The 72089-nt window shown below is 44.7% G+C and overlaps 1 protein-coding gene across 1 annotated transcript; it reads left to right on the plus strand.

Moving 5' to 3' along the window:
- The first annotated feature begins 30244 nt into the window (after nucleotides 1-30244).
- LOC123120651 (DNA-directed RNA polymerases II, IV and V subunit 3) lies at nucleotides 30245-41178 on the plus strand. Its single transcript, XM_044540648.1, has 3 exons — nucleotides 30245-30842; nucleotides 38745-38982; nucleotides 40588-41178. Exons 1-3 carry the CDS (start codon nucleotides 30346-30348, stop codon nucleotides 40846-40848), a joined length of 996 nt encoding a protein of 331 aa, XP_044396583.1. The 5' UTR covers nucleotides 30245-30345; the 3' UTR covers nucleotides 40849-41178.
- Nucleotides 41179-72089: the final 30911 nt, after the last annotated feature.

A 72089-nucleotide genomic window follows, 5' to 3' on the forward strand; every position in this document is an offset into this window, starting at 1 on the left:
CGGTATTAGGTGATAAACAATATAACTTGGGGGCCATCGTTGCACGAAGGTTGCATCTTAATAGTTTAAGTGGAGACTTGTTTGGTGGAATTTATGCAACCCGTGTAGCTAATTATCTTGAGATACCCATACATGAAAATGATATGGAGTTGCCTCCTGCTTATCTAGATTTTAATGCTATGGTTCGCCATCAGTTTACTGAGAGGAATGAACAGTTTCTCCAGTACCGACTAATCTTTGACAGACGTCGTGCTGTCCATATTACTCTCCCTGCTCCTACTTTCTTTGACTTTCAGGCAAAAAGGAGATATGTTATAACCAGGGAGGAGGCGAACGAGTACGAGAGGAGGACGGAGGCATCTTGCCTCCAAGCTGCAGCTCGTGAGGCAGTAGCGGCTGCATCTCAGTACGACCCCAGTTACAACTTCGGATATCCGTCAGGCCATCCATGGGCATAGACCAACTTAGGCCAAAAGCCTAAGCTTGGGGGAGTACGTATTTCTCACCGACATTACATTAATGTTCACACACTCATGCCAGTTGTCGGTGCTCATACTTTTCAATTGTACTATCCATGCTATTTTATTCTCCTTTTTCTTGCTTTCTTCTTGCCTGTAGTAGTAATAACCAAAATAAAACCCAAAAAGATTTATCGTTCTTCTTTTGCTTGTTGGGCATTTTCCCATGTAAATAGTTTTATTTCTTTTCTTTTCTTTGGGGGTCGAGAGGAGAAGACCATAATGAAAATGTTTAAGTGGCTCTTATATGCATTATTGTTGATTTAACCAGGAGCCCATATTACCTTGTCTTCTCCCTTGAATTAAATGCTTGCAAATTCTAGCTTAGTCCAATGCATGTGCACTATTATTATTATCCACACCGTTTGGTCGTGCAAGTGAAAGGCAATAATGACGATATATGATGGATTGATTGAGATGAGAAAAGTTGGTATGAACTCGACCTATCTTGTTTTTGTAAATATGATTAGTTCATCGTTCCTGATTCAGCCTATTATGAATGAACATGTTTGCAATGAAAATTAGAGATTATAATTGCTTATGCCATGCTTAATTACTAGGAGTTTATAATGGTTTACCTTGCGTGCCAACATGCTATTAAAATGGTTGTGATGTGGTATGATAGGGTGGTATCCTCCTTTGAATGATTCAAGTGGCTCGACTTGGCACATGTTCACGCATGTAGTTGAAACAAAATCAACATAGCCTCCACGATATTTATGTTCATGGTGGATTATATCCTACTCATGCTTGCACTCAATGTTTATTAATTTTAATGCATGTTCATGACTATTGTCGCTCTCTAGTTGGTCGCTTCCTAGTCTTTTTCTAGCCTTCACCTGTACTAAGCGGGAATACTGCTTGTGCATCCAATTCCATAAACCCCAAAGTTATTCCATATGAGTCCACCATACCTTCCTATATGCGGTATATACCTGCCGTTCCAAGTAAATTTGTATGAGCCAAACTCTAAACCTTCAAATGAAATTCTGTTTTGTATGCTCGAATAGCTCATATATCAACTAGGGCTGTCTGTATCTTCCATGCTAGGCAGGTTATTCGCAAGAGGAGTGGACTCCGCTCCTCACTCACGAGAAAATGGCTGGTCACCGGGATGCCCAGTCCCATGCTTAAATCAAAATAATTGCAAACAAAACTCCCCCAAGACTGTTGTTAGTTGGAGGCACCCGCTGTTTCGGGCAAGCCATGGATTGATGCTTGTTGGTGGTGGGTGAGTATAAACTTTACCATTCTGTTTTTGAACCTCCTATAATGTGTGTAGCATGGAAGATATCGAGATCTCTCGGTTGTTATGTTGACAATGAAAGTATGCCGCTCAAAATATTATTTACCTCTATTTCAAAAATCGAGCTCTGGCACCTCTACAAATCCCTGCTTCCCTCTGCGAAGGGCCTATCTATTTACTTTTATGTTGAGTCATCATCCTCTTATTAAAAAGCACCAGTTGGAGATTACCGTTGTCATTTGCATGCATTACTATTAGTTTATATTGAGTATGACTATGACTGGATCTCTTTTACCATGAATTACAATGTTTAGTCAGTCCTTGATCTTCAGAGGTGCTCTGCATTTATGTTTTGCGGTCTCAGAAAGGGCTAGCGAGATACCATCTTTTTTTTGACTGGGAACTGTAGGGGATACCCCCACAGCATATCAAAACTCTATTGAAAAAGAGAGAGCAAGTACAAGTACAAGTACAGTGGGTGATTACAAGAGGTAATCAAACTAAGCTAAGGGAAGAAGGAGAAGAAACAAGTAAAAAATACAAAAAATGGCCTCAAGGTGGTAGAAATGAGATCCATCTAAGGAGATCATCCTTATAGGCAGCTTTCACCCTATATTGCATTAAGGTAATATCATGGATGAATGCACTTCTCCATTTATTGAATCCAGCTCTCTCATGCCTGAAGACCTTAGCATTCCTGACAATCCAGATATTCCAGCAAGCAATAAACACCACTTTAGTGAAGAAGGGCTTCCTGAAGCTTCTGCTAGCATTGATAACCAAATCAGCCATAGAGTCACCAGATGACCAATCAATTTGCAGGTAGTTCCAAACTCTGACACTAAAATTGCAATTAAAGAACGGATGATCTCTTGTTTCCATAGTTTGCAAAGGACAAAGAACACAATTTACTCCATCCTCCAAATGCCAATGCCTCCTTTCCACCATGTCCTTGGTGTTCAACCTGTCCATAATAAGCATCCAAGCGAATACTTTTATTTTCATTGTACAGGAGGACTTCCAGATCCAAGCTGTCAAAGGGTTGAAGGACTCTGACACAAAAGTATGTGAGTAAAACAACTTAGGTGAGTATCCCTTGGCAGTGCCCCTCCAAAACCAAATATCCTTGGACCCAGGTGCTCGACTGTGGCCGTCCAACAGAGACTGGAGAGTGGTCAGGTCATCAAAAGCCTGGCTGGACAAAGGAAGGTGGAAGTGCTGGAACATGTCCTGGAAGTCCAAGAACTCTTTAACAGTGATCCAGGGGTCCTTAACATAGGAAAAGAGCCTGGGAAATCTGAATTGGAGGCTAGACACCTGATCATCAAGCTGCCAGTTGGCTGACCACATGAGGGTCGTGTCCCCTTCATTAATCTGAACCCAAGCACACTCCCTAAAGTTTTGCATGACCTTGCATATATCCTTCCACCAGAAAGAGCCACAATCAGAAGTTCCTTGGAGATACCATCTTGTTATATCATATCATGATTATTTTGAGAAAGTGTCGTCATCCGAGATTTATTATTATTGCTCGCTAGTTGATTATGCCATTGATATGAGTAAACATGAGACGTGAGTGTTATTGTGAATATGGTTGGTTCATAATCTTTGCTGAAAACTTGAATGCTGGCTTTACATATTTACAACAACAAGAGCAAACAGAGTTTGTAAAAGTTTTTCTTTATCACTTTTAGTTTATCAACTAAATTGCTTGAGGACAAGCAAAGGTTTAAGCTTGGGGGAGTTGATACGTCTCCATCATATCTACTTTTCCAAACACTTTTGCCCTTGTTTCGGACTCTAACTTGCATGATTTGAATGGAACTAACCCGGACTGACGCTGTTTTCAGTAGAATTGCCATGGTGTTATTTTTGTGCAGAAATAGAAGTTCTCGGAATGACCTGAAACTTCACGGAGAATATTTTTGGAATTTATAAAAAATACTGGCGAAAGAATCAAGACCAGGGGGCCCACACCCTATCCACGAGGGTGGGGGCGCGTCTGCCCCTGGGCGCGCTCCCCTGTCTCGTGGGCCCCCTGAGGCTCCACCGACCTCAACTCCAACTCTATATATTCACGTTCGGGGAGAAAAAAATCAGAAAGAAGGATTCATCGCGTTTTATGATACGGAGCCGCCGCCAAGCCCTAAACTCTCTCGGGAGGGCTGATCTAGAGTCCGTTCGGGGCTCCGGAGAGGGGAATCCGTCGTCGTCATCATCATCAACCTTCCTCCATCACCAATTTCATGATGCTCACCGCCGTGCGTGAGTAATTCCATCGTAGGCTTGCTGGACGGTGATGGGTTGGATGAGATTTATCATGTAATCGAGTTAGTTTTGTTAGGGTTTGATCCCTAGTATCCATTATGTTCTGAGATTGATGTCGCTATGACTTTTCTATGCTTAATGCTTGTCACTAGGGCCCGAGTGCCATGATTTCAGATGTGAACCTATTATGTTTTCATGAATATATGTGAGTTCTTGATCCTATCTTGGAAGTCAATAGTCACCTACTATGTGTTATGATCCGGCAACCCCGAAGTGACAATAATCGGGACCACTCCCGATGATGATCGTAGTTTGAGGAGTTCATGTATTCACTAAGTGTTAATGCTTTGGTCCGGTACTCTATTAAAAGGAGGCCTTAATATCCCTTAGTTTTCAATAGGACCCCGCTGCCACGGGAGGGTAGGACAAAGGATGTCATGCAAGTTCTTTTCCATAAGCACGTATGACTATATTCAGAATACATGCCTACATTACATTGATGAACTAGAGCTAGTTTTGTGTCACCCTATGTTATAACTGTTGCATGAGGAATCGCATCTGACATAATTATCCATCACTGATCCAATGCCTATGAGCTTTTCACATATTGATCTATGCTTAGTTACTTTACCGTTGCCACTGTTACAATTATTACAAAACTACTACTTTTACTTTTGCCACCGTTACCGTTACTTCCATACTACTTTGCTACTAAATACTTTGCTGCAGATATTAAGTTTTCCAGGTGTGGTTGAATTGACAACTCAACTGCTAATACTTGAGAATATTCTTTGGCTCCCCTTATGTCGAATCAATAAATTTGGGTTGAATACTCTACCCTCGGAAACTGTTGCGATCCCCTATACTTGTGGGTTATCACATCCATCTGAAGCAAGTGCCAGTTTACTGCGACAATGAAAGCGCCATCAAGATTGCCAACAACCCAGTTCAACACTCGAAGACAAAGCGCATTCAGATCCGTCATCACTTTCTCAGAGATCATGTCATGAAGGAAGATATTGATATTATTCACGTCAACACTGAAGAGCAATTGGCAGATATCTTCACAAAGCCCTTGGATGAGAAAAGGTTTTGCAAGTTGTGGTGTGAGCTAAATATTTTAGAATCCTCAAATGTCATGTGATTGGACACACATCCTAACGCTTATGCATGTTGATGACTTAGATGTGCAACACACGAAGTAAAGTATATCTTCAATCAATGAAGACATACACTCTAAGTGTGAATACATTAACGAGGAATTTGACTTCGGAGCGCCACGATAATTGTGTACCGTGTCTGGCTCTAATACTTCCTATACGGTGGGTTACGCCACCACCAAATTCTTTTGAAGTGTTTCATTTGGCGTCATAACTGCAAAGTCTTCGCATTTGATGTGTTTTCGACATTGATTTGACTTCATGTTTATCTTCACAATGTTGATTTGGACTTATGCTGATGTATACATATATTCGTGTTCTGTCCTCTACAGCATTCATTTATAGCTATGGCTTCATGTTTGAATCTTTCTTGATCTAAGTGAATGTGATTGGACCCTAACCCCTTCTATGCTTCTACCTCAGTTTCTATCTATCCAAATCACATGCATTCTATTGAAACTGTCGATTGTCTTCTCTGAGTCCTTGTCAGCAGAAGACAAAGTGACAAATGTTTAAATCTGTTTTAATGCTATATCCTTATTGCCTGAAAACCGGAGAAGCCGGAACGACCACCCGACAATCCAGGCATGCGTGGGAACATGGAACAACTTCCAATGACTTGTATGCATGCCACGTGTCCTTCAGATGTTAACCGCCAGGGGCACCTGCGTAATTATGTTGTGATGTCCCTTTCCTAATAAATACACAACTCACCGCGGTCATTATCTCTTCTCCCACCTCGCCACCTCGCACAAACCCTAGCGCCTCCGCTAGCTCGCGTCGACGCTGGAGACGAAGCGCTTAGCTGCCGCGACTTCTTCGACGCCGTCCTCACGTCGGCCGCGGACCTCGTCCTCTCCACCGTCGTCGTAGGTGTCTTCCGTCGCCAAGTTAGGGCATGGGAGATTGAACTGCTCGGCCTCTCTCTTCGCCTCATCTAGCAGTTCGTCAAGCGAAAACTTACTTTTTACTGCCTTTTTGATCCGTCAGATCCATCCACTTCAACCAAAAGTGGTTTCTTAACTTCCAAATCTGGATCTGTCTTCTTATGCATCTCATATTTTGCCAAGTATATTCACTTATGCTTCACAACTAGTTAGATTCCTCACTTGTACTTATTCATGGATTCGTACAAATCAGGAACCAACTCTCATCAAATAAGTGAATGTTCGCGCTATGAGGTCAATGTCTTCAAACTGATTTATCTCCAAAATCTTCTGAGAATGCATATGACCTCTTCCCCTTCCCTCGCACCTCTAATGCTGTCACAGGTACATGTCCGTGGGAGAATCCCTTGGTTCTCATAGTCTGCATTCATTTGCAGAGTTCATACAACATCATATTCACTCACCAGAAGCCAGTTCCTGTCTGACCAGCAAAAGGAAGCCATTCACTATATTGAAGACATTCAGTCTGAATATTATGGCAACTCACAAATCTCCACGGAAGGGCGGCAAGCAGCGTCGTGGGGATACAGCCAAGGACTTGCCACCAGATCTATTTGAAATGTACAAGACAGATCCTGAAGAAAATTAAAATCAGCGCAGGACCCGAATCCAATGGATTCGAAGATATTGGGCAAAAGAATGGTTCAAGTACAGATTTGTGACTGCTGAATATGCTGAAAAGAACGCCATCAAGCGCCCATGGGGAGATATTCTATACAGAAATCTGCAGCCCAAGTCCAAGTCCGAAGCCATTGCTCAAGGCTTCTACCCATGCATGGTACACGGACCGAAGCCAGAAAATGCCGACCCATCATCTATGTTATGGTGTCGTGAAGACAATCTTTTCAAGCGCAACTATCAGTTTGCCAAAGATTCTGCTGTGAAGAACAAGAAAAATCTTGGCATCAACTTCAACCTAGGTCCGTCTGCTTCAAGGGCTGATGGCACACGCAATGCCAATCGCAATGTCATCGGCCCCTTCAACAACTTTGATGGCCTCCTCTCTCATTATCGCTGCTCAGAGGGCCATAGTGGATCAATCTGCTGACGACGCTGACTCTAAAGAAACGCCAGCACCACCAAAGCCTCAGAAGAAGAAGAAGAAGACAAAGGCTTTGAAGCCCTCTGCCGCACCAAGAGCTTCCGTTGTGAAGCCATTGGCCACTGCACCTCCTGCTTCCAGTGTGCAATTTGAAGATCTTTCTCGTGTCTCCAAGAAGACTGAGAAGCCCAAGAAGAAGCCCATGAAGAGTTCTGGGCATGAACTTACTCCAGCTGTCGTTTGGAGGAACGAAGATGACACCATTGATCTGTCCAGTGACGAAGATCTTGGTGATGAAGCTCTTGAAATGCTTATCAAAAGCAAGCAAGAGGCGGAGATCTTCAACGATCTGCCCCTCTTTGACGTGGATATTCTGAACAACTTCATCGACGAGTGGTTTGATGACCCGAGCCTCAGCATCGATGATCTTCAGTTGCCTGTTGACATCAGCGTCACCTTCCACGGAGCCATTGCCAATGAGCTGGCACTGGCTCAAAAGATTGTCGAGCTGAAGAACAAAATTGATTATGAAAAGGCTCACTTCAAGAAGAACATGGCCAAGCTCAGCGTGGCAGATGTCCAGACCTTCAAGAAGATGTTGCATGAGCTAAAGGAACAGTTTCACAAGAAGCATGAAGAAGCAAAGGGCTCACGAGAACAGATGAAATACTTCGCAGATAAATGTGTTCAAGCACATAATGAGGCTGAGAAGCGCAAGGCACTTGGGCGTCCTGGCATCGACCCCAAGATGGCTGCCAAACAAAAGAAGAAGCCTGCTGTGGCCCAAGCTGAAGCATCAAGGCAGGAAGCCCCTCGCATTGTCTTCCCTGCCAGCATGACAGGCTCGAAGCCTAAGGTCCCCTCAGCAGCTTCAGAACTGAAAAAGACAAGGGCAGCTGAAGTCAAAGCTAAGAAGCGCAAGCACAAGAATGCTACTGATGGTGCTCCATCAACAAAGAAGCTGAATACAAAGTCTTCAAAGAAAGAGCGCGCTGCTGCCATGGAGCCCCTTGTTGTTGAGCCCATTTCTGTTGCTCGTCCAGCCTCTACCAACCAAGAACGTCGCCTTGTGATCCACGAGCCTGCTTTCACAGAGGCTCCTGAAGATGAAGAAGTTCCAGCTGTTGACCCCATCGTAGCTGAAGACATTGGTCGTGAAGACAATGTAGAAGATTATGAAGTCCTTCCTCAACTCAAGCACCAACTGGTATCATCGCCTGTTCTTACAAACAGCGAACTCATCAGCATTGGTCGTCTTTTGACGCCAATTGCTCGGGATGATTCGTGGACTGATCGCCCTCAACAAGACACCCCCATTCATGATGGGACACCCCAAACTCCACCACCTCAAGTAACCACTCCGGTGCTTGACGACGACAACTACATGGTGCAGACCACTCCATCACCACAGGTGTTGCCCGCATTCCGCAGGCTTCGCAAAGGCCCTAGGCCGCATGTCACCATGTCGAGCATTCCAAAAGGGGAAGCGCAACAAAGCTCAGTAGCACGTCAAGTGTTTCCTGAAGCCACCCCTATAGTGAATGTCTCGGAGTCTGAAGCAAAAGCTGCTGAAGACATTCCGGCTGCATCATGAAGAAAATCAAGAAACAAGAGAAGAAGAAGCAAGAGTTGCCACACCCCCTGTCACTGAAGAAGTCATTCTCGAGGAGAATATGACTGTGCCCGGCCCTCCTATCATTGAACAAACGGAGGTTGAAACTACTGAGGCGGTCACAAACAATGATGCTGAAGCCAATGACACTGCCATGGCTAAAGACCATGTGGCGCCTGAAGATAATGTGGTGCCTGAAGCTCATGAGCAACCAGAAGCCAATGTGGATGCTGATGCCACAGTTCCACCCCCAAGGCCACACACCATTGAGCAGACCTACAATCGTGGTGAACTAGTCATAGTTCGGTGGCCCATCATGGTGCCTCCCACTGCTCCCGGACCTCAGTATGATTACCATGTGGAGCAGAGGCCACAAGTTCAGAAGCCGAAACCAAGGCTGCCAAGGCTTCTAGGTGTTGCTACATCGCCAGGATCGTTCAGTGTGAATAGCTTTAGGGCACACAACACATTCTTTGACAGCGCCAAGAATCCATACTCGAAGCCAAAGATCTCTTTTGATCGCTTCTGGAGCTATCAGCAGCGCAACTATTACTCACGTGTCTTATACAATCAAGAGCGAATCTTTCCTCACATGCGTCTGGATTGTGAAGCTATTGCTGGGCTGCCCTGTCTTGAAGAAGCCCTTGACTGTTTTAGGGAAGTTGGTCTTCTTCCATTTGTCACAGACAAGGAGCACTGGAATGAAGAGCTTCTGCTGCAGTTCTATGCCACTCTTCACATTCGTGGCTACAACAGGGATCCAAAGACATGGATCCTTGAGTGGATGTCAGGGGATGTGCGTCATGAAGCCAAAGCTCAAGACATCATCGAGTTGTCTTCCCTGCCCACTCCAGGTGAGCTCTATGAGCCTGGTTGTCAGCTACACCAAAATGAACCGCAGTATATTCGAGAAGCCTGAGCCGAATATGAGCCAGATGCTCAGTATGATGAAGCCACTGCCCCAAGATGCTGACTACCCCAAAGAATTTTTCGTCCAAGACCTCGAGTACTTGCCACGCACAGTCTACCATATTCTGAGGCGTACTCTATGGCCAATCAAGGGATTTTCTTCTGAAGCCAAACTAGAAGGAAACATGAAGACCTTGGCATTCTATATTGTCAATGGCATCAGATTCAACACCCAGGATTTCTTCATCAGACAACTTGTTGCATCTGGGATTGATCTATTTGGCTTGAAGTTTTATGATCCATGGGTGATGCGCCTGATCAAACTCCACTCTTCTGTTGACTATCAGCCCTCAGCGCGCAACCATCTGGTCTTTTTGCCTGAGGTTGATCTATCTGTTGAAGCCATCTACCCTAAGCCTGCCAAAGAACCCCTATATCTTCACAATGTTGATCGTCAAAGCTTCACGCAACCCATAGAAGGGATTCATGTTCCAAATGTTGTGACTCCTGCTTATCCTCTGGCTGGCAATATGCGTGTGCCTCATCGTGCAAACACTGAATCCACTGACAGTACAATTGCTCAAAGGCCTCGAAAGCGTTCTCATGTACTCAATGACCGAGAGCTTCTAGTTGCCTTACATCAGAAGCAGGACAAGCATCATGACTGGCTAAAGCGTCAGATGTAGAGTATCATGGTGGACATCAATCACATCAGAAACATGGCCACCAAGAACTCATTCGTAGCCCATGAAGCCTGTTGGCAGTCTTGGAAGAGTCTCACATTGCTATGCCCTGAAGAAGATCTTCGCGAAGATGGCTTCACAGAAGGCCTCAAATTTGACTCAAGACCTCCACGCAATGCAAGTTGGCGCCGCACTTCATCAATAGAAGATTCTGAGTATTCATCTTCGGCTGCAACTGTTGTTGCGAGAGTCGTCGATGAAGAAGACGACACCACTTCACCGACCATGGCTGCACTGCATCTCGACACTGCACCAGGCCCTTCTGCACCAGCAAACTCCAACGTCGACCCTGTACCATCATCTGCTCCCTCTGGGAACGAGTAGATGCTCTATGTCTTCAAACCTTTTTGGTCCTTAGTGACAAAAGGGGGAGAAGCATATGAGTTGATAGTCTTCAAGCAGGTCATTATGGGTGGTTGCTATATTTTGCCAAGTGTTTACAACTCTTGTCTTTTGATACATTTGGTTCTTTGAGTTGTAACACTTAAACTTGATGGTCGTCTGCTACGTTTCTGCTATTCTGTGATGCGATGATAAATTCCGCATGAAGTCATTCCGCAGACGTCCATTTTTCATTATGCATGTCATTATCTTCGTTATATCTTTATATGCATGATGAACTGTCTTCATAAGTTGAAGAGTATCTCCACAAAGTAAAACATGCCATGTGCATTTGCATTCAAAAGCAAACTACTTATATGCACATCTTCAGGGGGAGCCTTTTGCTACTTATGAAGACAATGCCTCAATCCTTACACTTTCACATACTTTTATCCCCATTGAAAACTTCAACCAATTTGTCATCAATCACCAAAACGGGGGAGATTGTAAGTGCATCTAGTGCCACCCCTAGTTGGTTTTGGAGTATTGACGACAAACTTGGTTGAGGGACTAATGTGTTTGTGAGAATTGTAGGATAACACAGGTAGTGGTCCCACATTGATTCGGCTTACCTACCAGAGATGACCCCTAAAAATGTGTGAAGACATCAGAGACAATGGTGGTTTGTGAAGACATTCACAACGAAGATTATGACTTGAGAAGACATTCACGTGAAGGCTATGGAGTGCGAAGACATAGTTGTTTCATAGTTTCCTTTTCTTCTTTGTTGAGTCATAGGAACCACCGCACTGTTAAGTGGGGTCCAAGTGAACAAAGTCAGAGTGACTAAAGTGATGCTCAACCAAATCCTATGTCTTCGAGCGAAGACTATGAGAGCAAATCTTATCCAGAGCTGGATGAGTCAGCTTTACTTGTACCCCAAGTCAAGCTGCCACGTGTGTTTGAAATCTGACTGTTGGACACGTGTCAGTTCCTTAGTGACCCATGGTCATTTTGGACAAATCAAGTCGGGTTGCCTCCTGGCTATATATAGCCCACCCCCTACACCATAATTGATGGCTGCTCAGAGTTAGTACACGGCTTTTGTCGTTTGAGAGCAACCCACCTCCGAAGCATTTGAGAGAGATCCTTGCGAGGACAAAGCCCAAAACACCCAGAGCCAAAGAGTGTTAGGCATCACTGAAGTCTTTCTGTCCGCGTGATCTGAAGACTTGTTACACTTGAGGACTGTGAATCCTCCAGCCGGTTAGGCGTCGCGTTCTGGGCATCCAAGAGTCATTGTGGATTGTCGGTGCACGATGTCTGTGAAGGTTTGGAAGTCTACCTTGAAGACTTACCAGAGTGATTGGGCGAGGACTAAGTGTCCTTAGCTCAAGGGGAATAAGGTGAAGACGCGGTCTTCTGAGTTGAATCTCAGCCTCCCTAACCAAACGTACAGTTGTCACAGCAACTGGAACTGGTCCAACAAGTCCTTGTCCTCACCAAGCAACTGGTTCTATCTCTTACCTCTCTTTACTTACTGTGTGTCTTCGTGAAGTCATTGCGTGCTTGCTTGATCTGATTGACTTCACTATGTGACGACTATTGTTGTTTGGCTTCATACTATCTTCCATCCTGATCCATACTACCTAGCTGCTAATAGTCTTCGTGCTTTCACTTCATTGCTTACTTGACTATGGCTTGTCTAGTGTAGTCTACCTTGAGCTGCATATCAATAGGCTCATATCTACTGTTTGTCTTCAAAGCCCCCTGTTTTGAAGACTTTCGTAAAAATCGCCTATTCACCCCCCCTCTAGTCGATAACTAGCACTTTCAAGCTCTTACTTAGACTCTGTTGAAAAAGTTGAATTGCAATTGCTTGGTGATACGTCTCCAATGTATCTATAATTTATGAAGTATTCATGCTATTATATTATCTGTTTTGGATGTTTATGGGCTTTATTAAACACTTATATTATTTTTGGGACTAACCTATTAACCCAGAGCCCAGTGCCAGTTTCTGGTTTTCCCCTTGTTCCAGTGTTTCACAGAAAAGGAATATCAAACTGAGTCCAAACGGAATGAAACCTCCGGGAGCGCGATTTTTGGAACGAACGTGATCCAGGAGACTTGGAGTTGAAGTCAAGGAAGCTTCGAGGTGGCCACGAGGCAGGGAGGCGCGCCTGGCCCCCTGGGCGCACCCCCACCCTCGTGGCCCCCTTGTGGCTCCCCTGACCGACTTCTTTCGCCTATATATATCCATATACCCTAAAAACATCAGGGAGAAGAATAGATCGGGAGTTCCGCCGCCGCAAGCCTCTATAGCCACCAAAAACCAATCGGGGCCCTGTTCCGGCACCCTGCCGGAGGGGGGAACCCTCACCGGTGGCCATCTTCATCATCCCGGCGCTCTCCATGACGAGGAGGGAGTAGTTCACCCTCGGGGCTGAGGGTATGTACCAGTAGCTATGTGTTTGATCTCTCTCTCGTGTTCTTGAGGTGGTACGATCTTGATGTATCGCAAGCTTTGCTATTATAGTTGGATCTTATGATGTTTCTCCCCCTCTACTCTCTTGTAATGGATTGAGTTTTCCCTTTGAAGTTATCTTATCAGATTGAGTCTTTAAGGATTTTAGAACACTTGATGTATGTCTTGCATGTGCTTATCTGTGGTGACAATGGGATATTCACGTGATCCACTTGATGTATGTTTTGGTGATCAACTTGCGGGTTCCGTTTGTGAACTTATGCATAGGGGTTGGCACACGTTTTCGTCTTGACTCTCCGGTAGAAACTTTGGGGCACTCTTTGAAGTTCTTTTTGTTGGTTGAATAGATGAATCTGAGATTGTGTGATGCATATCGTATAATCATACCCACGGATACTTGAGGTGACATTGGAGTATCTAGGTGACATTAGGGTTTTGGTTGATTTGTATCTTAAGGTGTTATTCTAGTACGAACTCTATGATAGATCGACCGGAAAGAATAGCTTCGTGTTATTTTACTACGGACTCTTGAATAGATTGATCAGAAAGGATAACTTTGAGGTGGTTTCGTACCCTACAAATCTCTTCGTTTGTTCTCCGCTATTAGTGACTTTGGAGTGACTCTTTGTTGCATGTTGAGGGATAGTTATATGATCCAATTATGTTATTATTGTTGAGAGAACCTGGACTAGTGAAAGTATGAACCCTAGTCCTTGTTTCCTAGCATTGCAATACCGTTTTCGCTCACTTTTATTACTTGCTACCTTGCTGTTTTTATATTTTCATATTACAAAAACCTATATCTACCATCCATATTGCACTTGTATCACCATCTCTTCGCCGAACTAGTGCACCTATACAATTTACCATTGTATTGGGTGTGTTGGGGACACAAGAGACTCTTTGTTATTTGGTTGCAGGGTTGTTTGAGAGAGACCATCTTCAACCTACGCCTCCCACGGATTGATAAACCTTAGGTCATCCACTTGAGGGAAATTTGCTACTGTCCTACAAACCTCTGCACTTGGAAGCCCAACAACGCCTACAAGAAGAAGGTTGCGTAGTAGACATCACTTGGTGACTAAGAATATAGGTTGTTGAGTTTCAAGAGAATTCATTGTTTGAACCTTAAACATGTGAATTGGTTGCTACTCTGTCATGATGAGTTTTTATGAGAAAGAGTTGTTATGGTGCTAGGAAAAGTCATTGAAATTATCACTGATCAAACTTATGCACTTTGCTAGCATTCACACTTCATAAATTATTTCTTTTATCATTTACCTACTCGAGGATGAGTACGAATTAAGCTTGGGGATGCTGATACGTCTCCAACGTATCTATAATTTATGAAGTATTCATGCTGTTATATTATCATTCTTGGATGTTTTACAATCATTTTATAGCAACTTTATATCATTTTTTGGTACTAACATATTGACCCAGTGCCCAATGCCAGTTGCTGTTTTTTGCTTGTTTTTTACATCGCAGGAAATCAATATCAAACGGAGTCCAAACACGGCAAAACTTTTTGTGGATTTTTATGGACCAGAAGACATCCAGTGGGCCAGAGAAGCACCTGGGGGTGCCCCGAGGGGGGCACAACCCACCAGGGCATGCCTGGGGGCCCAGGTGCGCCCAGGTGGGTTGTGCCCACCTCGGTGGCCTCCCGCACCCCCTCTTTGCCCTATAGATCACCAAATATTCCTAAAACCCTCGGGGTAACCCTAGATCGGAAGTTCCGCTGCCGCAAGGCCTTTGTATCCATGAGATCCTATTAGACCCCGTTCTGGCACCCTGCCTGAGGGGGAGATCATCACCGGTGTCCATCTTCATCATCCCGGCGGCCACCACAATGAGGAAGGAGTAGTCCATCCTCGGGGCTGAGGGTTTGTACCAGTAGCTATGTGTTTAATCTCTCTCTCTCTCTCTCTCGTGTTCTTGAGATGTCACGATCTTGATGTATTGCGGACTTTGTTAATATAGTTGGATCATATGGTGTTTTCCCCTCTCTGTCATGTGATGAATTGAGTTTTCCCTTTGAGATTTCGTTTTATCGGATTGAATAATTTTATGGATTTGAGAGCACTTGATATATGTCTTGCAAATGAATACTCATGGTGACAATGGGGTATCATATTGATTCACTTGATGTATGTTTTGGCATTTAACTCGCGGATTCCCGCGGTGACATTGGGGTAATCTATGCATAGGGGTTGATGCACGTTCTCGTCTTTTGTTTCTCCGGTAGAAATCTTGGGGCACTCTTTGAGGTTCTTTGTGTTGGATCGAGTATTATGAATCTGAAACTATTTGGTGTTATTTTAGTACGAACTCTTGGATAGATCGATCGGAAAGAATAGCTTCGAGGTGGTTTCGTACCCTACAAATGATTTCTTCTTGTGTTCTCCGCTAGATAGGAACTTTGGAGTGATTCTTCGTTGCACGTTGAGGGATGGTTATATGATCCAATTGTATTAGCATTGTTGAGAGATTGCACTAGTGAAAGTACGGACCCTAGGCCTCATTTTCAAGCATTGCAATACCGTTTTTGTGTCCGTTTACTATTTGCTACCTTGCTGTTTTTATTTATTCAGATTATAAAAATATATTTTTACCATCAATATTACACTTTTATCACCATCTCTTCGCCGAACTAGTGCACCTATACAATTTGCCATTGTATTGGATGTGTTGGGGACACAAGAGATTTCTTGTATTTGGTTGCAGGGTTGTTTGAGAGAGACCATCTTCATCCTACACCTCCCACGGATTGATAAACCTTAGGTCACCCACTTGAGGGAAAATTGCTACTATCCTACAAAACTTTGTGCTTGGAGGCCCAACACGAGTCTACAAGAATAAAGTTGCATAGTAGACATCAAGTACCCTTCCACAGTTCTGCTCATGGAACATTTCCCATAGCTTGGACAAACATCTCTAAAGAACAGGAGGCCAAGGCTCATCAACCCACTCTACAACACCACAATTCACACCATTTTCCTGCAATTGTAAATGTGATAAGTTATTACAATGCCACGATTAGCTTATTTCAGTACCATGATTAACTTGAATTTTTCTAACAATGAATAACATAAATGAGATATGATAAGTTATTACAATGCCATGATTAAGTCTGCAAAGTAACAAAGAGAAACATAAGTGAAATAACAAGTTACTATCATATCAGTAACAAACTGTTGCATCATGTGCTGCACTGAACATCCATATGTAACAAACATGACTGACATCTAACCTGGACTAGGCAGCCATAGAAACGCCTTCCTGTTGAAATGCCTTCAAAAGCCACACACTTAACATGCCTCATGTGGTGTAGAATGCAAAGAAAGCTCAAGTTGGCCACAGAAAAGGGGCTCCACAATGGTGTCTGGTTCCTCCTGCAAGCAAAAAATCCCCAACAACACTGGTTTCAAACACCACTCAAAGGCACAATAAATTTGAGTTGTTCGTTAACTCAAAAGCAAAAAATGTCCATGCTGACGACCTCGCAGTCATCGTCGGAGCTCGTTTCCTCGTTGTTCCAGGAAGGCATGGCGGCAAGGAGGTCGACAGCGGCCGACATCGAAGGCGGCGAGCTCGTACTGGAGTAGGGGAGTGGGAGCAAGGGAGTGGGAGAGTGAGCAGGGGAGTGAGCGGACAGGGGGCAGAGCGACCAACGGAGGGGTATTTACCTAGTTCCGACCGGACCGGTCGGCTAACGGCCGTTAACTGCTACTCCGTCCGCGCGCTGGGCCACGTGGCCTGATCGGTGGGCCCAATCGGTCAGGAAAACAGTTAAATCGCTAGTCACTGCCGTTTTGGGTTTTTTGAAACAGTCGACCGCACGATTGGTAGTTTTTTGAGAAAATTAAAATCTGGTAGTTTTTTGAAACCCTAGCCTGTAAACTAGTAGTTTTATGCTATTTACTCCTAACGCCCTTTGCCATGTCCAACCTTTGGTTGTAGGACCAAATCATGTCCACAAACGATGTGTGGTATGTGGAGCACATCCATGATGGCGGATGGACTTACTATGATTCCAGGTGGTAGTCACCAACTCACACAACATTATCTCCGCAATGTGTCCATGAACCCAGTGTCGGTGTCAAAACCAGCGGATCTCGGGTAGGGGTTCCCGAACTGTGCGTCTAAGGCGGATGGTAACAGGAGGCGGGGGACACAATGTTTACCCAGGTTCGGGCCCTCTCGATGGAGGTAATACCCTACTTCCTGCTTGATTGATCTTGATGATATGAGTATTACAAGAGTTGATCTACCACGAGATCGTAGAGGCTAACCCTAGAAGCTAGCCTATGATTCTGATTGTTGTCATCCTACGGACTAAACCCTCCGGTTTATATAGACACCAGAGGGGGCTAGGGTTACACAGAGTCGGTTACAAGGGAGGAGATCTACATAACCGAATTGCCAAGCTTGCCTTCCACGCAAAGGAGAGTCCCATCCGGACATGGGACGAAGTCTTCAATCTTGTATCTTCATAGTCCAACAGTCCGGCCAAAGTATATAGTCCGGCAGTCCGAGGACCCCCTTATCCAGGACTCCCTTAGTAGCCCCTGAACCAGGCTTCAATGACGATGAGTCCAGCGCGCAGATCGTCTTCGGCATTGGAAGGCGGGTTCCTCCTCCGAATACTCCATAGAAGATTTTGAACACAAGGATCGTGTCCGACTCTGCAAAACAAATTCCACATACCACCGTAGAGAGTATAATATTCCACAAATCTAATCTGCTGACAACTTTTCATAACGTGACATCCTGTCGTGGTCCGGTCATTACGAACCGTTTTTCCCAGCCTGCCACTGCACGTGTTGCGAGGCGGTTTCCTTGGCACGTCTTGTCGAAGCAGAGACCGTGTCCCCTTATCACGGGATTCTCATCAATACGGGTGTGGGTAACCCAATCGTGCCTGCTGGTATGACTCATCGATTTTAGGCAAGTTCCAAACGGCCACGCGGAGGACGCTTGATATTCACCCTCTTTATAAAGGGGCCAAGGCCTGTCCTTTTCTTCTCGCGCTCGATCCTTCCCTTCCCCCACCTTGAATTCCAACACCCAAGGCTCAGGCTAAGCGCTTCGGACCTTCAATCATGTCCGGATCCAACCTTCAAGGCCGGTGGATGGCCTCCTCTGTCATGGAGGAGGACATCAAGAAGCTAAGAGAAGCCAGGTATCTGACCGCCGAAATCTTGCACAGGCTGCCTGCTCAAGGGCAGGTCATCCCCACTCCCGAACCCAACGAGAGTGTCGTATTTGTTTCCCACTTCCTCCGAGGGCTAGGCTTTAGTCTTGATCCCTTTGTTAGAGGGCTTATGTTCTATTACGGGCTTGATTTCCATGATCTAGCTCCGGATTCCATCCTTCACATCTCGTCGTTCATCGTCGTGTGTGAGGCCTTCCTCCGCATCACCCCACACTTCGGCTTATGGCTCAAGACCTTCAATGTGAAGCCGAAGATGATCGATGGGCGACACGCAGAATGCGGAGGCGCCATAATAAGCAAAGGCGCCGATTCTCCATGGCCAAAGGGTTCCTTCCCGGAGATGTCCAACTTATGGTAGTGCGAGTGGTTTTACATCACAGCTCCCCGAAGTACTAAGTGGGTAGCTGCCCCCGCCTTCCGTTCGGGCCCCCGCCACAACTGGCGTCATGGGTCAACAAGGGGCTAGACTGGGGGCCAGTCAATGACGTGCCGACATTGCAGAGTCGCATCCGAGATCTCCTTAAGAGAGATGTCAGCCTTGTCAAGGTAATGCAAGTCATGCTAGTTCGTCGGGTCCTGCCGTGCCAACGTCAACCTCTCCGTATGTGGGAGTTCAACCCGGAAGGACCGCGAACTATTCAGCAATTCTTCGGCGTGACGCTCGAAGAGATGTATGGATTGTTCTTCGGATCACGAATAAAGTGTCCGGACACCATCGAGGATGCGGGTCTGAACTGCAATTGTCCAGATACCCACGTAAGTAATTCTGCGGCCGAACATGCTGTCTTTTTATTTGTCACAACATCATTCTGAAAAAATCGCTCTTTGACCAGGACTGGATGTAGCGACCAGACCTCAAATAGTCTGTGCTGCTGTGCACCAGTGTCATCCCTGGATCAGTAATGCTGACACGCACAGTACAAATGGAGGATTTAAAACAGAGTAGCAATCACACACTTATTACATCGAATATCTCCAAAGAGAATAAGTATGATAAATATGGCTTAAGGCCATCTAAAACGATAACAGCGGAAGACTTGGAAGATAAGTGAGTCCATCAACTCCAGCGGCATCACTGAGTATAAGACCACGACCTAAGGCACCTTACTCGTCGTCTGAAAAGTCTGCAACATGAAACGTTGCAGCCCGAAAACGGGTCAGCACATAGAATATGCTGGCAATGTAACACATAGAGAATAATGAACAATAATAATGCTATACTACATGCATATATGGCTGGTGGAAAGCTCTATGGTTACAATTTTGCGAAAAGCCAATTTTATCCTACTTCAAAGGAATAAACTTTATTTAACTATCATGGTGGTTGTGAAACATTGAGATGGTTGACAGCATCTCAATCCCAATTAAATGTCATCAATAACCCAACAAAATTAGTTAGAAGTAACATGGTGATGAGATTCACATGATAATCCAAGTACTAGATACTCAAGTTGTCCATAACCGGGGACACGGCTAACCATGATTAGTTTGTACACTCTGCAGAGGTTTGTGCACTTTTCCCCACAAGACTCGATCTCCTCCGTTGGATTACTCGCACTACATGGTGTTTGAGTAACGGATGACCGAGACACAGTCTTTCAGAAGTGTTTACACCTTACGTATGGGTAGACAGTTACACCTACTTTCCCCTACATCTGCTAGTCTACCACTGTAAGAGTTCACACAACTTAGTCAACTATGCTAGAGCCCATAATAGCTTGCGGCTGCACACGGAAGTTTCTAGCATGAATAATCTCATGATCCCTTTGAACCTGGGTGGCGGTCTAAAAGAAAAACAGGCAATCCTGGAATACCCAGGTACCTCAATCCACCCAGATGTGAGTTTTAGTTGCCACCTTAAGTAAACCATTAATTAACAATCTCACATCTGTCATGGAAATCTCTCAAACCCAATCCACGTCTACGAGCATAGCATGGCAATATAATAGCAAACGTAGAAGTAACTCCCCAGGGTTTGATAATAAAACAGGTAATAGGTACTACCTCAACTACTTCCCAGTTCCCACAATTTAATTAGATCCTAATCATGCAATGTTTGAGGAAAAGATCTAATGCAATAAAAACTGGGTATGGAAGGTATGATCAAAGTGTTACTTGCCTTGCTGATGATCTGCAAAACCTAGCGATTCGAAGTAACAAGCGGCACACTCCGGGTACTCTATCGCAAACAAACAAGCATACAATCAGTACTCATCTAATGCACAGGTAAAACTCGAATGAAAGATCCAACCAGAAAGTTCAACTTAAGAACTCCGGTTTGCAAAAAGAATCAACTCGAAAGAAGCAACGAAAGTCAAACTGCGAAAGAAACAAGCGTTGTTTACTAATCTGGATCTAGGTCAAATTTTACGGTAGCAAAATCTTGTTTGAGTAGGTTAAACGGAAAGAGAATTTCGAGACAAAACTCTAGGCGCTTGAATCGCCTGATTCCGATAAACGAGCGAAAAGTTAAACAGAAACGAAGATTCGATTTGAATCGCCTGATTCCGATAAACGAGCGAAAAGTTAAACAGAAACGAAGATTCGATCAGAAATCGAATCTGAGAAAATAGCGGAAAAATCCGACGAAAAAGAAAAACGGACGAACGGTTAAAGAACGGACGTTCGTTAACAGAGAAAAACCGACGAACGCGTTCGTTAAAACGAACGGTTCGGTGAACGCTCGCAAAATAATAAAACCGAAAAAAAACCGATCTAGGTTTTTTTTAAACGAATGGTTTTTTTTATAAAAGAAAACTGGCAAAACGAGGCGAGGTCTACCTCGTCGGGACAGAGCTCCGGCGGGGCTCCCGTGCTCCGGTCGAGGGGCGGCGAGGGCGGCGGGGCTTGGGGGCTCGGGGGGGGTGCGAGGGGCGGCGAGGGGGCGGCGAACGGCGGCGGCTCGGGCTCGGCTCCGGCGGCGGCGAGCGAGGCGGGTGTGGGCGGCGGCGGGCGAGGTGAGAGAAGAGGGGGGTGCGGGGGTATATAAAGGGGGGTGCTCGGCTTGGAGGAGGGGGCAAGCTCCGACGGGGTTCTCCCGTGTCCAAGCCGGACACGGCGGCGGCGGCGTCCCGTGCGCGGAGAGGACGACGGGCGGGATGGGCCGGCGCTCGGCTGGGCCTCGGCCCGGTCGGGCGGCGCGCAATTTTTTTTTTAAACGTTCCGCGGAAAAATTCGTAGAAAAATAAATAAAAGTCCAAAAAATATAAAATAAATTTTTCCCGTCTAGTTAGAAAATCTAGAATAGGGTGAACATTTTTTTAACACAAAATAAATATTTTGTAAACATGCAATTTTTTTAATGCAATAAAACTGGCAAATAAAATCCGAATAAAATCCAATAGATGATTTTAACATTTTTCCTCCAGTATTTCAATTGTTTTGGAGAAGTCATATTTTCTCCTCTCATTTATTTTGTTTAAGTTTCGGAGAGAAAATAATTAAAACCAAAATCCTCGTCTTATTATTTGATGAAAATCAAATATGAAAATTTGAGAAAATCCCCAACTCTCTCCGAGGGTCCTTGAGTTGCTTAGGATTTATCGAGGATTTGTCAAAATGCAATAAAATATGATATGCAATGATGATCTATGTATAACATACCAAATTGAAAATTTGGGATGTTACACTGGATAAAAAAGGCGAAGATGATCAGGTGTTCGGCCCCCCTTCCCGAAGGCTCACCGGATCCTGTACTAGCCAGGATGCTTGAGCACGCACCTTATCAAGTGCCATCAGAGGAAGATAAAGGGAGGAATAAAGAAGCCGAAAGCGGGCCTCACGCATTACTCATCCAAATCGGGGGAATTAGTGTCTCCGCGAAGGAGGATAATTGGGGAGAAGAATCTAAAATTCCCTCTCCCCAAGAAAGGAAAAGGACCGCCTCTGAAGACTTGGAAACGAGGGTTTCCAAACGAGGGAAGAAACCTTCGCCAGGGGGCCCTGCCCCGGAGGGCATCCTTACCGCACAGTGCCCGCAAGGGGATCAGCCCTCCACCGAGTTGTAAGTGAACAAGAGTACTTTTGGTAAATATACCCTACTTCATCTCCGAGGACAATAACCGAGGCGTATGTCTTGCAGTTCGGATCGTAGCCCTTCTCGACAGAGTTCGTCTTCGGGGGATCTTCTTCCGGAGATGATGGAGAGCGAAACGCCTCCCCCTGTCTCCCCGCCTCATGAGGCGGACGACCCTGAGGTGTCGTCACGGAGGATTTCTCCTGATCTGCCAAGGCCAGAAGGTAACCCTTCGGCCACCCGAAGTCCGAAGTATTCGGCTCCTAAGGAGAGCAACAGAAAGAGTCCGGGACTGTCCGGTGCATGACCGGACGCACTGATGGGTCTTCTGGAGCAAGCGGCTATCTCAGAGGCACATCGTACTTTAATGGGTACGGTGGTTGAGAGGATTTCATCCGCCAAAAGTGGGTTGCATGAAGCTTTTATGAGCCTGCTAAGAGGCTTTGAGGTACGCAAAGTAATATATATATTTTGACGGTACCGCACACGCTAGGTGTGCCCTATACAGATAGTAGCCCCTGAGACTCTGGTTGCTGTCCAAAGGTGGCAAACAGAGGATCATAGTCCCAGGTAATGATCGTGCTGCTTTCATGTGCAGGCGGCTGAGGGTCCGGTGGCTAGCCGGACTGGTGAGTTTGCCGAACTGGGGCGGCAGCTTGATGCGGCAGATGCCGACATCGTGCTTGTAAACAAGCGGCTTGACGAGGCACAGGGTATGTATTTTCCGGTGGTCAACAGATATTAAGAGGAGCATGATGCTAGTATCTATAATATGCTGTGATTGCAGATGGAGCTGGCGCCGTGGAGACCCTTCGGGCAGAGCTTGCCCGAGCCAAGGAACAAGCCAGGAGAAGTGATGCGGCCACCCTAAAGGCGGCCGAAGAGTTAAGAGCCGAACAGGCTGCTCATCGCCAGAGCGAAGATAAAATAGCCAAGATGGCTGTTGAGCTGAAGGATGCCGCCGACCGGTATGAGCTTCTTGAAAAGGAAAGCCAAGCGAAAGCGGCGGACCTGAAGAAAGCCATGGTAGCAGCCAATGAAACCCGCTCTAAAATCAGAGCGGCGAAGGAGGAGCTTCGTCAAGCTGGAGATATCACGGCTGGGAAGCCCTTTTTGTTGCGGACGAAGTTCGGAGATCCGAAGTATGCCCCTCTGGATCAATTATGGAGTGGTGCAGATGCGTACTTGGACTTGGCAACGAGTAATGCTGATGCGACTGAGTTTTTCAAAGATCATGAAGTGGAAAGGTTGTCCTGGTCGCAGTTCAGTGCTCCCACGCGTCCGCTGCTGTTAAATGGACAAATGGCCGAGTGGGCTGAGCTCCATAGGTTGTCCGGACTTGCCATGAGGTCTGTCGTGGATCATCTTTGGCCGGAGGGACCAAGGCCGAATAGTTATTTTGGTTTAGTGCAACGATTCCTTGGTGATGTGCCGCATATCGACGTTGTAAAGAGGTCGGCGTGCATAGAGGGTGCGCGGATGGCTCTTGCCCGTGTTAAGACATACTGGGCAGAGATGGAGGCCACCGCTATTGCAACCCAGGATCCGGCCGTAGGCCAGGTCTCGGCCGAGCACTATTTTGAAGAAGTCTTAGAAGGTGCTCGTTTAATAGAGGCTCAATGCTCGAAGAGTATCATGTTCGAGTGACATATATCCAATTGTAGAAACAATGCTATTTGGATTATAAAGGTTGTGTTTATACTTTTCCCTGAAAGTATTATGATGCCTCATGTGCGGCCGTTTATGTAGTATATAACCTGAAAGTTTGCAGTCGTCGGCTTCAGCCCCCACGCATATAATGCGGGGGTGTTCAGAAAAGCGCGTATTCACACTTGATCCAACGTCTTGGTCCATTAAGGAGGTGATAGCACGGCCAACAAGGCAATCGGACTATATAGCTTTAACACTTTCACTTAGCCATAGGAGTTTGACGGTGGGGCTACTATATAGCCCCTGGTACTTCCGCGCTCATCCAAATACGGGGCGCATACATACATGATCGGGAAACCGGTCCTTCTTTAATGCGGAGGAATCGCGAAGATTCCGCTGAGTCATCGAGTGGTTGACCAGTCTCGCGCTTTATCATGACAGTTAGTTTTCGGCTTTCTCTACTGAGGTGCTCGTCCAGATGAACCAGGGCACAATCACAGTAGTTCTGCCGGTGCCACCTTAGCCGATAGAGCGGAACGTAAGGTAGCAAAACACGGGAGCCGGGCAAACCCAACTATTGACCAAAGACATGATTCGGAGCTGATGCATATAAGGCCAAACTCGCGACGCCGAACACTCCCTAAGGTATTCGGACTTTACAACATATACCGGGCTGAGTAACGCCCTTGATAATGAACCCTGAATTTCCAGGTACGTGCATTAGTCTGACGTGGTGAAATGCCAATAACGCCAGCATCCCTCTCGGTTGTGTTGAGTATCCGGAGGGTGTGCAGCAACAAGAGACAGTAAGAAAGGTTTACACGGGGTCTTAATCTAAAAAGAAACCTTTGAGCGGGGCCCTGCTGCACGTCTGCGCCTGTGTCTCCGTTGTGCTGTATCCTGGAAGGGTGTAGCACGATGATCATTTGTAAAAGAAAAAACCCGGGTGAAAGTCTTCGTGCGAAAAATTGATTATTCTTAATGAACCATTAAAATGCAATCTAAATAGGGTCAAGCCGAACTGTAGCCCTTTTTATATGCGGGAAGCCCCTAGCACCACCTATGGGGGTATATCCATCGACCCAGTCTCAGGTTTATCTGAGTTGTTACAGCTAGTGGTGCGCCGGACTTGTCTAGCCGTGTCCGCGGTCTTGACGACCGATCATTTATTCTGGTTGGAGAGGCCGTTCAGTGTTCGGCTGCTAGAGCCACCACACATTCTTCCGCACGTAAGAAACGCTCTGTGTTTCCGCTAACTATGATGATGCCACGTGGACCGGGCATCTTAAGCTTAATATAAGCGTAATGCGGTACTGCATTAAAACGAGCGAAGGCCGTTCTTCCGAGTAGTGCGTGATAGCCGCTTCGGAATGGAGCGATGTCGAAGGTTAATTCTTCGCTTCGAAAGTTGTCGGGAGAACCGAATACAACCTCTAGTACTAGAGAGCCCGTGCAGCGGGCCTCTGGGCCGGGTATTACTCCTTTAAAGGTAGTATTGCTTTGGCCGATTCTTGTCGGGTCTATCCCCATTTTGCGGACTGTGTCCTGATATATCAGATTAAGACTACTGCCGCCGTCCATAAGGACTCGGGTGAGATGGTATCCGTTAATTATTGGGTCTAGCACCAAGGCAGCCGATCCTCCGTGCCGGATACTAGTCGGGTGATCCCTACGATCAAAAGTGATCGGGCAGACCGACCAAGGGTTGAACTTGGGGGTGACGGGCTCCACGGCGCATATGTCTCGGAGTGCGCGTTTGCTCCTCCTCTTCGTTACGTGAATCATGTTCACTGTTTTGACCTTTGGTGGGAATTTTTTCTGTCCCCTAGTGTTTTGCTAGTGAGGCTCATCCTCGTCTTCACTTGGTGTCTCCCTCCCCTTGTGTTCGGCGTTTAGCTTGCCAGCCTGCTTGAAGACCCAGCATTCTCTGTTGGTGTGATTTGCAGGTTTGTCGGAGGTGCCATGAATCTGACATAATCTGTCTAGAATCTTGTTTAGGCTGGACGGTCCATCTCTGCTGCCTTTGAATGCCTTTTTCCGTTGACCGGGTTGAGAGCCCCTGAATCCGGCGTTTACCGCCGTGTTGTTTGGGCTGTCTTCATTTTTTTGACGCTTGCTTTTATTGCGTCGTGGTTTTCCATTGCCATCCCTGATTTCGGATGTGCCTGGGTCGCTGGTGCCTCTACGGGCCAGCCAACTATCTTCGCCCGCGCAAAAGCGGGTCATAAGGCTTGTTAGGGCTGCCATTGTCCTCGGTTTTTCCTGTCCGAGGTGTCTGGCGAGCCATTCGTCCCGAACACTGTGTTTGGAAGCCGCTAAGGCTTCGGCGTCCGGGCAGTCGACAATTTGATTCTTCTTAGTGAGGAATCTGTTCCAAAGCTTTCGGGCTGACTCTCCGGGCTATTGAATTATATGACTTAAATCGTCTGCATCTGGAGGTCGGACATAGGTCCCTTGAAAATTAAAAGCATCCTCAAGCTCTTCCCAACTTCCAATTGAGTTTTCGGGGAGGCTCTTCACCCAGTGCCGAGCTGGTCCTTTCAACTTGAGGGGCAAGTATTTGATGGCGTGGAGATCATCTCCACGAGCCATGTGGATATGAAGGATAAAGTCCTGAATCCAGACCCCAGGGTCTGTCATTCCGTCGTATGCCTCTATGTTCACGGGTTTGAATCCCTCTGGAAATTCGTGATCCAGCACCTCATCGGTGAAGCATAGGGGGTGCGCGGCACCCCTGTATTTGGATGTGTCATGGCATTCTGACGGGTGTAGTGTTCGGTTTTGATTCTGTGCTGGAGCGCGCTTCCTAGATCCGTAGATGGACCTGGTCATACCGGCTTTTTGGTGCAAGTCCTCACGTAAATCGTGTGCTGACTTATGTGCGACATCGTTAGCCGCCCTATCGCGGCCACGGGGTGGTCGATCCGGCTGATCGGCCATTTTATTTTTCGGCTGTATAGGCTCTAAAGCCTCGTCATCAAATTCAGGCAGCAGCTTGCGCTTTGGATAGCTCTTTGTGTGGCGACTGCCACCGTACTTTTCTTCAGTGTCGAGCACTTTGTTCCATCTACTGTTGAGTGTATTTTGCGCGGCCTTAAGCCTTTGCTTCTGCTTCTTCAGACTCCTCGCGGTGGCAATAAGCCTTCTACGGAGGTTCTCTTGCTCCAAGTGCCTTTCCGTGATGATGTGTGCATCGTCGTCCGGACTGTTCTCCTCTCCGGAGACAGGTTGATGAGCTTTACCCTCGGCGTCGCCGTGATCGGACAGCGGCTCCGTACTATGTTCGCCGTCCGCTGGCTCATCCTGCTCTATCGCTGGGTCCATGTGGTCGTCGTTTCCTTTGGAGTCGACCGGGGTATTATTCTTTCTTGCGCTGTTATCGCTGTTTTTGCCGAGGCGGGATTTGGAGCGGCGCCTACATCGTCGCTTTGGTTGCTTCTCGAGGGGATTATCCTTCGCTGCATCCTTCCGTTCCTCGTCATTGTTTTCTTTGGGTGTATCCACCATGTATATATCGTGTGATGAAGTGGTTGTCCAGCGCCCTGTGGGCGGTGGTTCCTGTTCCTCTCCTGCATCGTCGTCCATACCGTCGATGTCTTCGGAGTCGAAATCAAGCATGTCGGTTAAATCGTCGACAGTGGCTATTAAGTGGGTGGTGGGTGGGGAATGAATTTCTTCGTCGTCCGCTTCCCACTCGAGCCGGACATAGTTCGGCTGAGGGTCTCCTGACAAGGAGAGAGACCTTAATGAGTCTAGCACGTCGCCCAAGGGCGAGTGCTGGAAAATATCCGCGGAGGTAAACTCCATGATCGGTGCCCAATCAGATTCGATAGGCACGGACGCAAGCGGTTCGGAGCCCGTGGCCGGGGACGAATCCAAGGGTTCGGCAACACAGGTCTCGTAAGAGGTGAAGTCAGTATTCGGCTCTAACGCCGCTGAGTGTGCGACCTCCGTGGCGGGGTCCATCCACCCGTCCTCGGACGACACGATCTGCTCCGGATTGAGGACCGGAGTAGGCACAGGTGTGATCTCCCGAACATCGTCCGACAGCAGAGCCAAGTCGTGCTCGTCGTGCCTGTGCGGCGCACTTGACATGGGCTTGAATCCGTCGAAGATCAAGTCTCCGCGGATGTCGGTAGTATAGTTTATGCTTCCAAACCTGACCTGACGGCCAGGGGCGTGGCTCTCGATCTGCTCCAGATGGCCAAGTGAGTTGGCCCGCAGTGCGAAGCTGCCGAATACGAAGATCTGTCCGGGGAGAAAAACCTCACCCTGGATCGCATCGTTGTCGATGATCGAAGGAGCCATCAAGCCTTATGGTGACGGCACAGTGGAACTCTCAATGAAAGCACCAATGTCGGTGTCAAAACCGGCGGATCTCGGGTAGGGGGTCCCGAACTGTGCATCTAAGGCGGATGGTAACAGGAGGCGGGGGACACAATGTTTACCCAGGTTTGGACCCTCTCGATGGAGGTAATACCCTACTTCCTGCTTGATTGATCTTGATGATATGAGTATTACAAGAGTTGATCTACCACGAGATCGTAGAGGCTAACCCTAGAAGCTAGCCTATGATTCTGATTGTTGTCATCCTACGGACTAAACCCTCCGGTTTATATAGACACCGGAGGGGGCTAGGGTTACACAGAGTCGGTTACAAGGGAGGAGATCTACATATCCGAATTGCCAAGCTTGCCTTCCACGCAAAGGAGAGTCCCATCCGGACACGGGACGAAGTCTTCAATCTTGTATCTTCATAGTCCAATAGTCCGACCAAAGTATATAGTCTGGCAGTCCGACCCCCTTATCCAGGACTCCCTCACCCAGCTTGATAGGTGGGAACCCGATGAACGAGTTCACGCTCGAGGGTGGCCCGATCTTCACATCGTAGGATCGAATCGGGAGGGATAACTAGCTGCAAGCAGCCGGGATAACTAGCTTTGTACCTGCCAAGGTTGGATGCAACCCGTACGTTGGGGATGGCTGACCGAAGCTACAAGAACTTCAACCCGCTGTCTGAACAATCACAGAACCACAAACCTGGACTAATCCACACAAAACGACCAAAACCATAGAGCACAAATTAGGGGGAACTAGAGGCTCCTTCTCGCGAATCCGAATGAACTCACAAGAGCTGAGGTATCAAGGATCACTCCGATCTCTCTAGCAGTCTTGCTGCATAAACTTGTAGCTGAATGGTTTGACAAAAGGTTTCTAAGAGGATGGGGGAGATGGAGTTTTATAACAGGGACAACCCCCTTAGATAGGTGTGAAAATGGTTTCCAAAGTATGCAGGTTTGCATGGCTTCCTTGGGGGAATAAACAGACAACTTTGGGAGTTGCTGGAGAGCTCCTCGGAAATTCGCGAAGTCTTGATAGTCTGGACACCTTCTACGAGAATGACTAGAGCTTTTGACTCACAACTCCAAATGATGTGAGTTTTTTTTTGCATTAGAAAGATAATTTGATGCAGCTTCTGGTGATGTACCCCTATGGCCCCGTCTCTCCATCACATGGGTGTGGCACAATGAAACATCAGAGCTAAAAACTGACAGCATCAACTTCACTTGAAACTTGTTTTCTCCAAACTTGTTTTCTCCAAACTTGTTCCTCCAAACCGTTTGCTTCAAGAGCTCATAGGTTGTTGGATTTCTTCTATGTGATACCTAAATTCAACCAACAATAATGGGATGAAAGTATAGTTGTGTCATCAAGGTTACAAGGTAAACTTAAGTTAGCGTTCATCTATGTTTGCTTGATTCGTCTTAGTAATTCTTTCCAACTAAATTGTGCACTTTTCTAAAATGTCGTGTATGATGTACCCATGTGCTCATCACAGCTATATACACATTTCTACCATGTTTATTGGGCTAAAGACGTGATATTTCATTGCAACGCACGAGCATTCCTGCTAGTCTTTCATCGTTCTTAAAAAAGAAATCGTGTTCTGTATCGGTTTCCGCGAGAGTGATTCAACCGTTGTGGGCAAAAAATGGACGGTGAGATGCCGCGAGGCACGCATTTGATCCAGCACGAATCTCAACGTGACCACCAAACGGGGTGTGAGCGAAATCAAGGGCAAAGACGGACAAAACCCCCGTCCCCCACACTCTCCTCCTCCGTTTGCTCCGTTTCCCCCAAATCTGCCGCACGACCCAAACAAAACCCTTGCGGCGGCGCCCCACCCCATCTCCGGCGGCCAAGCGGAATGGAGCGCTCGGCGGCGGGCGCCTCGTACCAGCGCTTCCCGCGCGTGCGGATCCGCGAGCTCAAGGACGAGTACGCCAAGTTCGAGCTCAAGGACACCGACGCGAGCATGGCCAACGCCCTCCGCCGCGTCATGATCGCCGAGGTCCCCACCGTCGCCATCGACCTCGTCGAGATCGAGAGCAACTCCTCCGTCCTCAACGACGAGTTCCTCGCGCACCGCCTCGGCCTCATCCCGCTCACCTCCTCCGCCGCCATGTCCATGCGCTTCTCCCGCGACTGCGACGCCTGCGACGGGGACGGCTCCTGCGAGTACTGCTCCGTCGAGTTCCACCTCGCCGCCCGCGCCACCGACTCCGGCCAGACGCTCGAGGTCACCTCCACCAAGGACCTCCGCTCCACCGACCCCAAGGTCTGCCCTGTCGACCAGCAAAGGGAGTACCAGCAGGCCCTCGGCAACGTCGACGCCTACGAGCCCGATGCTGCCGGTGACCACAGGCAAGTCGCGCTCTCCGTTTCGGCCCATTCTGTCATTCTGTATTCTTTATTTCTTATTATTAAACCCCCCAAGTATTGATGAAATGACGACCTCTGCCTGATCACAGAACCCAACTAACCCTAGTTAGCCATTCTACTAGCAGCTTATCTGTATGATGAATTCCTAATTCAGCTATCTGTCTCTGTCTCGGCAACGTCGACGCCTACGCGCTCGATGCTACCGGAGACCATATAGCATGAGGTACTTCAAATAGTGCAGTGAAAGTTTAATCTCGTCACTGCACTATTTGAAGTACCTCATGCTCGTTATCGTGTCTGTAGATGATTCAATTTGATGGTTAATTTGTATCGAAAGGTCACAATTACACTTTCACGACATTGTCCCTGCGTTCATTCTTGTATTTTGAATCAGCATTCTGCTACTAGCAGTCTAACAGCACATGTAATCCAATCATGCTCAACCAGGTCTCAGTTTCAGATTAAAAGCTCTGCGTGTGCTACAGTTGCTTATAGGTTCAGTTGGTAGGAGGCCAAAGCGCCAGCATTTTACTTTATCTATGCCAAAATGCTAGTCGTCGTCACTTGCACTACCGCATGCTTTCACTACCTTAAAATTGCAATGACTCAAGTGAAACTATATTTGCATTGTTGTACAACATCTTCAAGTGTGATCAGCATTAAGACGAAGGCATATATTTATTTAGCCAAAGCAATCTTGTATTGTTGATTCCAATGAACACTTATTTTTGTATCCTTCAACTATATCTGAACTAAACCAGCATTTCCTAGTAATAACGTTGCTATCTCTGAATTCTGAAGATGGCATATTCTTTCTAACATTGAAATTTGGAAATTTGTCATACTAATCCATTAGACATTTTCTTTGCGTGGAAGTATTGATAATGTCATGTAATCTAACATTTGAATAGATCGTTTATGTAGAGAGTTCAATAGCTTTATTGGTTGTGTAAACCTCTCCGAACACTTTGTTAGTTAGACATTTAGTACACATGGATGCTCTGTTAAATCACATTCTGTATTTCTGTCGAAATCACTGAGAAGATATAAATGTACTGCAACATCAGGTTCTCGATCTCGTTCATGGTATGTAGTTCAGGTAGCATAAAATACGTTGACGACCATGTAGTATGTATATAACCCAGAAAGGTATCTAGACAGGCATAGAATGTGCATATATCCAACAAGGATAAACAATTTATAAGTTTTACTGGGCACGAATTTTCGGAGGCTTCAACAAAAGCACTGAACATGACAATCGAAACAAGATGTTATTGTGCATCCTTTGCACAGAGAAATTATTTACTTCAGACATTGATACCACTTTTAGAAAAAGGAGGGAGCAACAAGAGGTTGTAAAAGAGAGACAGAAAAGAAGCTACCATGCAATTTCCTTTTACTTTTCAATGACGTAAACAAACGAGCTTGATGGCTACACATCATTGTTTTTAAGGCGGTAAGGCGACCTAAGGCGAGCACCACCCGCTCTAGCGCCTAGGCGACGCCTAAGCGCCTAAGGCGGCCATATTTGTAAGGCCCTGCCAGGGCGCCTTATCGCCTAAGCGTCCAAGGCAGGATGCCTTAAAAACAATGCTACACAGTAGAGCCTAAGTTGTGCGCGCCTTTTGCCATGAGGTTATATTATAACTCGTACCCTAGTGTTCATCACCTCATTGTTCCATGGTGTTCATCCATATGCCGTAAGTTTATCTGCCTATAATCTGCTCAGTTTTCCATTTTCCATCAAAGTGTACAGATTGTAATGCTTATGTTGGGACTTGGGAGTACCACTAAATCTGAGAATGGTCGGGGAACTGAACTAAACCTCAACTGAACCCGCATGATCAATTTGGGCAAACCGGACCTAACTAATCCTCTTTAATTTTTATTTAAACCCAAACCAAACTGAACCACGTCCTCACTCCACCTAAACTGAACTGAACCGATGGCTAAAACCATGTGGTTTTAGCTAAAACCATGTGGTTTTAGCCAATGGGTAAACAACAATTCCATACCATGTTGCCGCCTACGTTCATGTCAAATGGCCTGGTGCTGCTCCCAGCTCTCTGCCTTCGTGAACAGCTTGTAAAGGAGTGGTTGAGCGGGGCAGTGGTGAGCAGAGCGATGCACCTCATGCGCCGGCGCCGCCCGTGCTCGTTAGTGTGGGGGGTCGTGCATGCACGTGTCGCGCTTCCGAGAGCTGAGCATGATCTTCAGTTGCTCCCTCGAGGGTGTCGACGCCGCTGACGCCGCTGGCGCCACTGGACGACTCTCCTTGGATGCAGCATTGCGGCTCAGTGTCGCGGGGGCGGGGATGTTGGGACGGCGAGAGGTGGCGGCGGCGGCTACAGGAACGGGGAAAGAGCGATTTGTTGAGCAAACCTACGAAGTTCGAACCAACCTCGGGAACCGGTTTGGAATCACGGGTTGAGCCTGGTTGGAAATTGAACGGTTTAAGCCCATACCTGACCACACCCACCTATTATTCACAGGAAACTGAACCAAACCAAACTGTTAGCAGATACAACCCTTAGCGACCAAACCAAAGAAGCCCACATGATTAAACTGAACCAATACACCCGGTTATACGAAAACCATCCCCAGGTTTTGATGTGTCCGTCAGTGCCGTAGCAAAAACTGATCATATTACAAATTCTAATATTTTGATGATGGGTACAATGGCACTTAAAATACCGTCACCAGAACCAGAGCTTGAAGAAGTCAAGCCTAATTTTCGTACGCCAAGCTGGATAAATGTTGGTGCTATTTCGGTCCAGGTCACATAAGGTTTACGTGCAGAAGCATTCTAAATCCAAGGTGCTATAGTACGGTTAAGGTATATTTTGGTTCCTAGTGGTCAGCGTGGCCGGATTGTTAATTAGTAAATTCTTGGTTGTTAGGTAAAGGAACTTTTCCTTAGGCGTGAGATTTAGAGGAGTCGTAGTAGTACTAGAAGTCCTGTTCGGTTTATGGTTAGGAGAGAGAGTCCGTATCAGTTTTGCTTTGCTCGTGGGCCGGTTTGATCGGGTGTGTGATGCCTATATAAAAGGCTGGCTACGGCCGATGTAAAGGTCAGATTTTTGGTATTAGTCATGAGTTCAATAAAACTACAGAAAACGTCCCATGTCGAGGGACACCAAATATCTTTGTTGCTGATCCGAAGGGATTTTGTTGCTGCTGCGTGTGGAGTCGATCCAATCTACTCGACGCAAGTTTCTGATCTTACGGTCTTGCATCTTTGCTCGACTGGAATTTCTTGTTCCTGCTGCTGGTACCGTGAAAGATCGGGCCGTCGACGACTCGCCATCTAGTCGAGTCCACATCAAGTGGTATTCAGAGCTAAGGTTGTTCATGGTACTGTGTTGATCGAGATGTCAACCTCGGTCAACAAGGGTGATGAGGTTGCTGCTGATTCTGAGGAAATAGTACGTCCAGTGTATGCGGATGATATTCCACAAAATATTCGGGATGGTTTTGACCACACATGCAACTACATCAAGCAATGTCATGATGCGCTCGGCAAAAGGATAGATGTCCTGATCACTCAGTTTGATGGTTTGGCAGACATCATCAATATGCCGGCAACGAATTCTGCACCACCACAGACTGCTCCGGCTGCTCCACTGCTTTATGCACCACCGGCTCGTGACGGACATGTCGGCGTGCTTGATCGCCGTCTGGCGGCACAACCACATGCTGGAGATGATGGCCTCGATGACGGTGTTGACCATGAGGCAACGGGGTACGCGCCACGACCACGACACTATGAGCCTCGTCCTGAAACTTCCGTTCGTGGTGGAGTGCATGACCGAGTTGGTCAAGCTGTGCGTGTGCCTTTGGATGATGGAATTGGGCGCATAAAAATTTCAATCCCTCGTTCTCCGGTAAGTGCGAACCAGAAGGATATTTGGAGTGGGAGATGCGTGTTGATCAAATATTTGATGCCCATCATTATAGCGAGGAGAAGAAAGTTCAACTTGCTGGAATTGAGTTCACCGGTTACGCGCTAATTTGGTGGCATCAAATTTGTCGTTCAAGACATCGGCCGACGACTTGGCGAGGTATGAAAGAATTCATGAGGCGACGTTTTGTTCCTGAGCACTATAAAAGAGATATTTACAACAAGTTGCAGCGGCTCTCTCAAGGTAATATGAGTGTTCATGAATATTACAAGGAGATGGAATTGCTTATGATACGTACAGGGACAACGGAGGATTCGGAGGCGACCATGGCACGTTTCTTTAACGGGCTAAATATCGAGGTGCAGGATCGTGTTGAGATGGTGGTCTACTACAACATACAAGATCTTGTGCACCAAGCTGTGCGTGCGGAACAACAGATTAAGCGGCGCCAAGTCAACACAGTTCCCAGTACCACTTTGAACACATGGCGACGCTCGCAGTATAAGAGTGAGGATGTCGGTCCTAGCTCCAAGGCGACATCATCAAATCGCTCTCATGGTTCCGTGCAAAAGGATGCTTCAAAATCAGGACTGTCGATGGTTGATTCTAGTGCACAGTCGACCGGACGCACTAGTGACATAGAGTGTTTCAAGTGTGGAGGAAGGGGACATATGAAGCGTGAATGTCCTAATGAGAAAAGAGTGTTGCTCACGAGAGATGGCTATGCATCCGCTAGTGATGAAGAGGTAGTTTCTGACACTTCTAGTGAAAAATCTAAGGATGCTGAAAATGTGGTTGCGAGTTTTGAAGCTGCTGAGTCATATCCTTCACTAATGGTGCAACGAGTGCAAGAGGATCGCATTGAGAATAAGGGACAGCGTTGGAATATTTTTCAGACTCAGTGCAAAGTCAATAACACCAATTGTAAGTTGATTATAGATGGAGGAAGCTACACCAACGCGGTCAGCAAGGGATTGGTGGAAGCTTTGGGGTTACCTACATGGAAGCACCCACAACCACACTGCATTGAGTGGTTATACCAGTCTGGTAAACTGAAAGTTACTCACAAGGTGCGTGTGAATTTTTCAGTAGGTGACTATAAAGATACAATAATTTGTGATGTCTTGCCAATGGATGCATGTCACTTGTTGTTGGGAAGACCATGGCAATATGACCGTCGTGCCACACACGAGGGTTGGTCCAACACTTACTCCTTTTGGGATGCCGGAAGACGTTGTGTGCTCCAGTCTATGTTTGCGGAAGAAATCAAGGTGGATACAAATATTTCCTTGAAGAAGAAGAAGGTCAGTAAAATTGTTGCAAAACCGAGGACGGTTTTGATTCAAAGAGGAGGGGATGATGTGCCCGTCAGTGCCGTAGCAAAAACTGATCATATTACAAATTCTAATATTTTGATGATGGGTACAATGGCACTTAAAATACCGTCACCAGAACCAGAGCCTGAAGAAGTCAAGCCTAATTTTTGTACGCCAAGCTGGATAAATGTCGGTGCTATTTCGGTCCAGGTCACATAAGGTTTACGTGCAGAAGCGTTCTAAATCCAAGGTGCTATAGTACGGTTAAGGTATATTTTGGTTCCTAGTGATCAGCGTGGCCGGATAGTTAATTAGTAAATTCTTGGTTGTTAGGTAAAGGAACTTTTCCGTAGGCGTGAGATTTAGAGGAGTCGTAGTAGTACTAGAAGTCCTGTTCGGTTTATGGTTAGGAGAGAGAGTCCGTATCAGTTTTGCTTTGCTCGTGGGCCGGTTTGATCGGGTGTGTGATGCCTATATAAAAGGCTGGCTACGGCCGATGTAAAGGTCAGATTTTTGGTATTAGCCGTGAGTTCAATAAAACTACAGAAAACGTCCCATGTCGGGGGACACCAAATATCTTTGTTGCTGATCCGAAGGGATTTTGTTGCTGCTGCGTGTGGAGTCGATCCAATCTACTCGACACAAGTTTCTGATCTTACGGTCTTGCATCTTTGCTCGACTGGAATTTCTTGTTCCTGCTGCTGGTACCGTGAAAGATCGGGCCGTCGACGACTCGCCATCTAGTCGAGTCCACATCAGGTTTAAGTACCACTCTGTATATCACATGTATCTTTCCTTCTCTTCTACAATAAGTTAACCAATTCATTTTCATTTGTAAGCAGTTAGTTAAAGAAAAGAAAGGTGCCTTTTTTTGTACATTCTTCTTTCCCTCTTCTTTCATTCCATCATAATGGGGCATTATGAAGGGAAGTACTGAGCATTTGGTTATTAGTTGATCTTGCATATTAATTGTACACACTAATCTTATGTAGGACAACATTGCAAATGACTCAATTTTCCATATCCCATGCAGATTGTAATACTTATGATGGAAATACTACTGTGTATGTCACATGTTCTTTCCTTCATAAGTTAACCAAATCATTTTCCTTTGTAAGCAGTTTTAAAGAAAAGAAAGAGCCTTTTTTTGTTACAATTTTCTTTCCCTTTTTCTGTTATTCCATCATAATGGAACGTTATGAATGGAAGTAAAACTGATTAGTTGGTTATTAGTTGATCTTCATGTTAATTGTACACACTAATGTTATGTGGAGTAAGCACTACAAACGGCTAGGCTACACTTATATGTATACCAGGCTTACCGTCAGTGGCATCTTTAGGAGGGGGATAAGACTTTATACCCCTTAATAGTTTGATTATGACATTTGGCTGTCTATCTATCTGACACTGATCCGAGACTATTGCCTTACTTGGGGATCTTGTTGAAATAAAACAGATGCCCAACTTCTCAGAAGCCAAAGAAAGGCCTTACGTTTAGATTCATTTCCTTTATTGCCAAGGGCTTGGCTTATCAGAATTGATAGGATAATTCCTTGGGCTTGGTTACTCTGCTCCCTACAAAATAAAGAACCTTTCCATGTGGTTTGACTTTGATCTGACTCTGTTTATGAGGATTCCTGTGTTTTTCCTATTCCTGTGAACCAAACATCTAACTCTGCAAAAGTCCTATGTATTCCAATCTTCTGTTTTACACATGTATTCCTATCCAATTCCTGTGTTTTTTCCTTTTCTGCGACTTTAGAATCCTGTTGAGAGGCTGAAGTCTGCAAATCCCTACGTTTTCCAATCCTCTGTTTTACACATGTATTCCTACCCAATTCCTGTTTTTTTTCCTTTCCTGCGTATTTAGAATCCTGTAAGTCAAAGGAGCCCCAAGTCTGCAAAATTCCCATGTTTTCCAATCCTCTGGTTTACACAAGCATTCATAATCATTTCCTGTGTTTTTAGGATCCTGTGAGCCAAAGGAGGCCTTACATGATGCAGTAGATCCACCTTCTCAAGACCTCGTAAACAACAATTTCTCTTCCCCATCAAACCCTAATTACCAACCACCTTCCATGGAGAGTAGGCTATACAAGTGGACGATGGGGATGGTGGCAGCGGCTTACACGGGGAGAGGAAGAGGTCGAAGGAGATGGAACCTTCCTGCAAGAAATCGGTGGAAGTGGGTCCGCCCCTACAACTCATCAAATCTGCCTTCTTTTCTGTTATGCACCTGCAAGGAGTTCAAGGGGAAAGCATTAGTCCTATCCGGACCGGTTAATGCTAGAACTATAAATAAGGGACCAAGATCTTCTATGTGCTTCTAAATGCAATCATACTCTGCTTATCAACTTTTGCCTAATTATTTTGTTATTATATACGTTAGATGGATATGTACATTAACTAAGGTCCAAAGGATTAGTAACACTAAATCTTCTCCTACATGCACAGAGCATGCACTATTGATTTGTTCTGCTGCTGTCACAATAAAATTAAGCTACCTTACTATATTTGTTAACTTTTGGTCTAATGGATTCAGTGGCATCTTTTCTTTACATATCTTGGTCCTCTTGATATTAAATGTTTGAACACTGCCCTTAAATTTTCTCTTGTTTAACTAATGCTTATTGTATTGAGCTTTAAATAATGATATCTTATTTCAGGGGCATATTAATTGTAAAGCTGCGCCGTGGGCAAGAGCTGCGTCTTCGAGCAATTGCCAGGAAGGGAATTGGAAAGGACCATGCCAAATGGTCTCCAGCTGCTACTGTGACCTTCATGTATGAGCCTGACATACGTATTAACCAAGAACTCATGGAGACACTTACACTTGAGGAAAAACAAAGCTGGGTGGAGAGCAGCCCTACAAAAGTATTTGACATTGATCCTGTCACCCAACAGGTCAGCTTGTTCTCTACTAGTGCTTCTCCATTACTCGTTTCAATAACATCATCAACGAATACACGAAGTTTAGGTTTTTTTCATATGCTATGATAAACTATTGCTAGATTCATTGTGCGTGAGTGTGTGCGCGCGCGGGGGCCGCACACACGGGCCTGTGGACAAACTATTCCTAGATTCACCAGACATCTTGCAGTATTAGTCAAATCATTCAACACCATAACTATGATGTTATGCAGTCTCCATGCATTACGTTAGATAGCTGTCAATATTTGCTGATGCTGCAATGTGTCACTACAGTGGTGTAGGCACTTCATTGTTTGCAGCCACTAAATAATTAGCGTGTTATGTCACTCAGGATCTCAGTCTGGTTCTTCGTGCGTAGGAATTTGAAAAAGATGTCCAAATGCTTTGTAAAATTCCTCCGTTTTTCCTCTGAAACTGAGAACAAAGGAAAATTTCCTCAATTTTTACTTTGCTACATGCCTTTGAACCAAAGGCTTGAATAGTGCCGCCATAGGAAAATTTCCTATTCCTATGTGTTTCCTCCACTTCTCCTTTGAACTGAAGTTTCTTTCAGGGCCTTTTTGGATTGCAGGATTTTGAAAACGTAGGAATAGGAAAAACACAGGATTTGGATGTCACATAACGTGAAATCCTATAGCATTACAAAACACAGCAATGTCTGCAATAGGTGCCTTTGGATGGTGCACAGGAAACAACACATGCATTTTAGAGGATTGAGGAGAGAGGGTAGGGAGAGATGAGTGTAAGTGCATTGGACTTCTCAAAGGAAAAATTAGATGAGGTCTGAGCTTTGTTGAGATTCCTATGGAACGAGTAGCATAGGAATTTCGTGACCTGAATCCTATGAAATTTCTTCAATCCAAAGAAGCACTCAATCTATATGTACTTGAGGCCCTACACCTGGCAATCATAAGTGTAAAGTATAAATGCTGTGTCCATGTAAGTAGATAGTCCCCTGGAAGCTTAAATGCAAACCTAGAACAAATACATGCCTGATACCTGCTACAATTTGTGCATATCTCATATGATGATGAATAGCCAAAAAATTGGCATCATCACATACTATCATTTCTATCAATTGTTTAGATTATTTGTAATATACCCATGTGTTGGAAGTGGATTTACACTTTGTCAACTCCTGAATTGGCCTTTTAAGGGTTCATTCCACCTGACCTCCTCGTTCCTTAATGGGTCTTGTTTTGCTCAATAAACCATGTCATGCTTGGGGCAAAGGCCTTGGGACTTGTGGTACATGCCTTTTAGTTAAGCATAGCTTGAGGAACTTCTGTCACTCTGTGCCTTGCAAACATTTAGTTATATTTTCTTCGAACACCTTATCCAGCATAGCTCATTCTAAAAGAATGATCAAAACAGTAAATGTCGCCGTCTGTCAGATTGACTGATTATTATTTACATAAAACAGTAAATGTTATCAAATGGCTACCTGTTTATGATATTTTCAAATTATTATGTTGGTAGATGGGGTTTCATATCTGCAAGTGCAAATTAAGCCATGGAGCTGTCTGTTTGTAATAATATCATTGATTTTGGGCATCCCTACTTGTGTGTGACTGTTAGGTGACGATTGTGGACCCAGAGGCCTACACATATGACGATGAGGTGATCAAGAAAGCAGAGGCCATGGGGAAGCCAGGATTGGTAGAGATCAACGCCAAGGAGGACAGCTTTGTGTTCACTGTGGAGACAACGGGGGCCATTACAGCCTATGAGCTGATTATGAACGCTATCACGGTCCTGAGGCAGAAGCTGGACGCCGTTCGCCTGCAAGACGATGACGGCGATCTGGGCGAGCTCGGCGCCCACCTTATCGGAGGCTAACCACCGCTTGTCTGGGAAAGAAGTCGCCAGCGGTATCTTTGTTTCTCCGTATCTAGGCTCGTCTCGTCTAACTGGCTTGCCTGTGGCAAGTGGTAGTTGATGCCTCCTTTGATATGCAGCACCAGAACTCTACGGTAATCGCCTTTGTATCCCTCTGTTTATGCCCTGACCTCTGCCGGAACTCTGTACGTGCAAAAAGCCATGGGCGCTGAAGCTTAGCGGCACTGTGGAACAAGAGAATAGCTGGTAGCCCATGATTGGCCGTGCCGTGCGGTGGTGATACGGCGTGGTGTCTTGAATGCAGAGTTATTCGCAGGTCTCCCGCCCCCATACCCAGATTCATAAGCTTTGTGTGGGGATTAATGTAGTAGAGTACTCCGATCGATCCATGCATGGTTTGCAGAGTACTAGCACGGTACGTAGTACTAGGTTGCGAGTTGAATGATGGGCGGCGGTACAAGGGTACCGTGGGATCGATGGCTAGTTTGTTTGCTTAGATCGCGCTTGGCAGGCGTGCTGCTGAATGCGGCGCCATGTGGGTCGGGGTCGGTACGGCGTTTGAGTGATGGCCGTGTACCGCAAGATTTGGTGAATGCTCATGTCGCTACTCTTGTTTGTTTACTCTATCTACTAGGCCTCTTGGGGTTTTGGTTTCATCGTGGTAATTCCATTTGCTGCCACCGCACTATGCGTACGTATGTATGGCGTACGTGGTGCTCATGTCCTGGGTCATGTACGTGATGGCAGCCTGCAGGTGGCTTGAATGGAAGTGTCCCACGGGCGTTTGTTTCGCCGCGTTTACTCTTCCGTTCCATCCATAGCTCCTTCCCGGTGACACGGGCGCTACGTGAAGTGAAAACAAGGCGGCGGCTGTTTGCTCGTGATTTTGCCGGGGTGAAGTTGATTGGGTGTCGTCGAGCCTCGTAGGTAGGTTTCCAACTAGCACGTAGTATTTCTACTGGCGCCATTGTTGTGCGAGTCTTGCCAGCCATGCCACGCCTCACGAGCGGTGGTTTTTGTAGCAAAAAGGTTTGGGCTCCTCAACATCTCATTTTGGGCCAAAGGGCTATGCTGGATGATTTCTCGACCACCTTTTGCAGACGGGTCCCAGTCGTTTCAGTAACACGACTGTAGGCCTGATGGGATTCGGACAGGACGGCTGAATGTTTCTACAGTTGCTATCTTGGCTAATGAGTAGGAGTAGCGGCGATGGCAGATTAGTGAGCCCTTGATTGGAAAAGGAGCCGTTTCAACAGTTGAGTGATGGGTATACTGGTACTTACTATTACCTGGAAAAGGTTTTCCGTATTAGTACCAAATGATGATCGATTTCCTTCCCCAAGCACAGTATACTTACTAGTAGTACTATGATAGTATGATGATTTCGAGTTTCTTTCGCAGTACTACTACATCCGTGGCATTTAATTAGTACGCCCTAGGTAGTGTCAGATCATATAAATGCAAAACCCAGGACGAGTAGTAGTGTGATTAGGGGTGGAGATTCCTTTGGATACGGATGTTGGGCGTGGCCGTTCTCTCCTGCGTGCTGTGCACACGCTTTTCTCAACATGTCTCCTGGATCCACCTGTCTCTCACTACTACACAATGTTTGGCTGGTTACCCAGGGCAAGGGCATAGATGCACACTAATCATTACATGCATGTTGCGAGTGAGTGAGTGAGTGAGTGAGTGGACTTGGGGATGATGGATGATTACATCGATCTCGTCTAAGCTACAGCACGCACGCATGCAAGCACGTAAAGCCCAGGAGGAGGAGGAGGAGGAGACCAATGGTGGGAACTTGGATTGATGTATCAGGTGCGCCCAATTCAAGGCTCATCATGCTGCTGCCCTACACCTCCCTCCTCCACCACGCCACTCGATACGTCCATCGCCTTTGCATCCTCCTCCTCTCCTGGTCGAGCTGCTGCCACACACGCAAAGCCTGCGTGATGCATGACGTGCCATGGCACCTTGGCCCTACCACATTTACATGCAATGCAAACCAAACATATACTCTACTCTCCCTTTGTTTCATCAATTCAATTGCGCCTCTCCGTTTGCATTACATTGCATGCTTCGCGCATGAGAAGAATGTCCTGCCATGTTTTAGTAGCAGCAGCTTATTGAAAGCTATGGCACTCCTATAACATGTGGTTATCTCTTTTTTCTTTAGACATATAACATGTGGTTATCTTATCATTCAATGCTAAGTTGGGCCCACATGCCAGTCCAAATAACTATAGCAATAAGTGCTCGGTTCACCCTGTAGGTTTTCTTCTTCTTCTTCACAGACTTCTTTCTAACTCTGTAGACAGCAAAGTCACTTGTACGTCGGACACAAAAATATGTACTCCCAAGTCTATGGCGCAGAGATACCCGATGGCTAACAATACAGTCTACAGACACAAACTCCTGAGCACTTAGATTACTCTGGCAGAGAGGATTGATGTACTACCCTTGTTTCTAGTTATAAAACGTTTTGGCAGCGTAAATTGAACTGACGAAACGTCTTATATTTAGGAACAGAGGGTGCACATTATTGATTAAACTGTCAAAACGTCCTGTATTTAGGAACAGTTTGTGTACATTATTGAAGCATACAGTACTATGTATAGTACTGCTACTGGTAGTAACAGATTTTTTGTGCAACCTGAAACATTTTACCGCAATGCAGTGCAGGACCTGAACCCCGCCAACCAACCCAAACACAATATCCAAAAAACCACATCCATTCTCACCAACGATACGGTGTAGTAAGATCTACTGTACGATGGAAAAGGAGGTACTACCAATATGTACGTAGTGTACATGCTATTTAATGAAGTACGTACATGAATACATGATGCTGGAGGGCAAGGGCAAGGCGCGCAAACCCGTTTCGCCATTGCTGCAGGCTGCAGCCTGCAGCCTTCATTGTGATGGAGTAGTATAGCTGGGGAGGGTTCACATCTTGTGAGTGACCAGTTCGTCAATCAATCCAGGAGGGGAATTACCTGCTGGAAGTAAGTATAGTAAGGAGCAACTTGAACTGTGCATACGATCATGATGGCCTTCAATGTTCCCGGCCGGACCGCGGGTTTTAAATGCTCGGAGCTCGGGCTGTTATTGTACAGTACCTTAATGGATCTGTTGCGCGTACGACGTACTACGCCTCTCCCTTCCAATCTGCGTGACTACATCTACATGGAGTACATACGTTGTAGCAGTACGTGCATCCACTTGAACCGCGAGAGGCCGATCGAAGAGCAGCATATATATCCGGATCGAAAACAACCTACCTAGCCGCGTGCACGTAAGATTGTAAACAAATTCCTGTAAGAAAAAAAGCAAGCATGTATGTATTCAAGTCTTTAGCATTCCTGTAAAGTTTCATAAGCAAAACGAACATTTCTTTTCTTTTCTTTTTAAAAAGGCCAAATGCCATATATTAGAGTTGTTATAAACCCTCAAAAGCCTAAGAGCGTCTATAGCTAGACTTGGCAAATCTGACCCCTCAGACGCCTGCGGATGCGTTCGGGCGTGTCCGCAAGCACTGACCGGTCACGCCTCAAATTCCACTCTCCACATCCGCGTACGGCGTACCTCATATCCGGCACCCTATATCCATACTACGCATGCAACGTGTGAACTACTCTACGTGGTAAAACAACGGACAAAGAAATCGGCGTCAAACGGACAGCGAAATGTACATAAACCCACTTTACATCATCCAAAAATTCACCACAATTTATGGCCGGACAAGTTCAACAACTAAAAACGATAATAAACACAATAAACATAAGAGGGAGCTTCTTCACCGCTTCCTCGTCGGGCCTTTCCCCTTCTGATCGCCGGCGTAGCTGTAGGCGTCCGTGGCTGGTGGAGGATCTTGGTCGTCGCCGGAGGAGGTGGAGCTGTGGTCGTCACCATTGTTTGAATCGGAGTCGGAGAGGACGATCAAGCGCTTCATCCGGCGGACGGCCCTGTCCTGCTGCCACTTCAACTTGGCGACGTGAGCCGCCTCCTCCGCTGCCTCCTTCGCCTCCCGCTCCCACTGCTCTTTGGTTAGCCGAAGAGCCTTTGCGTTATTCCATCGGAGGCGGAGCGTCCATCTCCGTCGTCGTGAGTGACCGGCAGTAGACCCAAGCAAGGAGCCGCTCGTCCTCGTCGGGCTCCGCCGACATCCCGAGGTGACGGGTGCACGGACTGCTCTGCCACGTCCCTGTCCCTCGCCTGCCGCCTCTCACGGCAGACGGCGCGCGCCTCCGATTTCGGAGTGCGCGTTCGGGCATGGCACGAGCACTAGCACCCACCACCACCTGAGCGGAGCAGCGCCCGGAGGGGGAAGGGGACGACACGGGGGCGGAGCGGACTGTGTCGCCCCAGTGGTGCTACCCGCGAGCCGGGAGGGGCCAGCTCCGGCCGCGTCCGCGCTGCGCTGGCGCAGGAGCTGCGGCGACGCTGCAGATCCAGAGATGCCCTCGGTGTCCACCTTGGACCGCTCCAAGGCAATGCGGAGGGCCAGCTCCTCGTCGACGTTGAGGTCGGAGCTGGACATTGTGCCGAAGTGGATCGGAATCGAAGAGGGGTGAGGAGAGGACGGAGCGAGAGAGGGGATTGACTGAGCTAGGATTCGGAGTGAGGAGCTGAATGGTTTTTTTTGTGGGGCAGCCGTGGGGTCGGTGGTGGGCCGGGCCTATCAGCTCCAACGTGGCGGACCTGTCCGGGCTGCCCCATATCCGCCCATTATTTGGGTTGGATATGAGAGGTGCCGCACATCCCGGGCGTTTGAGACAGGTTTGAGGCGCTCGGGGGGGTCGATTTTTTATGACCGGTCAGTGACCGGTCCGCCCGCCCGGGTGTTTGAGACGGGTATGGAGCATCCGCCGTAGATGCTCTAACCTTCCACACCGTGTTCCTCCTCATGCATTTGCCGACGACCTGCCTTTGAGCGAAGCTTGATGTCCGCCTTTGGACCTCTCGAAAAACATTGTTAACACAATCGTCGGGAAGACATCGATCTAAATCATAGGTCGCCATCTCAAAGAAGAAGGCGACAAAGAGCGCTGGAAGACCACCCCAGATCCAACCCAATAGATCCTAGGAGACCTAAGCTCACAAGCTCACCGACTACGTCGAAGCTGGCCGAACGTCACCGGTCAGAGAAGGGGTAAGAGGACAAAGACAAGAAGCGACATCATCCACTCCACTAGCTAGAAGACAACATGAAACACAAAGACACTACCAAATCCACCACTCTAAAGTGCAACAACTAGGCGATACTCCACCCTCCTCTATGTCGCTGACGAGGTAGACTAGGAATTGAGAAAACCTTATTCTTGATCAGCACGACGCCACCATCACCACCACAACGTCACCATCGGGGAACAAAATTCTAATCCTAAGAGACCCAACTAAAGCGCCCTAACAGGCTAACATAGATCTGATGTCCCCAGCCTCTTCCGCCACAGGAGCGATGGGCGAAGGAGGAGGAGACTCGTGGCCTCATCGGCATGAGCTGGGGGGAGTTGTTTTTTAGAGGGAGGCAATGATTTTTTAGACGTGCAATAAAACCATTGCCGATCTTTGAATATATAGTCGGTCGGGGCCTTCAGAGGCGTTGGAGCTTGCTGCGATCGATTGTATGGACCTTGTGATTTAAGTAATACAGTATTTCACCCGGAAAAAAAAAATGATCGGTCGGGTATGAGACATGAGATCGCGCAAACAACTCCTCTTTTCATGCTCCGCTGGGATGTGTAAGAGAGTTTCTTATATGTAGTGCAAACTCTTCTTCATTTCTCATGTGGAACTAACCTCCCACACTTAACATGACACTAGGAGAGGGTGTCTGAAATTTATTCAGGAAATAATTGATACAGTCTCAAAGTCCATCTATATTTTAGTAACGTCAACCCATTTTTACCATTTTCTGAAACTTATAATTATGTTAATCTGACGAAGCTTTCATTATAGGGTACATGTGATCCCATGATAGAAAACAGTAAGAGTATGACCCAATATACTCAGGTTGCTCCTTTTCATTGCGAGCTGGGCGTAGCTCAGATCAGTGGTTTTTGGAACGAGCCCATCCGGTTTTAAGTCCTGGACTTGCCACTCGTGCTCACATTTTGTTTATAGGGACGAGTGTATGTGTCAAAAAATAAAGATTTCTCCTTTCCAATACAAGATACTACAAGGCTACGAAGCAGTTGCAGTTTTCAGTTAGATAATACAGTACAAGATACTACAATCTTGTTGCCGCATTCATCTACTATTGAGTTTTCAGTTAGATTCGTATAGCAGTGTGGGTTGTCTCTGCATCTCTCCTGTGCGCACCGTGAGTTTTGAGTGCGTTTTCTTGTCTCTCTTTTCATGCACACCGCCGCAAGCGGCTGTGGCGAAAAGGGAAGAGCCAACCAAGGGTCAAATAGATTGCCATCATGTATTATTCTCCGTTCCTTTGGCCCAGACACTTTGCTGGAATTGGACTCGTCAAGGCAAAGCAAATTAAAGGGAAGCAAGAAGCAAAGCCGGATGAAAAGCATCATGTTGCATTGCATGCATCTTCCGGCTTAGGAGAAGATCGAAGGGAAAGAGAGCGTAGATGTGATCTCGGTCAGATTGTAGCTGCCAGGAAAGAATGGTGATTCTCTCTCAACGTCCTGCGTTGGCTCTATGGTTGAACGGACGGACAGCAACGAGGCTACTGCTGGCTGTGTTTCGTCTTGTTGCGTAGTACTCCTACTACAGCACTACGTACTCCTAGATGAGAGAGAGAGGGAGGGAGAGGGACGCGATCTTTTGGCCATGTTTTCCGCCTGAGGGCGACTTGTGCGTATGATTTTGTTCCATGCAGCAGGTCGGCCTTTTTGCAGAGCTCGGGCGGGGGCGGGGTCACGACTCGCTACGCCTTTTCCCACGGGGCGCTCCAACTCATGCATCCAAGCATACTGTTCCCCGCCACGTGCTTTGACGTATATATGGTTCATGTGTGATCATGGCATCGCACTCTGCTTTGGATATCTCCCAAGAGGCCAAGATACTGTCAATCTAACTCTTTCTTTTTTGACCCGTAGATACATAATACTGTCAATCTTAGCAGAGTAGTTGGACATCCGAATTAAGTCCACACAAGATCCACCTAGAGCTCCGTTTTTAACGCCCACGTCAAGTCAATGTGTTATGACTTGGGGTAGCGTTTTGTCCACAAGCAGGGAGACTCTTTGCCACCTGCTCTTGTCCTTTGCCTCTTGTTTGGATTACTCCGTCCCAATAATATAAAAGCATTTCTAATTCTAGTGTAATATCAAAACCGCTCTTATATTATGTTATGGGACGAAGGGAATAGTATATATGTACCGAACGAAAAGCAATGTGTCAGCCATGTCGCTCTAATACGGGGGGTTAAACAAAACTAAAATTTGCTCAGCCGTTTTCGGCGTGAGATGGCTGATGCAAATTAATTGATGAGCAGACCCTTGTTTCCTCCCTCGTAGAGCGAGAGGAGAGGAGGGCGTCCACAAGTGCCAAGGATGGTCCTTCCTTGCTGCCATGGCACTGGCATGATGGCATGCACATCAACAGGCTTGGCCTGGGCTGGAGTGGACTAGCTTAGCTAGCACAGAAGCCAATGCATGCTTGCATAGGGAGCCTTTTGTTTTTCTTGCACACATGTGGCAGCGGTGGCCCAAGGAGCCCGCGCGAATCCCATATTGTAAGTTGCCTCTCGAGTGCCGGCCAGAGGTTAGTGCACGCCAACACCAAACATTTCTTTTCTCTAATCACCGGGGAGGCACTGTTTCCTAGTAGAAAACCGGACCACCCTGGCCCTCGAAACAGGCATCCGTTTTGGCACTTTTTCTTCCTCTTCTTCTTCTTCTTCTTCTTTTCTCTTTGCCACGTAGACTCTCTTCCAAAATGGCCGTTTTGGCTCTGGAAGCAAATGCTCCTGGATGAACAGTAAGTTTAAATTTAAAGCAAATACGTAGTAAATAAAATTTAAAAACTCTGTTTTAGATGTTTATGTTAGTGTAACAGGTGTGTCTAACAATTTTCATGCGAAACGGAATAACATTGCTCCTCAACGAAAAAATAAAATTAAGTGTAACATTTGGAGGCCGACTTTTTTTTGTACAAGTTAAAATGCTTAAACTTGTTTTTTTTTCGAGCGATGTCACCTATTGGTGCTATAAAAATGCCAAATAAATAGGTATATTTCTTTCGAGCAACCCGCAACAACTCTGTAGTTTCATTAAAAAGGAGAGAATTGACCAGTCAATAATGAAAACTAGCCTAAAACCGTTACAACTGCGGTACCCGCACACACAAACGGTAAGGTTGCACATCAGATGAGCCGGTGACTCTGCCACCCAACTGACCACAGACGACATACTACAATGCAACATCGGATTGCATAGCCGCCGCTCTGCCAGCCACACTGGGCCCAAGGCCGCGCACCAGTCGAGCCAACGACTCTCCACACTCGGCCCAAGGACACTGTTGATTTCTACTACACAACTTTATTCTTGTAGACTCCCGTTGGGCCTCCAAGCGCAGAGTTTTGTAGGACAGTAGCAATTTTCCCTCAAGTGAATGACCTAAGGTTTATCAATCTGTGGGAGGCGTAGGATGAAGATGGTCTCTCTCAAACAACCCTGCAACCAAATAATAAAAAAGTCTCTTGTGTCCCCAACACACCAAATACAAAGGTAAATTGTATAGGTGCACTAGTTCCGCAAAGGGATGGTGATACAAGTGTAGTAATGATAGTAGATATTGATTTTTGTAATAGCATCAATAAAAAACAGCAAGCTAGCAAGTAACAAAATTGAGCACAAACGGTATTGCAATGCTTGAAAATGAGGCCTAAGGTTCATACTTTCACTGGTGCAATCTCTCAACAATGCTAATATAATTGGATCATATAACCATCCCTCAACGTGCGATGAAGAATCACTCCAAAATCCCTATCTAGCGGAGAACATAAGACGAAACTGTTTGCAGGATACAAAACCACCTCAAAGTTATCCTTTCCGATCGATCTATCGAGCTATCCCTATAAGTGTCACAAACAGCCCAAGAGTTCATACTAAAATAACACCATATGATACACATCAACCAAATCTAATGTCACCTAGATACTCCAATGTCACCGCGAGTATCAGTGAGTTGATTATACGATATGCATCAAACAATTTCAGATTCATAATACTCAATCCAACACAAAGAACCTCAAAGAGTGCCCCAAGATTTCTACTGAAGAAACAAGGACGAAAACGTGCATCGACCCCTATATGCATAGATTACCCCAATGTCACCTTGGGAATCTGCGAGTTGAGTGCCAAAACATATATGAAGTGAATCCAAATAATACCCCATTGTCACTACGGGTATTCATTTGCAAGACATATATCAAGTGCTCTCAAATCCATAAAAGTATTCAATCCGATAAAATGAAATCTCAAAGGGAAAACTCAATTCATCACAACAAGATAGAGAGGAAGAAACACCATATGATCCAATTATATTAACAAAGCTCGCGATACATCAAGATCGTGCTAAATCAAGACACGAGAGAGAGAGAGAGATCAAACACATAGCTACTAGTACAAACCCTCAACCCCGAGGGTGGACTACTCCCTCCTCATCATGGTGGCCGCCGAGATGATGAAGATGGCTTGCGGTGATGATTTCCCCCTCCGGCAGGGTGCCGAAATATGGTCTAGATTAGTTTTTCGTGGACACAGAGGCTTGCGGCAGCGGAACTTCTGATCTAGGGTTATTTCTGGGGGTTTCTGTATTTATAGGATTTTTTGGCGTCGGTCTCACGCTGAGATGGGCCATGAGGGGCCCACAAGGTACCAGGGAGAGCCAGCCCCACTTGGCGCGCTCTGGTGCCTTGTGGGGCCCTCGTGGCTCTTCTGTCCCTCCCACAAAGCTTCTAGTGCCTCTTTTCTTCCAAAAAAATCGTCAAAAAGTTTTGCTGCATTTGGAGAACTTTGATTTGTGCACAAAAAACAACACCACAGTAGTTCTACTGAAAACATCATCAGTCCAGGTTAGTTCTATTCAAATAATACCAAAACCATATAGAATTGTTGTAAACATGGCATGAATACTTCATAAATTATAGATATGTTGGACCCCAAGCTTAATACCTGCTCATCCTTGAGTAGGTAAATGATGAAATAAATAAATTATGAAGTATGAATGCTAGCATAGTGTATAAGTTTGATCAATAATAATTTCAATCACTTTTCCTAGCATCATAACAGCAACTCTTTCTCATGAAACTCATCATGATAAAGTAGCAATCAATTCATATGTTATGGTTCAAACAATGCTTTCTCTTGAAACTTAACAACCTATGTTCTTAGTCACCAAACAATTGCAATTCAACTTATTCTCAACAAAGTCTAATTAAGAGCTCCACATACTCAATCATCACATAGTATTCTAAGATTGCTTGTACTCAAAGCATATTTTTAGAACAAATGGCATCCATCGAACACAGAGAAAGATAGGGGCTTAATGTTTCGCCTCCCATCTCATTTATCATAGAGATAATTGTCAACAATAATAATTCATGATCAAATATATTTGACTGGCCATATGTGCCTAGATCTTTCCCCACCACATGATGTTTGCCAACTAGAGAACAATTTAGGTTGAAACGAGAATGCATAATATTGACTCTTGCATAAAAGAAAATACTGAAAAGTAAAAGATAGGCCCTTCGTAGAGGGAAGCAGAGGTTGTCATGCGCTTTTTATTTTTGGATGTGCAAGCTATTAATGCAAATGAACGTCACGTTATATTGCCCCTTATGATAGCAACCTTTATTATGCAGTCCGTCGCTTTTATTACTTTGCCATCACAAGTTTGTACAACGTTTATTTTCCCTTACAATAAAAGATCAAACATATTTAGGAGCAACTTTTATTGCTTTATGCACCGACGACAACTTACTTGAAGGATCTTATTCAATCCATAGGTAGGTATGGTGGACACTCATGGCAAGAAACTGGGTTTAAGAGTTTTTGGATGCACAAGTAGTATCTCTACTTAGTACGAATTTTTGGCTAGCAAAAGATCCTAAGCAAGCACCACATGTTGGAGGATCCATAACAATATAACTTCTATGCAAATATACCCAAACATAACTCATTACATTGTCTTCATTGTCCAAATTCAACTAATTTGCTCAAGTTTAAAAATAATTAATGGGTATTCACAATCATAGAAGATGTCCAAGATAATATATTTATATGTGAAAGTTATCTTCCTTATACTAATCATTCTTGAATTGGTTGTATGACCAATATTGTGATTGTCAAGCTTTAATAGTTTCACTTTCTAAACCCAATATGAAGCTACTACTAGGCATGATATGAACATATAATTTCAACTTCATGATATTCAATTCATTCAACAGTTTACTCATAGCATATAAGTGAAGCACAAGAATATATGACAAACTACTCCGAAAAAATATAAGTGAAGATCAAGCGAGTAGTTAAGTAAATGGGTAGCTATTTGACGACTCTCTATCATTTAAAAACTTTCAGGTCTAAGTATTTTATTAAAAAAAGCAAGCAAAACAAAATAAAATGACATTCCAACAATAGCACACAACATGTGAAGAAGCAAAAACTTAGGCTCAACCGAGGCTAACCGATAATTGTTGATGAAGAAAGGTGGGATGCCTACCGGGGCATCCCCAAGCTTAGATCCAAGAGACTTCTTGAAATATTATCTTGGGATGCCTTGGGCATCCCCAAGCTTGAGATTTTGTGTGTCCTTAACTCCTTTTATATCATGGTTTCCCTAAATCTCGAAAACTTAATCCACACAAAACTCAAAAAGAACTCGTGACATAAGTTAGTACAAATCAATGTAATAAAATTATCATTCTTTATTATAGCAAATCACTATAATTATTACTTAACGTTGCATACTAAATGCCTCTGCATATTTAATACTCCTATCCTCAAATAGAATCATTAAACAAGCAAACATATGCAAACATAATAGCAATCTGTCTAAGCCAGACAGTCTGTAAAGAATGCAAAAACATTCATACTTCTTTAACTCCAATAATTCTTAAAATTTATCACACCGTAGAAAATTTGTTGTAGCTTATTGTGTAAAAATTTCAAGATTTTCTCACCTCCTGACTTTCTGTAAGAATTCAGACAATGATAGAAAACTTTCTGTTTTCAAACAACAACATAGACTTGCAAAATAAACATGGTAAATGCTATACTTAACATTTTTATTGAAGTGAAAGATACAAAACATTATTATAAATAGAAGCAAGCAAATTGATGTCTGCTAGGACTACGTCGGTATTTCCCCAAAGAGGAAGGGATGATGTAGCACATCAGCGGTAGGTATTTCCCTCAGTGATGAAACCAAGGTTATCGAACCAGTAGGAGTACCAAACAACACGATGTAAACAACACCTACACACAAATAACAAATACTCGCAACCCGACGTGTTAAAGGGGTTGTCAATCCCTTTGGGGTAACGACGCCAGAAATATGCAAACGGACGTGAGAGTGTAGTAAATATTGATAGATCGAACGCCAAATAAAATAAATTGCAGCAAGGTATTTTTGTATTTTTAGTTTGATAGATCTGAAAATAAAAGGAAAATAAAATAGATCGCAAAGGCAAATAATATGAGAAAGATACCTAGGGGCCGTAGGTTTCACTAGTGGCTTCTCTCGAGAAAATAGCAAATGGTGGGTGAACAAATTACTATTGGGCAATTGATAGAACTTCAAATAATCATGACGATATCCAGGCAATGATCATTATATAGGCATCACGTCCAAGATTAGTAGACCGACTCCTGCCTGCATCTACTACTATTACTCCAGACATCGACCGCTATCCAGCTTGCATCTAGTGTATTAGGTTCATGGAGAACGGAGTAATGCAATAAGAACGATAACATGATGTAGACAAGATCTATTTATGTAGAAATAGACCCCATCTTGTTATCCTTAATAGCAACGATACATACGTGTCGGTTCCCCTTCTGTCACTCGGATCAAGCACCGTAAGATCGAACCCACTACAAAGCACCTCTTCCCATTGCAAGATAAATAGATCAAGTTGGCCAAATAAAACCCAAATACCAGAGAAGAAATACGAGGCTATAAGCAATCATGTTGGGGAACGCAGTAATTTCAAAATTTTCCTACGATCACGCAAGATCTATCTAGGTGATGCATAGCAACGAGCGGGGAGAGTGTGTCCACGTACCCTCGTAGACCAAAAGTGGAAGCGTTATATCAACGCGGTTGATGTATTCGTACGTCTTCACGATCCGACCGATCCTAGCACCGAACGTACGGCACCTCCATGTTCAGCACACGTTCAACTCGATGACGTCCTTGTACTCTTGATCCAGTTGAGGCCGAGGGAGAGTTCCGTGAGCATGACGGTATGACCGAGGTGTGTAACTGTGGAGGGGGCACCCCACACGGCTAAAAGATCAACTTGTGTGTCTTGGGGTGCCCCCTTGGCCACGTATATAAAGGAGGGAGGAGGAGGAGGCCGGCCTAGAAGGGGCGCGCCTATAGGGGGAGTCCAACTAGGATTCCCAATCCTAGTTGGAGTCCCCTTCCTTTTCCAAGAGGGGAGAGAGGGAAGGAGTAGGAGACGGAGAAGGAAAGAGAGGAGGGCGTCGCCCCCTCCCTACTCCAATTCGGACTTGCCATGGGGGGGAGGGGCGGCCAACCCTTGAGGCCCTTCTCTCCTTTCCCGTATGGCCCATTAAGGCCCACTACTTCCCCCGGCGAATTCCCGTAACTCTCCGGTACTCCAAAAAATACCCGAACCACTCGGAACCTTTCCGATGTCCGAATATAGCCTTCCAATATATCGATCTTTACCTCTCGACCATTTCGAGACTGCTCGTCATGTCCGTGATCTCATCCAGGACTCCGAACAAACTTTGGTCATCAAATCACATAACCCATAATACAAATCATCATCGAACGTTAAGCGTGCGGACCCTACAGGTTCGAGAACTATGTAGACATGACCGAGACTCATCTCTGGTTAATAACCAATAGCGGAACCTGGATGCTCATATTGGCTCCTACATATTCTACGAAGATCTTTATCGGTCAAACCGCATAACAACATACGTTGTTCCCTTTGTCATCGGTATGTTACTTGCCCGAGATTCGATCATCGGTATCCTCATACCTAGTTCAATCTCATTACCGGTAAGTCTGTTTAATCATTCCGTAATGCATCATCCCACAACTAATTCATTAGTTACATTGTTTGCAAGGCTTATAGTGATGTGCATTACCGAGAGGACCCAGAGATACCTCTCCGATACACGGAGTGACAAATCCTAATCTCGATCTATGCCAACTCAACAAACACCTTCGGAGACACCTATAGAGCATCTTTATAATCATCCAGTTACGTTGTGACGTTTGATAGCACACAAGGTGTTCCTCCGGTATTCGGGAGTTGCATAATCTCATAGTTAGAGGAACATGTATAAGTCATGAAGAAAGCAATAGCAATAAAACTAAACGATCATAATGCTAAGCTAATGGATGGGTCTTGTCCATCATATCATTCTCTAATGATGTGATCCCGTTCATCAAATGACAACACATGTCTATGATTAGGAAACTTAATCATCTTTGATTAACGAGCTAGTCAAGTAGAGGCATACTAGGGACACTCTGTTTGTCTATGTATTCACACATGTACTAAGTTTTCGGTTAATACAATTCTAGCATGAATAATAAACATTTATCATGATATAAGGAAATATAAATAACAAATTTATTATTGCCTCTAGGGCATATTTCCTTCAGTCTCCCACTTGCACTAGAATCAATAATCTAGTTCACATCGCCATGTGATTTAACACCAATAGTTCACATCACCATGTGATTAACACCCATAGTTCACATCGCCATGTCACCAACACTCAAAGGGTTTACTAGAGTTAATAATCTAGTTCACATCGCTATGTGATTAACACCCAAGAACATTAAGGTGTGATCATGTTTTGCTTGTGATATAAGTTTTAGTCTACAGGTCTGCCACATTCAGATCCGTATGTATTTTGCAAATTTCTATGTCTACAATGCTCTGCACGGAGCTACTCTAGCTATTTGCTCACACTTTCAATATGTATCTAGATCGAGACTCAGAGTCATCCAGATCGGTGTTAAAGCTTGCATCGACGTAACTCTTTACGACGAACTCTTTATCACCTCCATAATCGAGAAACATATCCTTATTCCACTAAGGATAATTTTGAACGCTGTCCAGTGATCCACTCCTGGATCATTATTGTACCCTCTTGCCAAACTCATGGTGAGGTACACAATAGGTCTGGTATATAGCATACTTTATAGAACCTATGGCTGAGGCATAGGGAATGACTTTCATTCCCTTTCTATCTTCTGCCGTGGTCGGGTTTTGGGTCTTAATCAATTTCATACCTTACAACTCAGGCAAGAACTCCTTCTTTGACTGATCCATTTTGAACTCCTTCAAAATCTTATCAAGGTATGTACTCATTGAAAAATCTTATCAAGCGTCTTGATCTATCTCTACAGATCTTGACGCTCAATATGTAAGCAGCTTCACCGAGGTCTTTCTTTGAAAAAACTCCTTTCAAACACTCCTTTATGCTTTCCAGAAAATTCTACATCATTTCCGATCAACAATGTGTCATTCACATATACTTATCCGAAAAGTTGTAGTGCTCCCACTCACTTTCTTGTAAATACAGGCTTCACCGCAAGTCTGTATAAAACTATATGCTTTGATCAACTCATCAAAGCGTATGTTCCAACTCCGAGATGCTTGCACTAGTCCATAGATGGATCGCTGGAGTTTGCACATTTTGTTAGCACCTTTAGGATTGACAAAACCTTCTGGTTGCATCATATACAACTCTTCTTTAATAAATCCATTAAGGAATGCATTTTTTATATCCATTTTGCCAGATTTCATAAAATGCGGCAATTGCTAACATGACTCGGACAGACTTTAGCATCGATACGAGTAAGAAAGTCTCATCGTAGTCAACACCTTGAACTTGTCGAAAACCTTTTTCGACAATTCGAGCTTTGTAGATAGTAACACTACCATCAACGTCCGTCCTCCTCTTGAAGATCCATTTATTCTCAATGGCTCACCGATCATCGGGTAAGTCAATCAAAGTCCACACTTTGTTCTCATACATGGATCCCATCTCAGATTTCATGGCCTCAAGCCATTTCGCGGAATCTGGGCTCATCATCGCTTCCTCATAGTTCGTAGGTTCGTCATGGTCAAGTAACATGACCTCCAGAACAGGATTACCGTACCACTCTGGTGCGGACCTTACTCTGGCTGACCTACGAGGTTCAGTAGTAACTTGATCTGAAGTTTCTTGATCATCACCATTAACTTCCTCACCAATTGGTGTAGGCATCACTAGAACTAATTTCTGTGATGAACTTCTTTCCAATTCGGGAGCAGGTACAATTAACTCATAAAGTTCTACTTTCCTCCCACTCACTTCTTTAGAGAGAAACTCCTTCTCTAGAAAGGATCCATTCTTAGCAATGAATATCTTGCCTTCGGATCTGTGATAGAAGGTGTACCCAACAATTTCTTTTTGGGTATCCTATGAAGACGCACTTCTCCGATTTGGGTTCGAGCTTATCTGTTTGAAACTTTTTCACATAAGCATCGCAACCCCAAACTTTAAGAAACGACAACTTTGGTTTCTTGCCAAACCATAGTTCATACGGTGTCATCTCAACGGATTTAGATGGTGCCGTATTTAGCGTGAATGCAGCTGTCTCTAATGCATAACCCAAAAAACGATAGTGGTAAATCGGTAAGAGACATCATAGATCGCACTATATCTAATAAAGTACGGATACGACGTTCGGACACACCATTACGCTGTGGTGTTCTAGGTGTTGTGAGTTGCGAAACTTATTCCACATTGTTTCAAATGAAGACCAAACTCGTAACTCAAATATTTGCCTCCGCGATCAGATCGCAAAAACTTTATTTTCTTGTTACGATGATTTTCCACTTCACTCTGAAATTCTTTGAACTTTTCAAATGTTTCAGACTTATGTTCCATCAAGTAGATATACCCATATCTTCTCAAATCATCCGTGAAGTTTAGAAAATAACGATACCCGCCGCGAGCCTCAATACTCATCGGACCGCATACATCAGTATGTATTATTTCCAATAAGTCAGTTGTTCGCTCCATTGTTCCGGAGAACGGAGTCTTAGTCACCTTGCCCATGCGGCATGGTTCGCAAGCATCAAATGATTCATAATCAAGTGATTCCAAAAGTGCATCCGCATGGAGTTTCTTCATGCGCTTTACACCAATATGACCTAAACGGCAGTGCCACAAGTATGTTGCACTATCCTTATAAACTTTGCATCTTTTGGCATCAATATTATGAATATGTGTATCACTACGATCGAGATTCAGTAAACCATTATATTGAGTGTATGACCATAGAAGGTTTTATTCATGTAAATAGAACAACAATTATTCTTTGACTTAAATGAATAACTGTATTGCAATAAACAAGATCCAATCATATTCATGCTCAACGCAAACACCAAATAACATTTATTTTAGGTTCAACACTAATCCCGAAGGTAAAGGGAGTGTGCGATGGTGATCTTATCAACCTTGGAATCACTTCCAACACACATCATCACCTCGCCCTTAACTAGTCTCTGTTTATTTTGCAACTCCCGTTTCGAGTTACTACTCTTAGAAACTGAACCAGTATCAAATACCGAGGGATTGCTTATAAACACTAGTAAAATACACATCAATAACATGTATATCAAATATACCTTTGTTCACTTTGCCATCCTTCTTATCCGCCAAGTATCTAGGGCAGTTCCACTTCCAGTGATCATTTCCTTTGCAGTTAGAAGCACTTAGTTTTAGGCTTGGGTCTAGCTTTGGGCTTCTGCATGGGAGTGGCAACTTGCTTGCCATTCGTCTTGAAGTTCCCTTTCTTTCCCTTGCCATTTTATTTGAAACTAGTGGTCTTGTCAACCATCAACACTTGATGCTTCTCTTGATTTCTACCTTCGTCGATTTCAGCATCGCGAAGAGCTTGGAAATCATTTCCGTTATCCCTTGCATATTATAGTTCATCATGAAGTTCTAGTAACTTGGTGATAGTGACTAGAGAACTCTGTCAATCACTATCTTATCTGGAAGATTAACTCCTACCTGATTCAAGTGATTGTAGTACTCAGACATTCTGAGCACAAGCTCACTAGCTGGGCTATTCTCCTCCATCTTGTAGGCAAAGTACTTTGTCAGAGGTCTCATACCTCTTAACACGGGCATGAGTCTGAAATACCAATTTCAACTGTTGGAACATCTCATATGCTCCGTGGCGTTGAAAACGTTTTTGAAGTCCCGGTTCTAAGCCGTAAAGCATGGTGCACTAAACTGTCAAGTAGTCATCTTACCGAGCTTTGTCAAACGTTCATAACGTCTGCATCTGCTCCTGCAATAGGTCTGTCACCTAGCGGTGCATCAAGGACATTATTCTTCTGTGCAGCAATGAGGATAATCCTCAGATCACAAACCCAGTCCGCATCATTGCTACTAACATCTTTCAACTTATTTTTCTCTAGGAACATATCAAAAATAAACGGGGAGTTACATCACGAGCTATTGATCTACAACATAGTTACGCAAATACTATCAGGACTAAGTTCATGATAAATTAAAGTTCAATTAATCATATTACTTAAGAACTCCCACTTAGATAGACATCCCTCTACTCATCTAAATGATCACATGATCCATATCAACTAAACCATGTCCGATCATCACGTGAGATGGAGTAGTTTTCAATGGTGAACATCACTATGTTGATCATATCTACTATATGATTCACGTTCGACCTTTCGGTCTCAGTGTTCCCACGCTATATCTGCATATGCTAGGCTCGTCAATTTTAACCCGAGTATTCTGCATGTGCAAAACTGGCTTGCACCCGTTGTATGTGAACGTAGAGCTTATCACACCCGATCATCACGTGGTGTCTCAGCACGAAGAACTGTCGCAACAGTGCATACTCAGGGAGAACACTTATACCTTGAAATTTTAGTAAGGGATCATCTTATAAAGCTACCGTCGTACTGAGCAAAATAAGATGCATAAAAGATAAACATCACATGCAATCAAAATATGTGACATGATATGGCCATCATCATCTTGTGCCTTTGATCTCCATCTCCATAGTACCGTCATGATATCCATCGTCACCAGCATGACACCATGATCTCCATCATCTTGATCTCTATCAACGTGTCGTCACATGGTCGTCTCGCCAACTATTGCCTCTTGCAACTATTGCTATCGCATAGCGATAAAGTAAATCAATTACATGGCGCTTGCATCTTTATGCAAATAAAGAGACAACCATAAGGCTCCTGCCAGTTGCCGATAACTTTACAAAACATGATCATCTCATATAACAATTTATATCTCATCACGTCTTGACCATATGACATCACAACATGCCCTGCAAAAACAAGTTAGATGTCCTCTACTTTGTTGTTGCAAGTTTTACGTGGCTGCTACGGGCTTCTAGCAAGAACCGTTCTTACCTACGCATCAAAACCACAACGATTTTTCGTCAAGTGTGCTGTTTTAACCTTCAACAAGGACCGGGCATATTCAAACTTGATTCAACTAAAGTTGGAGAAACAGACACCCGCCAGCCACCTGTGTGCGAAGCACGTCGGTAGAACCAGTCTCATGAACATGGTCATGTAATGTCGGTCCGGGCCGCTTCATCCAACAATACCGCCGAATCAAAGTAAGATGTTGCTGGTAAGCAGTATGACTATTATCGCCCACAACTCTTTGTGTTCTACTCGTGCAAATTACATCTATGCATAGACCTGGCTCGGATGCCACTGTTGGGGAAGGCAGTAATTTCAAAATTTTCCTACAATCACGCAAGATCTATCTAGGTGATGCATAGCAACGAGTGGGGAGAGTGTGTCCACGTACCCTGATAGACCGAAACCGGAAGCGTTATATCAACACGGTTGATGTAGTCGTACGTCTTCACGATCCGACCGATCCTAGCACCGAACGTACGACACCTCCGTGTTCAGCACACGTTCAGCTCAATGACATCCCTCGTACTCTTGATCCAGTTGAGGCCGAGGGAGAGTACCGTCAGCACGATGGCGTGGCGACGGTGATGATGAAGTTACCGGCGCAGGGCTTCGCCTAAGCACTGCGACGATATGACCGAGGTGTGTAACTGTGGAGGGGGGCACCGCACAAGGCTAAAAGATCAACTTGTGTGTCTTGGGGTGCCCCCTTGGCCATGTATATAAAGGAGGGAGAAGGAGGAGGCCGGCCTAGAAGGGGTGCGCCTATAGGGGGAGTCCAACTAGGATTCCCAATCCTAGTTGGAGTCCCCTTCCTTTTCCAAGAGGGGAGAGAGGGAAGGAGTAGGAGAGGGAGAAGGAAAGAGGGGGGGGGGGTGCCGCCCCCTCCCTAGTCCAATTCGGACTTGCCATGGGGGGGCGCGCGGCCAACCCTTGAGGCCCTCCTCTCCTTTCCCGTATGGCCCATTAAGGCCCACTACTTCCCCCGGCGAATCCCGTAACTATCCGGTACTCCGAAAAATACCCGAATCACTCGGAACCTTTCCTATGTCCGAATATAGCCTTCCAATATATCGATCTTTACCTCTCAACCATTTCGAGACTCCTCGTCATGTCCGTGATCTCATCCTGGACTCCAAACAAACTTCGGTCATCAAATCACATAACTCATAATACAAATCGTCATCAAACGTTAAGCGTGCGGACCCTACGGGTTCGAGAACTATGTAGACATGACCGAGACTCATCTCCTGTCAATAACCAATAGCGGAACCTGGATGCTCATATTGGCTCCTACATATTCTACGAAGACCTTTATCGGTCAAACCGCATAACAACATACGTTGTTCCCTTTGTCATCGGTATGTTACTTGCCCGAGATTCGATCATCGGTATCCTCATAACTAGTTCAATCTCGTTACCGGCTAGTCTCTTTACTCATTTCGTAATGCATCATCCCGCAACTAACTCATTAGTAGCATTGCTTGCAAGGCTTATAGTGATGTGCATTACCAAGAGGGCCCAGAGATACCTCTCCGATAAACGGAGTGATAAATCCTAATCTTGATCTATGCCAACTCAACAAACACCTTCAGAGACACCTGTAGAGCATCTTTATAATCACCCAGTTACGTTGTGACGTTTGATAGCACACAAGGTGTTCCTCCGGTATTCGGGAGTTGCATAATCTCATAGTTAGAGGAACATGTATAAGTCATGAAGAAAGCAATAGCAATAAAACTAAACGATCATAATGCTAAGATAATGGGTGGGTCTTGTCCATCACATCATTCTCTAATGATGCGATCCCGTTCATCAAATGACAACACATGTCTATGGTTAGGAAACTTAACCATCTTTGATTAACGAGCTAGTCAAGTAGAGGCATACTAGGGACACTCTGTTTGTCTATGTATTCACGCATGTACTAAGTTTCCGGTTAATACAATTCTAGCATGAATAATAAACATTTATCATGATATAAGGAAATATAAATAACAACTTTATTATTGCCTCTAGGGCATATTTCATTCAAATCATGCATATAAGAGATCAAAGAAGACTCAAATAACTTTCATGGGTAAAAAGATATAACTGATCATAAACTGAAAGTTCATCAGATCCCAACAAACACACCACAAAAAGAGTTACATCATATGGATCTCCAAGAGACCATTGTATTGAGAATCAAACGAGAGAGAGGAAGCCATATAGCTAGTAACTACGGACCCAAAGGTCTACAAAGAACTACTCACGCATCATCGGAGAGGCACCAATGGAAGTGGTGAACCCCTCCGTGATGGTGTCTAGATTGGATCTGGTGGTTCTGGACTCTGCGGCGGCTAGAATTGATTTTCGTCGACTCCCCTAGGGTTTCTGGAATATTGGGGTATTTATAGAGCAAAGAGTCGGTTCGGGAGGCACCCGAGGTGGGCACAACCCACCATGGCGCGCCGGGGCCTCCTGGCGCGCCTTGGTGGGTTGTTCTCCCCTCGGATCACCCCCAGGCGCTTCTTTGGCCCACTGGATGTCTTCTGGTCCAAAAAAAATCTCCAAAAAGTTTCGCTGCGTTTGGACTCCTTTTGGTATTGATTTCCTGCGAGGTAAAAAACATGCAGAATACAGCAACTGGCACTTGGCACTATGTCAATAGGTTAGTACCAAAAAATGATATAAAATGACTACAAAATGATTGTAAAACATCCAAGAATGATAATATAACATGATGGAACAATAAAAAATTATAGATATGTTGGAGACGTATCAGCATCCCTAAGCTTAACTCCTGTTGGTCCTCGAGTAGGTAATTGATAAGAACAACATTTTTGATGTGGAATTCTGCCTAACATGTCATATCATATTCTTTTCTTTATAGTATGGACATTTGGACTTTTATACGATTCAAAGCAATAATCTAGTTTTGACATGATGACTTAAATACTCAAGCATATCAACAGGCAACCATGTCTTTCAAAATATCAATGCTAAAATAAGTTATCCCTAGCCCATCATGCTCAACCATTGATCCATTCATGAAACACACTCGCATATTAGCTACACCCAATACTCAAGTACGATCATAGTGCCTCTTAGTTGGTGCTTTTAAAAGAGAAGATGGAGACTCAAATTCAAAATAAAAATTGCATAAAGTAAAAGAAAGGCCCTTCGCGAAGGGAAGTAGGGATTTGTAGAGGGGCCAGAGCTCAAAGCCAAAAACTTAGAGATAAAAACATTTTGGGAGGTGTGCCTTTCCCACCAACGAAAATGACGTAGAGTTCCCAACACTTCCCATGCTAAATATATCATAGGCGGTTCCCAAACGGAAAATAAAGTTTATTCCTTTTTCCACATAATTTCACTTTCCATGGCTAGCCGAATCCACGGTTGCCTTCCATACCAACACTTTCCAAGGAATTTATTATTTGACAACATAAAGTAAATTCATTTTTCATTTTGGGACTGGGCATCCCTAATACCTTTGCCTTACTCTCGTGCAATGACAAGTACATAAATACTCATCGTGAGAATAACACATCTAGCATGGAAAATATTAGCCACCCCTCACCGCCTCGCGAGCGGCACGAACACACAAAAGAGAAGTTTATTTTGAAAATTAGAGATGGCACATACAAATTTGCTTGGAACGGCAAAAGAATACCGTATATAGGTAGATATAGTGGACTCATGTGGCAAAACTAGTTTAAAGGATTTTGGATGCACAAGTAGAGGTCATACTTAGTGCAAAATGAAGGCTAGCAAAAGATTGAGAAGCGACCAACCAAGAAATGAATAATCTCATAAGCGAGTATTAAGCATAATTAACACTGAATAATGCACCACAAGTAGGATGTAATTTCATTGCATTACTGTTGACTTTCGTGCTTGCATAGGGAATCACAAACGTTAACACCAATATTCTTACTAAAGCATAATTACTCATCAAAATGACTCACATATCACATCGTCATATCTCAAAATTATTACAAGGAATCAAGTTTATTTTGTCCAATGATCTTCATGATTTTTTTTATTATATCCTTCTTGGATATCTATCACTTTGGGACTAATTTTTATGTGTTGCTTTTTGATAAGCTCAAACAAATATAAGTGAAATCATGAGCATATTTTTTTTCTTTCTCTCAAAATAATTTAAGTGAAGCAAGAGAGAATTTCTTGAAAATTTTACTAACTCTCAAATAAATCTAAGTGAATCAAGAGAGCATTTCTTCAAAAATAATAAAGCACACCGTGCTCAAAAAGATATAAGTGAAGCACTAGAGCAAATCCATAGCTCATAAAAATTTAAGTGAAGCATAGAGAGCTATTCTAACAAGTAATGGCATAATTCTGGCTCTCTCAAATAGGTGTGTCCAGCAAGGATTCAAGACTTAAAAAGCAAAATAAAACAAGCAAAGACTCATATTATACAAGACGCTCGAAGCAAAACTCATAGTATGTGACGAATAAAAATATAGCTTCGAGTAAAATACCGATGGTCGTTAGAAGAAAGAGGGGATGCCACTCGGGGGCACCCCCAAGCTTAGTTGCTTGCTTCTCTTTGGATAATAACTTGGGGTGCCATGGGCATCCCCAAGCTTAGGCTCTTCTTACTCCTTATTCCTTCATCCATCGTAAGATAACCCAAAACTTGAAAACTTCAATCACACAAAACTCAACAAAACCTTCGTGAGATCCGTTAGTATAAGAAAGCAAATCACTACTATCAGTACTGTATCAAACAAATTCATATTTTATTCTTGCATTATATCTACTGTATTCCAACTTTTCTATGGCAAAAACTCATCACAAAAAACCATAGAATCATCAAAACAAGCACACAACGCAAAGAAAACAGAATCTGTCAAAAACAGAACAGTCTGTAGTAATCTGGATATTTCGAATACTTCTGTAACTCCAAAAATTCTGAAAAACTAGGACTACCTGAGCAATTTTTATACTAATCTTCTGCAAAAAGATTGGTATTTTAGCACGCTCTGGTAAAAAATGAGAATTGTTTTCATGTGCGCAAAAGTTTCTATTTTTCAGCAAGATCAAACAACTATCACCCAAGAAGATCCTAAAGGCTTTGCTTGGCACAAAAACTAAATAAAAACAAAAAACTCAATCATAACAGTAGCATAATTGTGCAAACACTCAAGAACTGAAAGCAAAAATCAAAATAAAATTTATTCATTGGGTTGCCTCCCAACAAGCGCCATTGTTTTACGCCCTTAGCTAGGCATAAAGCAAGGATCTAAGTTTTGTCATCTTTGTTTCGAGATCCATAGGATGCCCTCATGATTGACTCATAAGGTGGCCTAATTCTTGTTCTAGGGAAGTGCTCCATACCCTTCCTTAGTGGAAATTGAAACTTAATATTGCCTTCTTTCATATCAATCACGGCACCGATAGTGCGTAAAAACGGTCTACCAAGAATAATTGGACAAGACGGATTGCAATCAATATCAAGAACAATAAAATCTATGGGCACATAATTCCTATTTGCAAGAATAAGAACATCATTAATTCTTCCCATAGGCATTTTAATAGTAGAATCCGCCAAGTGCAAATTTGAAGAACATTCTTCGGTATCGGTAAGACCAAGCACATCACACATAGATTTCGGAATTGTAGAAACACTAGCACCCAAGTCACACAAAGCAAAACAATCATAATTTTTAATCTTGACTTTGATAGTAGGTTCCCATTCATCATGTAATTTTCTAGGAATTGAAACTTCTAATTCCAACTTTTCTTCAAAAGCTTTCATCGTAGCATCAACAATATGTTTAGTAAAAGCTTTATTTTGTTCATAGGCATGGGGTGAATTTATCATGGATTGCAACAAAGAAATACAATCAATCAAAGAGCAACTATCATAATTAAGGTCTTTGTAATCCAAAAGAGTGGGCACATCACTAGTTAAAGTCTTGACCTCTTCAAACCCACTTTTATCAATTTTCTCAACAAGATTTCCACCCTCCGAATTATCGGGACGCCTTCTAACTAAAGTTGACTCTTCTCCAGTCCCTTTTTCATCAATCTTAACTTTACTAAACAAGGAATCAATAGAAGAAACACCTATCACTTTAAGATCTTTATCATTTTTATCTTCTAACAAGATTGGTTTAGCAGCCATTTGATTTACTAAGGTAGCTTGTGCATCAGATATTTTTCCTAGCAAACTTTCAGCAAAAGCATACTTAGATTGGAGATTGCAAACTTCTCTACTAATATCATCAAGTTGTTTTCTTATAGCATCTAGCACAACGGAGTGCTCCTTGAGTTCTTCAGTAAAATACTTATTATGCTCAAATTGTGTAGTCATATATTCCTTAGTACTTTTCTCAATTTCAAGTAAAATATTGGGGTAAGGAACATCATAATATCTTCTTTGAGGCATCATGACTATGCAAACAAGAACGCACGCAAAAACAGACCCGGCAAGAAAATGGCGAATGAAGAAGAGGGCGAATAAAACGATAAATTTTTGTGAAGTGGGGGAGAGGAAAATGAAAGGCAAATGGCAAATAATGTAAATTGCGAGGAGATGAGATTTGTGATTAGGAACCTGGTATACGTTGAAGATCCTCCCCGGCAACGGCGCCAGAAATTGGCACGTGGCCGGGATACTATCTTGGCTTGATCCTCCCCGGCAACGGCGCCAGAAAATTCCTTTTGATGTCTGCTAGGACTATGTTAGTATTTCCCCAAAGAGGAAGGGATGATGTAGCACAGCAGCGGTAGGTATTTCCCTCAGTGATGAAACCAAGGTTATCGAACCAGTAGGAGAACCAAGCAATACAACGTAAATAGCACTTGTACACAAATAACAAATACTCGCAACCCGACGTGTTAAAGGGGTTGTCAATCCCTTTCGGGTAATGGCGCCAGAAATGGGAAAACAGACGTGAGAGTGTAGTAAATATTGATAGATCGAACGCCAAATAAAATAAATTGCAGCAAGGTATTTTTGTATTTTTAGTTTAATAGATCTGAAAATAAAAGGCAAATAATATGAGAAAGAGACCCGGGGCTGTAGGTTTCACTAGTGGCTTCTCTCGAGAAAGTAGCAAACGGTGGGTGAACAAATTACTATAGGGAAATTGATAGAACTTCAACTAATCATGACGATATCCAGGCAATGATCATTATATAGGCATCACGTCCAAGATTAGTAGACCGACTCCTGCCTGCATCTACTACTATTACTCCACACATCAACCGCTATCCAGCATGCATCTAGTGTATTAAGTTCATGGAGAAACGCAGTAATGCAATAAGAACGATGACATGATGTAGACAAGATCTATTTATGTAAATAGACCCCATTGTTTTATCCTTAGTACAACGTAAGCAATTTGTATATCAACCTGTCGGTGTACAAAAGTAGGGGCTCTCTTTTTTACCCCTTTACTTGTGCACGGGCAGTCAGAGCCATGCCCGCGGCCACACTAAGCAGGGCAGTGGAGGGAAACCAAAGCAATGCCAAGACCAGAGACACAAAGAGCAAGATGGTGAGGCAGACTCCCCCAGCGAGGCCCTTGTCGGGGCGGCCCCCGCAGCCCCAACAAGAGCCTTGCTGGGGCAACTTGCCCGACGCCAGCAGAGCGCGCCACCCTTGAGCCCAAGGTTTCCAACGCCATCGACCACATTGAGACCAAGGCTCGGGAGGCACCTCCATGGTGGCATGCAGATCTTTGTGAAGATCATAAGCACACAAGATCAGATGGGGACCAGAAGACGACGATCCTCAGCAAGATCCTAGCCGAGGAAATCCACAGGACCCCCGGCAAGACCCTTGCCGAGGACACTGATGTCTACTACGCAACCTTCTTCTTGTAGACGTTGTTGGGCCTCCAAGTGCAGAGGTTTGTAGGACAGTAGCAAATTTCCCTCAAGTGGATGAGCTAAGGTTTATCAATCCGTGGGAGGTGTAGGATGAAGATGGTCTCTCTCAAACAACCCTGCAACCAAATAACAAAGAGTCTCTTGTGTCCCCAACACACCCAATAAGATGGTAAATTGTATAGGTGCACTAGTTCGACAAAGAGATGGTGATACAAGTGCTATATGGATGGTAAATATAGGTTTTTGTAATCTGAAAATATAAAAACAGCAAGGTAACTAATGATAAAAGTGAGCGTAAACGGTATTGCAATGCTAGGAAACAAGGCCTAGGGTTCATACTTTCATTAGTGCAAGTTCTCTCAACAATAATAACATAATTGGATCATATAACTGTCCCTCAACATGAAACAAAGAGTCACTCCAAAGTCACTAATAGCGGAGAACAAACGAAGAGATTATGGTAGGGTACGAAACCACCTCAAAGTTACTCTTTCTGATCAATCTATTCAAGAGTCCGTAGTAAAATAACACGAAGCTATTCTTTCCGTTCGATCTATCATAGAGTTTGTACTAGAATAACACCTTAAGACACAAATCAACCAAAACCCTAATGTCACCTAGATACTCCAGTGTCACCTCAAGTATCCGTGGGTATGATTATACGATATGCATCACACAATCTCAGATTCATCTATTCAACCAACACAAAGTACTTCAAAGAGTGCCCCAAAGTTTCCAACGGACAGTCAAGACGAAAACGTGTGCCAACCCCTATGCATAAGTTCACGAGCGGAACCCTCAAGTTGATCACCAAAACATACATCAAGTAGATCACGTGAATATCCCATTGTCACCACAGATAAGCACATGCAAGACATACATCAAGTGTTCTCAAATCCTTAAAGACTCAATCCGATAAGATAACTTCAAAGGGAAAACTCAATCCATTACAAGAGAGTAGAGGGGGAGAAACATCATAAGATCCAACTATAATAGCAAAGCTCGCGAAACATCAAGATCGTACCACCTCAAGAACACGAGAGAGAGAGATCAAACACATAGCTACTGGTATATACCCTCTGCCCCGAGGGTGAACTACTCCCTCCTCGTCATGGAGAGCGCCGGGATGATGAAGATGGCCACGGGTGATGGATTCCCCCTCCGGCAGGGTGCCGGAACGGGTCTAGATTGGTTTTCGGTGTCTACAGAGGCTTGCGGCGGCGGAACTCCCGATCTATTGTGTTCCCCGATGTTTTTAGGGTATATGGATATATATAGGCGAAAGAAGTCGGTCAGGGGGCTACGAGGGGCCCACGAGGGTGGGGGCGCGCCTCCCTGCCACGTGGCTTCCTCGAAGCTTCCCTGACATCTATTCCAAGTCTCCTGGATTGCTTCCGTTCCAAAAATAACTCTCCCGAAGGTTTCATTCCATTTGGACTCTGTTTGATATTCCTTTTTTTCGAAACACTGAAATAGGCAAGAAAACAACAATTTGGGCTGGGCCTCCGGTTAATAGGTTAGTCCCAAAAATAATATAAAAGTGTTTAATAAAGCCCATAAACATCCAAAATAGATAATATAATAGCATGAATACTTCATAAATTATAGATACGTTGGAGACATATCAGCATCCCGAAGCTTAATTCCTGCTCGTCCTCGAGTAGGTAAATGATGAAAGAAATAATTTATGAAGTGTGAATGCTAGAAGGTACACAAGTTTGATCAATGATAATTTCAATCACCTTTTCTAGCATCATTATATGTCATAACAGTAGCTCAACTCATAAAAATTTTCATGATCAAGTAACAAGCTATTCACATGTTAAAGCATAGACCATAAACTTTCTTGAAAAATAACAAACTATGTTCTCAGTCATCAAACAATTGCAATTCATCTTATTTTCAGGAAGGGTCTATGTAAGAGCTTTGATTTAGCAAATCCCACATACTCAACTATCATATAGTCTTGCATGATTGCTACCACTCAAAGCATATTTTTAGAACAAATAACATCCATCGAACACAGAGAAAGATAGGGGCTTAATGTTTCGCCTCCCAACTTATTTATCATATAGATAATTGTCAACAATAATAATTCATGATCAAATATATTTGAATGGCCATATATGCTTAGATCTTTCTCCACCACATGATGCTTTCCAACTAAAAAGTAGGTTGGAATGAGAAGGAATACTACTGACTCTTGCATAAAAGTAAAAGATAGGCCCTTCGCAGAGGAAGCAGGGATTTGCAGAGGTGCCAGAGCTCAAAGCTAAAACAGAGATGAAAATAATTTTGAGAGGTATGCTTTCATTGTCAACATAACGACCAAGAGTTCCCAATATCTTCCATACTAGCTACATTATAGGCGGTTCCCAAACAGAAAGGTAAAGATTTTACTCCCCCTCCACCAACAATCACACTCCACGGCTTGTACGAAACAACGGGTGCCGTCCAACTATCAACAATCCTGGGGGAGTTTTGTTTAAATTATTTGCGATTTTGTTTTTGATCTTTTGATCATGGGACTGGGCATCCTAGTTACCAGCCATTTTCTCGTGAATGATGAGCGGATTCCACTCATCGTGAGAATAACCCACCTAGCATGGAAGATACTGACAGCCCCTAGTTGCTACATGAGCGATTCGGGCATACAAAACAGATTATTATTTGAAGGTTTAGAGTTTGGCACATGCAAATTTACTTGGAACGGCAAGTAAATACCACATATAGGTAGATATGGTGGACACTCATGGAATAAACTTGGTTCAAGGATTTTGGATGCACAAGCAGTATTCCCGCTTAGTACAGATATTTTGGCTAGCAGAGGATTCTAAATAGCAAGCACCACATGTTAGAGGTGTTGGGGATCGTAGCAGAATTTTAAAATTTCCTACGCATCACCAAGATCCATCTATGGAGTATACTAGCAACGAGGGGAAAGGAGTGCATCTACATACCCTTGTAGATCGCGAGCGGAAGCGTTCTAATGAACGGGGTTGATGGAGTCGTACTCGCCGTGATCCAAATCACCGATGACCGAGTGCCGAACGGACGGCACCTCCGCGTTCAACACACGTACAGAGCAGTGACGTCTCCTCCTTCTTGATCCAGCAAGGGGGAAGGATAGGTTGATGGAGATCCAGCAGCACGACGGCGTGGTGGTGGAAGTAGCGGGATCCCGGCAGGGCTTCGCCAAGCGCAAGCGGGAGGGAGAGGTGTTGCAGGGGGAGAGGGAGGCGCCAGGGGCTGTGGTGCTGCTGCCCTCCCTCCCCCCCACTATATATAGGGACCCCTGGGGGGGCGCCGGCCCTGGGAGATCAGATCTCCAGGGGGGGCAAGGGGGAAGGGGGGGTGGCTTCCCCCCCAAGCCAAGTGGGGTGCCCCCCACCCCCAGGGTTTCTAACCCTAGGCGCAGGGGGACGCCCAAGGGAGGGCGCCCCAGCCCACTAAGGGCTGGTTCCCTTCCCACTTCAGCCCATGGGGCCCTCTGGGATAGGTGGCCCCACCCGGTGGACCCCCGGGACCCTTCCGGTGGTCCCGGTACAATACCGATAACCCCTGAAACTTTCCCGGTGGCCGAAACTGGACTTCCTATATATAATTCTTCACCTCCGGACCATTCCGGAACTCCTCGTGATGTCCGGGATCTCATCCGGGACTCCAAACAACTTTTGGGTTTCCGCATACTAATATCTCTACAACCCTAGCGTCACCGAACCTT

This window comes from Triticum aestivum, chromosome 5D, assembly GCF_018294505.1.
Source record: "Triticum aestivum cultivar Chinese Spring chromosome 5D, IWGSC CS RefSeq v2.1, whole genome shotgun sequence".
Classification (NCBI taxonomy): Eukaryota; Viridiplantae; Streptophyta; class Magnoliopsida; order Poales; family Poaceae; genus Triticum; species Triticum aestivum.

Excerpts from the sequence above, each read along its gene's own strand:
- LOC123120651 (XM_044540648.1), top strand. The coding sequence starts at position 30,346 with ATGGAGCGCTCGGCGGCGGGCGCCTCGTACCAGCGCTTCCCGCGCGTG. Across the intron at positions 30,843-38,744 it reads GATGCTGCCGGTGACCACAG|GGGCATATTAATTGTAAAGC; the intron begins GCAAGTCGCGCT and ends ATCTTATTTCAG. Across the intron at positions 38,983-40,587 it reads TTGATCCTGTCACCCAACAG|GTGACGATTGTGGACCCAGA; the intron begins GTCAGCTTGTTC and ends TGTGACTGTTAG.